Source organism: Aotus nancymaae, unplaced genomic scaffold, assembly GCF_030222135.1.
Source record: "Aotus nancymaae isolate 86718 unplaced genomic scaffold, 86718_ANA_hifiasm-v0.15.2.pri h1tg000077l, whole genome shotgun sequence".
In the NCBI taxonomy this organism is placed as follows: domain Eukaryota; kingdom Metazoa; phylum Chordata; class Mammalia; order Primates; family Aotidae; genus Aotus; species Aotus nancymaae.
Window position 1 is genome coordinate 6,410,847 of NW_026988492.1, and position 72,089 is coordinate 6,482,935.

General features: G+C 42.7%; 1 long non-coding RNA gene across 3 annotated transcripts; it reads right to left on the reverse strand.

Moving 5' to 3' along the window:
• Positions 1–6,234: 6,234 nt before the first annotated feature.
• LOC105732165 (uncharacterized) lies at positions 6,235–48,460 on the reverse strand. Of its 3 annotated transcripts, none has more exons than XR_010339517.1 (4): positions 48,328–48,460; positions 42,918–42,987; positions 42,441–42,550; positions 6,235–6,849 (listed from the first exon to the last, which is right to left on the reverse strand). It is a non-coding gene; the product is annotated as an uncharacterized LOC105732165 (long non-coding RNA). The 3 variants fall into 3 exon arrangements; XR_010339516.1 differs by lacking the exon at positions 48,328–48,460 and adding an exon at positions 45,020–45,102; XR_001110916.2 differs by lacking the exons at positions 6,235–6,849; positions 48,328–48,460 and adding exons at positions 41,668–41,790; positions 45,020–45,102.
• Positions 48,461–72,089: the final 23,629 nt, after the last annotated feature.

Here is a 72,089-nt window from a genome sequence, read left to right on the forward strand (position 1 = left end):
TTTTAAAGAGGTTTCAAAAAATCATAGAATCAGAGAAATACTGATTTATTGAGTATGATGAGCCTGATTCTACCCTTAGAATATCCCACTTTAGGGTGGGAGGAGGTCCTTCTTTTTGCTGCCTGGGAGTCCAGCACTGGGGACCTTTCCTTTGAACTGGGAAGAGAATTTAGTCAAATGGCCCCTAGTGGCCTGAAGGAGTTATTGCAGTTTCCCTAAAACACACATCTCCATTACTGATGCCTGGATTCAACAGATTTCCAGTGTGTGTTTACAGGATAATGAACTTGTCACACAACAAAGACAACAAATGCACCTGGAATTCACACACTGCATTGCGTTGCAGTATCAATAGGAGGAGCCCTTGCTTTTTAATATCAGTTATAATGCCAATCGTCACAAGGATAACTTTGTGTTTTAAAAAATAGATAAAAATTAATTTCTAACAATTATCAAAATAACAAATTTATAATCTCGCTTGTTTCAGAAAGATTTTAGGATTGTATAGGAATATGTAAATTACAAAAAAAAAATGTAAAGGCAAAGTAGAAAAATAAGAAGAATGTAAATGGAAGCTCTGAATGAAGTTAATTCTCTGAAAGATAGTATGCCCTTCTGTTTCAGAAATTTCTCTCTGAGGTTATGATTTTGCTACTCACCCAATGAACTTATTGTCAGATTTTTCCAGAAATATTAAAACTGTTAAAACGCACACGCTCTGAATGAAGAGACCCCAGCCAAATAGGCTTTGTGTGAGTAATATGGCTGTCTATTCACTAGGGTGCTGGCAGGCTGAGTCTGAAAAGAAAGTCAGCAAAGGGCAGTGGGATAGGAGTTGGTTTTATAGGTTTGGGGTGGGCAATGGGAAGTTACAGAAGTTCCAGTTTAAGGCAGTTTTTGCAAGCTGGGAGGGGGTTATATGGTGTGGAGTCACGAGGTTGGCCAAGGTCGGTTACAAAGTCCAATGGCCTTGTCATCGGAGGCCAGATTAAGAAAAAATAATAGAAGAATGCCTTAGGTTAGTTAGGTGCCACAGGGGTTGATAGTTCTTCTGCTTTTCATGATCTTCCAGCCACTTCAGGTTTCTAATTCCAGAAGTCCCTCCAGAGGTGTACGTGCAGGTCACCAGGGGTCACTATGCCGTACACGGCGTGGTCAGACCTTATACTCACAGCTATTAATACTACTCTCCACTGCCCCATTAGAACACTTACTCTGTTAAATACATAGTAATGGTCCTAGATTTCATAGTGTCCACACAACTCTACGGTATAGCTTAAATTAAAAACCAAACTATAACAACAAAATCCAATATATCCCTAATTTTTTCTTTACGTTACAAACATATTAAGAATTCCTGGCCAGGAATTGTGGCTATCTGTAACCATTTTGGGAGGCCAAAGTGGGAGGATCATTTGAGGCTGGGAGTTTGGGACCAGCTTGGTCAATGTAGCCAGACTCTGTCTCTGCAAAACACAAACAAAAAAAATTTAACCAGGTATGATGGTGCACACCTATAGTCCCAGCTACTCAGGAGGCTAGGGCATGAGGATCACTCAAGCCCAGGAGGTCGAGGTTGCAGTGAGCTCTACTACATTCCAGCCTTGGCAACAGAGCAAAGTGCGTCTCTTAAAAATGAATAAATATAAAATAAAGAATTCCTTAGCTCACACATGGTTCGGGTTGGGCTGAAGAAGAAATGAACTCACTTTTTCACCTCTTATTTCCAGAAATCATGTATTAGGCAAGAGTATAAGCCCATATTTTTCATTTTTCAAAAATCACAAGAATAACACTCTAATCCAGAATAACAAGAAAGGAAGAACAAAACTGAAATCACAGGGCTTAAGAAGACTTTGTGAACCAGATTCCTAGGTTTTTCAGTTTTCCTTTTATGTAAGCAAATACGTCCTGACCAACTATTTATTCTGACTCTATTTTTTGATTCAGGATTATAGGCAGACTTTCTGACTTTTGTGACTTTTTTCTCTTAAAAACTCTGGTCATTCACAATGACTAGAAGACCTTTTTGTGTCTGTTAAAACAATTGTCTCTTTTCACAAAGTGGCATTTCTGCCATTTTGCATAACATTACAGAGCTCTCTCTCTATGGATATGAAAAGGTCACTTCTCTTTTTTCCCTCTGTGAACTTTGAAAATTTGAGACAGGTCTCCAGTTAATTTAGAAAGTTTATTTTGTGGCAGGCGCAGTGGCTCACACCTGTAATCCCAGCACTTTGGGAAGCAGAGGTGGGTGGATCACCTGAGGTCAGGAGCTTGAGACCAGCCTGGCCAACATGGTGAAATCTTGTTTCGACTAAAAATACAAAAATTAGCCAGGTGTGGTGGCATGCACCTGTAATCCCTTACTGGGGAGGCTGAGGCAGGAGAATCGCTTGAACCCAGGAGGTGGAGGTTGCAGTGAGCCAAAATCACATCACTGCACTCCAACCTGGGTGACAGAGCAAGATTCTGTCAAAAAAAAAAAAAGAAAAAGAAAGAAAGAAAGAAAAAGTTTATTTTGCCAAGGTTGAGGAACTGCGCTGCTGACACAGCCTCAGGAAGTCCTCATGACGTGTGCCCAAGGTGGTCAGAGCGAAGTTTGGTTTTACACATTTTAGTGAGATGTGAAACATTAATCAATATATGTAGGAAGTGCATTGATTCTGTCCAGAAAGGCGGGACAAATCGAGCAAGGAGGGGGCTTTCTCACAGTTAGGTGAGAGACAAATGGCTGCATTCGTTTGAGTTTCTGATAAGCATTTCCAAAGGAGGCAATCAGAAAATACGCATCCGTCCCAGTGAGCAGAGGGATGACTTCGAGTAGAATGGGAGGCAGGTTTGCCTTGGGCAGTTTCCAGCTGGAATTTTCCTTTTAGCTCAGTGATTTGAGAGCCCAAGATGTTTTCCTTTCACACTTACCTGTCTCCTCTCGTCCCTGTTTTCATATGTTGACATACAGCATATCAGACTTGAGATCAATAGCACATTGTGCTGAGAGATACAAGCCCCAGAAACAGTAAAGGAGACACTAGGTGGCATCTATCTCTTGGCCAGAGATCACAAGACTACAATCTTCCCCCATCTCTTCAGTGAGTCGGGACCATCAATTCTCAAGGCATTTGGGAAGAGTTAGCTTTCCTTTATTCCTTTGCTATGAATAAATAATATGTTTATGAAACATAAGTTCTTTAGAACAGGGTTTACTTAATTGGATTTACTGCTGTTATTCGCTTAACAGGATAACAAGTTGATGAAACAAAAAATACCTGTATGCAACTCTAGGTCACATGAGAGACACAGCAAACTTTCCTCCAGTACAGTATCTAAAACTGTTACCTCTCTGTTAGAATTAAAACTCTTGTGTGTCTGTAAGTCCATCTGAAAAGCAGACAAAATCAATTAGCAACCCTTTCACCCTCTGGCAAAAGAGGAATTTCTGCAGGAATGCCTTCCAGAAGCTATCGGTTGTTTGGTTGTTGGCTGTTCGGCTGTGTGTCAGCTTAGCCACAACTTTTGGGCTTCCCTGGGGGACAGGAACTGGCTCCATCCTGTCTCTCCTCTACCTTTGTCGGCTCAGTTCTCCACCCCTGGGGCGAGGACCATTGCTCGTCCCTATTTAGGGTCAGCTGTCAGAAGACAGATCTGTTTAATATTTAGCTTTGAAGGAAATTGGCTGAATCGAAGATGAAAGGGGTCAGCTCCAAGTGATGGGGAAAAACAAAAACAAGTCTCAATTGTTTCAACATTTCCATAGAAAAATAAAACGATAAAGTCAATGTAGGTGAAAGAGACAGAGAGAAAAAGGTGGAAAGAGAGAAAGAGAGCAGGAAAAAGAGAGAGAGGGAGGAAGACAGAGGGAGAGACAGATTGAGAGAGAGAGACAGAGACAGGGAGACACAGAGAAAGAAGGATCTCCAAATTCTTAAATACTCACCATGTCAAGCTGCAAGACTGGCCATGATTTCCAATGAATAAATAATTCATTGTAATTAAACATCTCATTTTGTTATTCTCATATGCTGGATGCATGTATAACTTTCAGAAAAACAAGTGATTCTCAGCTCTTCAATGAGAGTCCTAGAAGGGAGCTTGTCAACTTTACCATGCATACTAACCACCAGAGAACCTTGTCAAAATGCAGATTCTGAGTCAGTGGGTCTGGAGTGGAACCTGCAATTTTGCATTTCCACCAGGACCCCAGGCACTCCTCCTGCTGCTAGTCCCCAGGGGACTGTTTAGATGCAGTTTTCCTAAACAGCGCGAATGTATTCACAGACGACTTGTATATGGCTACTTGTTTTAAAGTTATCCCCAGAAAAAGGTGAAGAAGTAGAGTATTAAACTGCATACATGACAATAATATGATGGGAAAAAACTTTATTTTATTTTATTTTATTTTATTATTTTCTTTTTGAGACAAAGTCTCGTTCTATCGCCGGGCTGGAGTGCAGTGGCACGATCTCAGCTCACTGCAACCTCTGCCTCCTGGGTTCAGAACGATTCTCCTGCCTCAGCCTCCCGAGTAGCTGGGATTACAAGTGCCACCACCGTGCCTGGCTAATTATTGTATTTTTAGTAGAGATGAGGTTTCACCATGTTGGCCAGGCTGGTCTTGAACTACTGACCTCAGGTGATCTGCCTGCCTCAGCCTCCCAAAGTGCTGGGATGCTGGGATTACAGGCTTGAGCCACCATGCCCTGCCCTGTTTTTTTTTTGTTTGTTTTTTTTTTGTTGTTGTTGTTGTTTTAAACTTAGGGGCCAGGCACAATGGCTCACACCTGTAATTCCAGCACTTTGAGAGGCTGAGGCAGGAGAATTGCTTGAGCCCTGAAGTTGAAGACCAGTCTGGGAAGCACAGAGAGACCTAATCTCTATTAAAAATTTAAAAAATTAACTGGGTGTGCTGGCACCTGCCTATAGCACCAGCTTCTTAGGGGATCATTTGAGCTTGGGAGATTGAGACTGCAGTGAGCTATGATTGTGCCACTGCACTCCAGCCTGAGCAACAGAGCAAGACCCTGTATCAAAAACAAAGAAAGAAAGGAAAGAGAGAGAGAGAGAGGGAGGGAGGGAAAGAATGAAAGAAAGAGAAAGAGAAAGAAAGGAAGAAAGAAAGAAGGAAAGAAAGAAAGAAAGAAAACTTTCCAAAAGAGTTTTGGGGCAAATTTTTTATGCAGCATAGATAGTGAATACAATGGCTTGAGATATTTGAAGATATGTGGAAAATACAAAGGACTCGTCTTACTAGACCATCGTCCTGTCCTAGCAAAGACTGCTGGATGATGGAGGTTCATGTGCCTGTGGCCCTGGGATGGTCGTCTGCCCTCTAGATGCCTTTTATGCTGCCCAATGCCTCCTTGAGCAAAGGTTCACCTCCTGTCTCCTTATCCTCGTGGCATGTTAGTGCCCAAGGAGGTTTTTATCAGATTTGAGCTTCAGTGTCATATTTTCTGACTCTCCATTCTGTTATTTCCAACAGATCATTTGCCTGGTAAACAACCATGTGCTGGAATAACAGGAAGAACCAACATTTGTATCATATCTGTCAGTTTTATTTATTTTCCAAATGTTTATTTGGAAACTTCTAGGTCTTTGGAGAGAACTGAGGTAATTGGCTAAGGTCACTCATTAAGGGAAAGGGAAATTTAAAACAGACCAGGTATTTAGCCTCTGAGTCCTAACTCAGCAACGACAGGAATAAATGATTCACAGACTAAGAATAAATGATGCATTATAATTAAACAGATATTATTGACATTAGTCTGGCTTAAATTATAGTTAGAATTAAAAGTAGTACAACTCATTTTATATTTTTAAAAAGTTATCATTTCAGTGGTTACCAATTTAAATCGTCCCACCCCACCTCAGATATGTGAAATTAACACAATTTTACTCCTACAAGTCTAAAGGAGTTCTGGATTGTCTGTTTACATTGTTCTGATCTTCTTTTCATCCACCCTTACCTCTTTTCTTGAAATGACACTTATTATAAGAGTCAGGCTTTTTTTTTTTTTTTTTTTAAAGAAAGAGTCACATTTGATCTCCCAGGCTGGAGTGCAGTGGTGCAAATAAGGCTTACTGGAGCCTCAAACTCCTGGACTCACCCAACCCTTTTACCTCAACCTCCTCTATATGAAAAAATGCCACACCTGGCTAATTTTCTTAATTTTATTTTTTGTGAAGATGAGGTCTTACTATGTTACCCAGGCTGGTCTTGAACTCGTGGCTTCAAGCAAGCCTCCCACCTCAGCCTCTCAAAGTATTGGGATTTCAGGCATTGGACCACTTTGCCTGGCCAGTCAGGCCATTTTTCTAAGTACTTACATATCAAAACATGTTTAATTCTCATTAAAACTCCATAAGGTGGATTTAATTGTTTTCCCAATATTACACACAGAGAAACTGAGGCACAAAGAAGTTAACTGATTCATCTCCTTAGCAGTCATCTATTGCTACATAACAAACCACCCAAACCACCCATATTTAGTGGCTTCAAACAATGGCAATTGTTTCTTTTTCTCACTAATCTACAATTTTGGCAAAGATCCACAGGAATGACTTGTCCCTGCTCTCCGTGGTATCAAGAGGAGCAGCTCATCTGGGGCCTGGAGGACCCACTTTCAAGATGACTGACATGGCCTGTAAATTGGCTTCTGATCTCCTGTGAGGTGGGGACCTCAGTTCTTTCTGTGTCAGCTTCTTCTCTGCGGCAAATTGGACTTCCTCACAGTGTGGAGGCTGAATTCCCAGAGGGAGTCTTCTCAGAGGACCAGGTAGTAGTGTGTAGCACTTTTATGAGCTAGACTCAGAAGTCACAAATTGGTAGAAGCTGTCACAAAAGCCAGCCTAGATGCAAAGAGAGAAAAAATTGTCTCAATTTCTTGTTGGGAGAGAGGCAAGGTTCTAGAAGATTCTAGAAGAGCCTGCAGAATTGGAAATACTGCTGTGGCCTTTTTTTGAAAAATACAATCTACAACACACTGCTAATTGAGGTAGCGTATATTCAAACTCAAGTCATCTCACTTCAGAGTCTAGGCTAATTACACCCTAATACTCACTTTTCCTTTGATGCTTCTCCTGTGAAGAGAAGAGCAGACAGTTACCATTTCTCTAGTCCAAAGCAGAGGGCTTTCTTACTGAGAGTTACAGAGATTTTTATCTCTGACTGAGAAAGGTATAGCTATCTTCCTTTCAATTCCAAAAGTAAATAAAATAAAAATTTAAAAAGTCCTTTTGAAAATAAAAACTGTGCAGGATGACAGGCACAGTGGCTCATACCTGTAGTCCCAGCACTTTGGGAGAGCAAGGCAGGAGGATTTCTTGAGCCCAGGAGCTAGAGCCCAGCTTGGGTGTCTCTAAATAAATAAGACACAAAACAAAACTGCGCAAGAGTGTTCTCACTTTTTGGTACACATGACAATCACCCAAGGAGGCTGCTTGGGAGCAGAATGTAGGTTGCTATTTTCAATGTAGAAATTTTAATTCATAAGATTTGAGGGTTGACCAGATGCAATGGCTCACACCTATAATCCCAGCGCTTTGTGAGGCTAAGGTAGAAGGATTGTTTGAGGCCAGGAGTTCAAGACTAGCGTAGGCAACATAGCAAGGCCCCATCTCTGCAAAAATTGTTTTTAAATTAGCTGGATGTGGTATTGTGTGCCTGTAGTCATAGCTACTCAGGAGGCTGAGGAGGGAGGATTTCTTGAGCCAGGGAGTTTGAGGCTATAGCGAGCCATGATTGCACTACTGCACTCCAGCCTGGGTGACAGAGTAAGACACTCTCTCAAAAAATAAGAAGAGGAAGATTTGAGGATAAAGCCCAGAAATCTGCATTTTTCTTCAGCATCCTAATATATTATGATGCAGATGATAAGCACCATGCTTTGAGAAATGACTTCGACATTTTCCATTCTTTTTGGCTAGCCAGCAACTTTAAACACTCTCTCTGTGTTTCGAATTCCCTATCTTTCAAGTCAGCGCCTTCCAGACTTGCCCTTTCTCCCTTGCAGAGAAACATTCTTTTCAGTCTCATTGGCAGCGAGGGTTCAGGGGATGTAGTCCATACCTAGTCAACCAGATGCAGCCCCACAAGACTGTATCTGAAGCAAATGTGTCCAGAACCCATGGTGCAAGCAGATACCCTTGCCATTCCAGAGACAGAATTAATGGTGTTTCCAAGAGCAGAGGCCAGAACTCAGCATCAGAAGGCATTTTTCAGTATCTGTGCCCTCTACTAGGCCACTGTGATCTGAGTATTCTTCCTAGATCCATTGATTCTAAGGCTGTTTTTCTGGCTCTTCCAGGGAATCTGTGAGTGGTTAAGTATTTTTTAATACATTTCTTTTACTTAAACTCACTGCAGATGGTTTCTGTTGTTTGCAACTGAAGAAGGCAACTGCTGGTATGAAGTATTTCTTGCCTTGAAGTTCTCCTTATAATCACTCTCCCTAACAGCAAAGTCTGCACTTCATTTATAAAATGCTTCTGCTTTTGTATTGGCTTATGATTGGTTGCTTCATATTGGCAAATAGGAAATTATGTTTTGGGTTTTGTTTTTTTGAAGGTTTCACTCTGTCACCCAGGCTGTAGTACAGTTGTGCCATCATGGCTCACTGCAGCCTCCACCTCCTCGGCCCAAGCAGTCTTCCCACGTCAGCCTCCCAAGTAGCTGGGGCCACAGGTGCACACCTCCATGCCCAGTTATTTTATATATATATATATTTTTTATTTCCTAGAGACAGGGTCTTCCTGTGTTGCCCAGGATGTTCTCAAACTCTTGGGCTCAAGCGATACTCCCACCCTGGCCACCCAAAGTACGGGGATTACAGGCTTGAGCCACTGTGCCTGGCTGAAAGTATGTTTATATCCATGGATGTTAGTACCTGTGCTGATTATTTTAAGTGTAAATTTCTGCAGTAGGGCCTCTGTCCCTTTGGCTGGTTTTGAATAATTGTGAGCACTCCACTATGCATGAACAACTCCTTTATTGTTATGAAACAAACAGTTACACTGGGTCTCAAGGTAACAGAAGGATTTCTAAAATAAATCAAATGCTTAATTAACAACAAATATTACTTGGTATAACATATTCCACAATAAAAAAAGTCATCTATCCAGGCATGGTGGCACACATCTGAAATCCCAGCTACTTAAGCGTCTGAAGCTGGAGGATGGCTTGAACTCAGGAGTTTAAGACCAACCTGGGCAACATAGTGAGATCCCAATATCTAAAAATAATACTAATTTAAGAAGAAGAGGAATTTAGACAACATTGTAGTTTGCCATAATGAAATCTGATCTTTGACACTATTTGAGCCAATCCTTCCACAGTGGCAAAGAAAGAAAGGGAGAGATAACTTCAGAGAACTGAAGCTGAAGAAATCTTATTTGTTTATGATTACCTAGATTAATCACAGGTCGCCTAGGAAAGGCTCCCTCAGAGTCTGCCTGTATTTAGATAGGGACTCATGTTAGAGCATGAGTCATGGAAAGCCCCAGGGCCTCAGGAGAGTGAGCTGATGTTTCAGAGGTTGCGGGTGTTGGAATGTGAGGCAAAAACTCTTGTCTGGTGGTACATTACAAGGCAATGGAATGAAAGTCATTGGACAACCTAAGTTAAGGTTATTTCTTCAAAGAATAAAATACAGATACGTTGAAAAGGAGAACAGAAAAAATAAGCCTTTGCTTCTTAAAGTGGCTGTCTTTTTCAGTGATCCCTCTGCAGATCCACTTTCTTTTGCTAGATAGTACCGTACTCACATTTCTTTTTCTTTTCTTTTCTTTTTTTTTTTTTTGAGACAGAGTTTCGCTCTGTTGCCAGGCGCCAGGCTAGAGTGCAGTGGCCCAATCTCGGCTCACTGCAACCTCTGCCTTCCGGGTTCAAGCAGTGCACCTGCCTCACCCTCCCAAGTAGCTGGGACTACAGGCATGCACCACCACGCCCAGCTAATTTTTGTATTTTTTAGTAGAGATGGGGTTTCACCATGTTGGCCAGGATGGTCCCAGTCTCTTGACCTCATGATGTGCCCGCCTCGGCTTCCCAAAGTGCTAGGATTACAGGTGTGAGCCACTGCGCCTGGCCTTCTTTTTCTTTCTTTTTTTTTAAGACAGAGTCTCGCTCTGTTGCCCAGGCTGGAGTGCAATGGCGCAATCTCTGCTCACTGCAATCTCCACCTCCTGGGTTCAGGCCATTCTCCTGCCTCAGCCTCCTGAGCAGCAGGGATTACAGGCATATGCCACCATGCGTGACTATTTTTTGTATTTTTAGTAGAGATGGGGTCTCACCATGTTGGCCAGGCTGGTCTCGAACTCCTGACCTCAGGTGATCCACCAACCTTGGCCTCCCAAAGTTGAGATTACAGGTGTGAGCCCCTGAGCCAGGCCTGACATTTCTTATATAGACAAAATAATATAAATTTCTGGGGCATAAACACAGCTCATTATCCTAAAACTCCAATAATCCATAGTGACAGCATGACAAAATAAACTAGACCCCAGTGAAGATGGTAAACATGGTGTACTGGTTATTAACACATAAGCAATCGGGTCTAAATCCATCCTATTGTCATCGGCTTTCTGAGGCTGGGTGGCGTTTATCCTTTGCCAGCTGACTCTGTGTGAGGCTCTGCCATTGGGGGGCGATAGAGAAGAGCTGTGAGGCTGGATGAGGGAGAAGAGAAGAGCTGCTTCCTGTTTGCGTCTTTCTCTGGGCAGTAACAGTTTGTTCCAGTAGCAGCCACTGATTCTAGTCGGCAGCTTTTCCAGCACTCCCAGAACAAGCTTTATGGTGCCTTCTAAGCAGCAGTTGACAGGGACTGTCCTCGGAGGCTCAGTGTGAGCCCCTGGAGCCCCTCCTCAAAGTTCCCGAGGCACCAGCATGGCCCCCTCCTCACAGGTCTAAATTTTCGCTCCATAGGATCTTCTTCCAAACTTCTATGTTTTGGCCATTTCATATTCTTTTCTTTGATCTTCCAGCTTTAGGGGCCCTAGCTGCCACGAAGTAGTTGATACCTTCCTATTCCCTTTTTGCCTTTAGAATTCCTCAATACCTGGCTAATGATTGCTTCCATTAAATTCTCTCTTCTAAAAAGCTAGTGTGGTTCCTACCTCTGGCATGGACCCTGATGACATGGGTGGGCTTCTCCGTCCTCAGGTACATGACTGTTGTGATCAGCACTGCCTTGAATCTCAGAACACATTTTCTTGACAAACATACTGGAATTAGAGGAAGGCATACTGCAGGCATGTTTGTCACTTGTAGTCAATTTAAACTTCCATGAGTTTAGACTGGATGCAATGGCTCACACCTGTCATACTAACACTTTGGGAGACTGAGGAAGGAGGATTGCTTGAGCTCAGGAGTTTGAGACCAGCTTAGGCAATGTAGTGAGGCCCCATCTCTATTTAAAAAATTAAATACAATTTTTAAAGTTATAAATAAACTCCCATGATTTAAATAACTCTGTTTTCAATGTATTATATTTTTCTCTTTGGAAAGTCCTGAGCCAAGAAATCATTGAATTTCCTGATGTAGAAGAAGAATGCCATTCCAGAAAGCTGAGGTTATTTACCCAAATTTATACTGTGTATTAGCACCAAGGACAATAATTCTATATAGATCTTTCACTTATACCATTTACAGAGCCTCATAAAAAACATCTCAGTGGAAAGTTTGATAATTATATTACTCTTGGGCTAATTTGGACAAGTTCTCTTGCTAAAGACAATCAGAAAATCAGGGGAAATTATTTTTTAAATCTCCTTGAAGGTATAAAAAAGCTAACCAAGATAAGATTTGATTAAGCCAAATCATGAATAAGACAGAAGCCTCATGGGTCTGGGAGGACAAAAATAGGTGTTCCAGTCTCACGAAGTGTGGAACACTCTGGTGAACCCTTGGATCTTTAATTAAGGCCCAGAAAGGATGAACAGTAGGAGAAAAAAAAAAAAGTCATTCCTCAAATAGATTTCTGCTCAGTTTCAAGTAGGGTGACACAAAAAATTCCAGTCCCTAAAACTGGATTCAGGTGATTCAAAAGGACTAAGTGCACTGAGGTGCCTGGAAGAAGAAAACAAACTTATCTGGAGACAAAGTTCTCATATAACTTCTACAAACAGTTTTACAAATACAGTTTACAGTACAAAATTAAAAGATATCCAGGCACAAAAAGAGACAAAACAACATAATAAGAACCACACCAAAAAAAGGAAAATGAACATAAACACATAGAGACTCCAGGTGACAGAATTATTATTATTATTATTATTATTATTATTATTATTATTTTGAGACGGAGTTTCGCTTTTGTTACCCAGGCTGGAGTGCAATGGCGCAATCTCGGCTCACCGCAACCTCCGCCTCCTGGGTTCAAGCAATTCTCCTGCCTCAGCCTCCTGAGTAGCTGGGATTACAGGCATGCACCACCATGCCCAGCTAATTTTTTGTATTTTTAGTAGAGACGGGGTTTCACAGTGTTGACCAGGATGGTCTCGATCTCTTGACCTCGTGATCCACCCGCCTCGGCCTCCCAAAGTGCTGGGATTACAGGCGTGAGCCACCGCGCCCGGCCCAGAATTATTATAAAATAAGAATTCTCTTCTAGAGCTTGAGAAAGAGAATGAATAGCCCTGTTGAAATCCTGATTTCAGACTTTAGTCTCCAGAACTGCACATGAATATGTGTTCATTGTTTTAAGACAAAAAAAAGAATTTCAGATACATTCTTCAAGATAACTATGCTTACTATGTTCAAGGGAGTTTTTAAAAAGATTAAAAATTTTGAAAGATAATTGGAATGTATAAAACATGAAATAGGAGATTTAAAAAGGAATCAAATAGAAATTCCAGAACTGAAAACTATGAAAGCAAAATTATGAGCTTTAATGGATAGGGATAAGAGCAGTGTAGATAGAGCTGAAGAAAGTATCAGTGAAATGAAAGTTAAACCAGAAGAAAATATACAGCATGAAACACAGAATAGAAAATGCAGAAGTGAGGATGAGAAAGAAAATTAGAAATCCAGGCAGAATTAAGTGGGTAAATCTAAAGTAAAGTTGACTATACCATGGCCAGAGTGGGGAATGAGAAGATGTAGGTCAAAGTATACAAAATAGCAGGTACATAGGATAGACAGATTGAAAGATCTAATGTTCAACATGAGGACTATAGTTAATGGTGTGCTGCATTCAGGATTCTTGCTAAATAGATTATAGCTGCTGTTGCCACAGTGAAAGGAAATGTGTAACCATGTGAGATACTGGATATGTTAATTTCTTTCACTACAGTAACCATTTACTCTCTCTCTCTCTGTTATGTATGTGTAAACCATCATATTATATACCTTAAAATATACAATAAAGTTTATCTAACAAGTAACTCAACAAGATAACATTGCTAAATTTTGGTAGTCTTTAAAATATGTATAGAATTACAATTTCCACCCCCTCCTCATTTTTATTGTTTTGTTTTTTTGAGACAGAGTCTCACTCTGTCACCCAGGCTGAGTGCAGTGGCATGATCTTGGCTCACTGCAACCTCTGCCTTCCAGGTTCAAGCAATTCTGCCTCAGCCTCCTGAGTATTGGGATTACAGGTGCCAACCATCACACCCAGCTAATTTTTGTATTTTTAGTAGAGATAGGGCTTCACCATGTTGACCAGGTTGGTCTTGAACTCCTGAACTCAGGTGGTCTGCCCACCTCTGCCTCCCAAAGTGCTAGGATTATAGGCATGAGTCACCATGCCTGGACTCATTTTCAAAATAAAAGAAATAAAAAGAAGAAGGGAAAGAAAAGTATACCTAAAATATGACCTGATCAGAAACTCCCTCAGGTTGTCTTCCATGGGGAGAGCAAAGGTTTTCCTTTTTTATCCGCCAGTGACTCTTTAGCAGAGTTTAAGATTTGGTTCCAGAAAATCTGGAAAATACACAGAAAACCAAAAAGTCGAGGTGAAAATCTTTCTTGCTCCCTAGGAATAGTAAAAAGAGTTGCTATTATTAAGTGCTTACTATATTTCAGGCACTGTTGTAAATGCTTTATGGATATTATCTCATTCGATTCTCATTGCAGTCTTATAAAGTAGGGTTTAATTTTCACAGCCTGTTTTATAGATGAGGAAATGGAGACAAAGTGTTAGTAAATGATTAAAGTGACAGCTAAAGTGAGTGGGGACTACAGCCTGAAGCACCATGTACCACAGCTATTCACAGACCCCCTTCCAACTTCATCCCCTTCCAACTTCACCCCTCACAGTTCTTCACATACAATATCCTTAGTAGTCTCTGCAACCTCAGACTATATAGCAACATTGCTTCCACTGGAAAAGGGGCTCTTGTCTGGGTTTTCAGAGGCCATGGATTCTGACTCACATTAGTTTTCACATTAGGGAAACTGTGTGTGGGTCACTAGCATTGAGTAGCTGGAGGTTGCCAGCATCCATCTGATTGATGGTCATCAGGGTGATTCCTAGAGGCATTTGAGATCAGTCATGGTGCCCAGAGTATAGAGTATCATTCCTCTTATGCTAAATACTGCCTTGGAAGCAGAAAGAAGTTATTCTTCCCTCTCTTTATGGTATTATAAAAGCCAGAGAGAGAGAGACTAAACTTCCATATATTTTTGTATCAGGAAATGAGGTCTTCTAAGTTCGAAGCTGAACTCCATTGGCCTCTATTTGGAGACAAGACCTGGGCTACTGATGTGTTCTCTTGTGTTTTGCATTTCAGTATCCTAGAGATGCGCCCTTTGTTGAGATACCAGTAGTTATTTGTGCACATATTTAATAATACCTTATATCTCAGTCTGTTTTGCATTGATAGAATGCCTGAGGCTGGGTAATTTATAAAGAAAAGAGGTTTATTTGGCTTACAATTCTGGTGGCTGGGAGGTTCAAGAGTGGGCAGCTGCATCTGGAGAGGGCCACAGGCTGCTTCAACTCATGGCAGAAGGGGAGTGGATATGTGCAAAGAAATCACACAGCAAGAGAGGATGCCAGAGAGTAACTGAGGAAGCCAGACTTATTTTGTTTTGTTTTTTTGTTTTGAGACAGAGTCTTGCTCTATCGCCAGGCTGGAGTGCAGTGGCGCGATCTCAGCTCACTGCAACCTTCCCTCCCAGGTTCAAGCGATCCTGCTGCCTCAGCTTCCTGAGTAGCTGGGACTACAGGTGCATGCCACCACACCCAGCTAATTTTTGTATTCCAGACTTAACAACCTGCTCTCTCAGGAGCTAGTCTGTTCCTGTGGGAGCCAGAACTCACTCCCTTCATGGTAGGTTGGGAGGGGTGGCATTACTCTATTCATGAGAGATCTCATCCCATCACCCAGACATCTCCCACTATGCCCCACCTCCCAACACTGCCACATTGGTGATTAAATTTCAACGTGAGTTTTAGCAAGGTCAAACCTCATCCAAACCATAGCACCTAATACCTAAACTGAATTGAACTTTATTACAAATCAAATGCAAGGAGGAAAGAATAGGATCTAAAAGTTTTGTGGGGGGTCCTTTCCCTCCCTCCATCCTTTAATTTGGTTGCTTTTTGTGTTTGCAGTTTTGCCTGAGGACACACAATTGCCCTGTCATGGCCCTCATCACTCAGAAACTTCCAGATTCCTTCTTTCAGGTGGATCTGCCCTGCCAGGCAGAGGCCGGCCCCTCTGTCTCAGTGCTCCCACAAAATCCTGTGACCTCAAAGAGATAAGGGAGGCCTTCATACTGGGGGTCACTGCCAAAAAAATCGTAATTTTGTTGTGCTTTTTTTTTTTAGATGGAGTCTTGCTATGTCACCAGGCTGGAATGCAGTAGCACAATTTTGGCTCACTGCAACCTCCAACTCCCTGGTTCAAACGATTCTCCTGCCTCGGCCTCCCAAGTAGCTGGGATTACAGGTACATGCCACCATACCCAGCTAATTTTTGTATTTTTTGTAGAGATGGGGTTTCACCATGTTGGCCAGGGTGATCTCGATCTCTTGACCTCATGATCTGCCCTCCTAGGCCTCCCAAAGTGCTGGGATTACAGGCATGAGCCACTGCATCCAGCCTGTTGTGCATTTTAAAAAGCATTTCATTAGGAGTGAATGTCTGGAAAGCTCTTTCCCCAGATAGCTGCATGGCAAGAGCCATTCCTTCTACTAGGTCTTTGGCAGATGCCTGTCTTAATTACTCTATCAAAAATTGTAAGCACCCTGCAACCTTCAGCGGTCTACACCTCACCCCGTTTTGGTTGTCGACACAGAACTGATCATGGGATGACGAATACAATATTATACTTGAGTATTCCCATCTTCTGCCTTCATAGAAGGATTTTTGTTTTGCTTACTGTCATATTTGCATAGCACAGAGTGGTGCCTGGAACTCTGTAGACACTCGGCAACTATTTGCTGAATGGATTGTTGTATACTGCTCAGAAATTAACCCAATGTTATGCTCATTGATGCACACATGCACACACCCGCACTTTGAAGTACAGGATGTCTGTGCCCTAGTATCATTTGGATGTTCTGGATGTAGATATGTTTTAATCTTGGAGCAGGCTGAAACACTAAGGGTTTATCTGTGTAAGCACAGAGCCTCATGTGTTGCCTGGGGTGAAATGTATTCACCATCTCTCTTTTTTCCTCCAACAATCTGTCTCCCCTCCCTGACACGCACAGTCCTTGACTTCTTACCCTTGGTGAAGGTGCTGATTCAGCCTTTATGGAAGAGCTGGGTGCTGTGGAAGAGAGGGACAGCCACCTCTCAGTCTGAGAGGTGCAACCAGGATTGAGTCTGAAGGCGCTTCAGAGTTGCAGAAAGGACTGTGGTCATGCCAGATGCTCAGCATGGCACTGGACTTGGGTCCAGATGCCTTCACAGTAGTCTGACCACAATTCAAGCAGAGGCTTTGAGGATCCAGTTCTGCGTTCATAGATCAGCCTTGTTCATGAGGCAGCTCACAGTTCAACCAAAGTCATTCTCCCCCTAGAGAGGCACGCTGGGCATAGTTTGGCAGCGTGAATCTCTCAGAGCAATAAACATCTGACACACACAGATGCAGCAGTGAAAATGGTTGCTCTCTTTGGGTAAAGAGCCAGACAGCAAAAGGACAGTTTCAGAACTGGCCCACGATCTGCTGTGTCCAACTTAGAGCCAACAAATACATTGGTTGTCGCTATGCCTTTTTCTCCAAAATTCTACCTATCAGGGACTAAAATGAGTTTTTCCTTAATAAGGAATCAAATTCCTTAAGAATTTAGAAAGATCTAGAGGAATCACATTTCTCCAGATTCAAATGTAGCTCTTGAGGAAATAACACTCTTCATCACATATTTTTCCATTAATCCTCGAAACCTCACACCAAGCCCTCAAAACTTGTGACAAATGTGTTTGCTCTTACTGCTGTCGGTGCCCTGGGTATCTGGGGTCCATCCCTAGAACATCCCTCTAGGCAGCAGGAACAGGGCTGCCCTGGCGACGTGGGGGCATGCACTCTGTCTGGGGTTTATGGTTCAATAAGCAGAAGTGACTCACTGACATAAGAAAGTGGCTTGAACCCGACAGGGGTGCAATCAATATGGATATTTTGGGCTCCCCTTCATGCTTCAGCAAGTATCCGGATGCCTGTTATCATCCTCTTTGTTCACCCTCATTGTCCAGACAACCTCACAATAGAAACTGCATACACTTCAGATCCAATCACCGTTTAATAAACCCACTCTTCCCCACGAGCTCCTAGGAAAATGTATACACTGGCACAGAAAGACCTGTCTGTTCAGTTCAGCGATAGGAGACGGGAGGGGAAAAAAATGCAAAGCCATTTTGCTTATTATCTCCTTTTGCTCCTGTTTCTCCAGGCACCCTCCGGCAATCTCAGCTGAAATCTGGCTTTAGAGCTACTTAAGCCAGGTTCCATTTCCTCCTGGTGACACATTCTTGATAGCCTTGATGGTAGTCAAACACTGGAGGGCTGTGGAGTCTCTGCTAGGCCAGATGGCTTCAGAGCTCCACCTTTGTGTTCTGTCTTTCCTGCTTTCATTTATGGCTCTCTCTTTCCCTCTGTGTGTGTGTGTGTGTGCATGCGCACATACACACACACACACACACAGAATTTTTTAGGAATATTTCAAACTATTTAACTCCATGCTCAAAATTTTTTTCTTCCTGACCTTTTTTTTTCTTGTTCTACTATTTCCATCCCCTTGCTGTGGTTTTGCTGCTGCGTGCGTCTGTGTTATGCCGAGGGCAGGGAACATTCCATGCTCTACACTCGGTCTCCAGCCTTGATGACAGAGCTGCTTCCCAGGTCCCCACTGTCCCTCGCTCCCCTCGGCAGAGCCCTTTGAACTTCTCTTTGGCATCTGTCACTTTCCTCCTTATCCTTTTGTGATTCTGCACACTTGGCTGTCTCCTCTTCTAAGTGGTAAGCTTCCTGAGGGAAGGAGTAGGATTTTACTCATTTTGGAATCTCCCAAGCACCTAGCTCCATGAGTGGTTTTGATGAATGGCTGAATGAACATCTGCAGTGAAACCTGTTCTCTTCTCCCTCCATTTAGCTCTTTCTGTTGTTCTTCAGCATTGTCACCAGAGGAACACAGAAAATGCAAGGAGGTGAGATTGTGCTTGTTTAGTATAAATGCATCAGCTGGTTAAATACATATACATGTATATATTTTATATATATATACATACACATATGTATGCATACATACATGCACACACACACACATATAGAGAGAGAGAGAAAGAGAAAGAGATCTCCCTCTGTTACCCAAGCTGGAGTGTAATGGCACCATCATAGCTGACTACACCCTCTAATTCCTGGGCTCAAGCCATCCTTCCACCTCAGCCTCCTTAAGTAGCTGGGACTGCAGGTGCATGCCACCACGCCAGCTAATTTTTTAAATTTTTTGTAGAAATAGGGTCTCACTGTGTTGCCCAGGTTGGTCTTGAACTTTTGACCTCCAGCAGTCGTCCCTCCTTGGGGTCCTAAAGCACTGAGATTACAGGTGTGAGCCATCGTATCCTGCTGGTTAAATATGATTGTGCCTGACTGCATTGCCCAGTGGCTCCATGAGCATGGTGGTCAGTGCCGACCTTGATGAGGGTAGCATTTGCAGGCTTGTGGGGCCAGACACTGATTGTGAGCCCAGCAGGGCTGCTCTTAGCTCCCCAACGACACCAGGAGCTACCTACATGACCCTGGATAAGGCTCCTGTCCATCTTCAGTTTTGTCACTTGTCAAATAGGAATAACAACAGCTATCTCACAAAATAGGTGTGAAGATTAGAACTGAAATATACAGAGTACTTAGTACAGTTCTTGGCACAATATTGGCCTCCAATAATCCAAATGCATTTTTACTTATTTGAGCTGTCTTTTCCCCCATGACTGTGGGCAATGTTAGTGCTACCAAAATGCCAGAGAAAAGGTACAGAGAGAGGTGGAACTGGACAGAACTACCCCGTCTCCTTCTTGCTGCTGATATCCAAGTTTTGTTAATAGAAAGAAAATGATGACTTTTCCAAAAAATGTAGGTGAATACCAATATTATGTGAATACCAATAAAGTTGCCACTGGATTCAGTGGTAAATCTTCAAGTTTAGACTTGAAGTTGCATTTTAGAATTGTCAGATAAAGTCACAGGTTGAAGGGTTTTGTGGAAATATTTTCAGTCATCAAACATCTTGCAGAAATAGTAAGTACTTTGAGGAACTTCAGAGAAGGGAAAAGATATGGCCCCCTACTTTTGAGTTTATATTAATAACACATGGCCAAAAGTAGCTTTTCACTTCCTGAAAGACTAGGACCCAGCTCAAGCACTTGCTCTCAATGGCTACCTTTCTTGCTAGAAGGTTCCGTGATTGCAGGTCAGCACTTGGGCCAGGGCTCTATTTCTCTTGGCTAAGCTTCCTATAGGTAATCAGACCACTGGGTTTACATCATGCAAAACAGAATAAGGATCAGTAATCCCTCCCACCAGAGGGTAGGTTTCTGTCGGGCTTTCTGCACAGCAGAGGATAGTAAAGAAAAGAGAAAAGGAAAGGAGATAGAAGTGAAAAAAGAAGGAATACAGTTTCTTTGTTCAGCGTCTATTAAGTGCCTGCTACATGGTAGACACTTCCTGGGGCAACACTTAGAGAGGTAAGAGAAAAATGAAGAGAGCTTGACATCAGAGAAAGCCAGGGAGTAAAAGACTTCCAAGAAGGAAGGGCTGTTATGCGAATACCAATAAAGTCGCCACTGGATTCAATGGTAAGATAGTCACTGCTATTCTGGGGTAGAAAAGTTTCAGTTAAATGGTGGCAGCAGAAACAAAACTGTGATAGGACAATGAGCAAATGAAAGATGAGGGGAAGCTGGGCACGGGGGCTCATGCCTGTAATCCTAGGACTTTGGGAGGCTAAGGCAGGAGGATTGCTCGAACCTAGGAGTTGGAGGCTGAATGAGCCATGATCAGACCGCTGTACTCCAGCCCTGGGTGATAGAGTGAGATTCTATCTCAAAAAATAAAAATAAAATTAAGATTAGGAAATGTGGACATCAGACAGCTCTTTACGAATCTTTACTGAGAAGAAACTCAGAATTGAAAGGCAGAGGCTGGAGCGAAACACAGGGTGGAAGGATGGGTGTGTTGGCTTCTTCTCAGCTGGGAGCCATCTGAACGTGCAAGTGAGAAGGCCGTTTAAATGGGAGAGGCTGAAGGTATAGGAGGAGAGTGAGGGTGAGAGGTAACGTTGAGATTCCTAAGGAGCAGGAGGGTTGGGGTTAGCCTTCGCCAGGAGGAAGGACACACATTCCATTGAGACTTGGGAAAGGGAACAAGGATGAATGGAGCGTGGGACACCTACCAATGGGAGGAAGGGGATTAGGATTTGGGGCAGTTCCTGTCCTTAGACTTTTGTCCTCAAAATGACGAGGAAACAAGTTAATTGATGAGCGTTTTGGAAGAGATGGTGAAAAGAGAGCTTGAAAAGAGAACTTAAAAAGAGAGGAAGGGTTTCAAAAGTTGAGACTGAGAGAGAGAGAACAAGAGGTGTAAAAGGATCACAAGGCCTAGCTGATGTCGAAGGCCATGAAAATGTAGTGAAGCGTCTTTCTCCAGAAGCATCCAGTAGTTGAGGGTGTGATTTATTCAGTGGTGGAGATACGGGGTCTGAGAAGATCGAGGTTAAGTGTCTTTCTCCAGAAGCATTCAACAGTTGGGTGTATGATTTATTCAATAGTGGAGGTATGGGGTCTGAGACAGGATCTCGCCATGTTGCCCAGAGCAGCCTCAAGCAATCCTCCTGCCTCAGCCTCCCAACGTACTAGGATTACAGGCATGAGCTCCCGTGCCCAGCTTCCCCTCATCTTTCATCTGCTCGTTGTCCTATCATAGTTTCTGTTGCCACCGTTTTATTGAAACTCTTCTACCCCAGAATAGTGTAACCACCAAGGGGGTCACCTTGCCCACTGGTGGGTTCCAGGTTGGCATTTCATTAAGTAAATGTGACCTAGGTACAAGAGCAATAACTTTTCACAAAAGGTAGCAGGCACAGGCAGAAAGGAAGGTTTCTCATAACAGCCTGCAGCATGACTCCGTGATAACCTGACCCCGAATTGTCTCCCCAGAGGTAGGAAGTTTTCTGGAAAACCTAGGCAGCAATCAAGGATGGCTGCTCAAATTTCCTGCCCTGCTTTTCCTACTATCCCAGGAAAATTCCCACCAGGACACAGCATTTGGGGTAGGAGACTGATTCTGTGCTAATTAGCAGTCCAAATTCACAAGCTTAGGTACTCCTGGGCTTGTTCAATGCCAAGTTCAGACCATAAGTAAACCAGTTTCACTCTATGGCTAACCCCACCATGGCACCAGAGAACCACAGAGTGACCTGTTGCTCAAACATTTTTCCATCAAAGCACATTTGCCGCTTAAACTATTCAACCCCAGGAAGGCTGAATTTTATTTCTTTCTTTTTTTTTTTCAAAAGTGTCAAAAATACACTATTCACTTAGAAGAGAACTGCCACTACAAGCTTTAAGACTTCCTTGATTTAGGAAAAGCAGAGGGAATTAGCACAAGCGGGAGAGACGCAAGAACAAGGGAGTGAAAGGCCACAGGAGGCAGGAAGGGCCATTTGTGGTTAAGCAGGTATCCCGTAAAGACTTTGATAATTGAGTGCTGCTGTGATGTGTGAATGAGGCCCTACAGCCGGGACTGCACTCCAGCTTTGGTTTTTGATCTCTGTCAGTAATGAGATGCCAGCAGCCCCTACTTCAAAGCCTTAACTGATACCGATAATCTCCTGAAAGACTCCCAGAATTTCAAGTGATCTCTCAAACTAAAGTTTGGAGGATTACTAGACAACAGCACAGATGACGGAAGAGGCACTGCTTGTTTGATATTTGCTCTTTGATTTCTTTTAAATATTTTCGTTTTCAGTTTCCCAAAGGGCTGGTCTGTAGTTTCTAAACCCTTAACACTAAAGATTAGCATTGTCAGATTATCGCTGTCTGGGTACTGGGGGGACCACGGGACGTCCATAAATTTTATCTTTCCTTTTTTTAAAAAAATCCCAATTGTCTGTGAAAACACAGCCACTTCAGATTCAGTGACAAATGTGGTGCAGGGTAACAGTATCCAGCCTGCAATGGAGACAGAGCTTTCCTGAAAAATCCGTAGCCACTCCGAGGTTACTCTCAGATTCTTTTGAGGTTTAATCTCTTTTCCGAAACAGTTGTGCCCTCCTGGAGGGGGAGGAGTCGGGACAAAAGGCCACAGCCTGTGAAAAACATGTTATAAATGTTATAAAGCAGCATTGGTATTTGTTTCTGGTACCCAATTATGCTCTGAGTTGAAAGCATATAATTTCCAAGACATATTGTACCGGGAAACATATTTGGGTATTTTATAGCAGACAGCCTCACACTCTGGAAGCAAAACAGCAGGCTGAGGTCATGCCTCATGACCTGGTCTTTTGTTATCCTCAGGCACAAAAAAAAAAAAGCAACATTTCAGTGCCCAAGAAAACACATGAGACCCAAAGGTTAGAGGCAACCATGAATTGATCTGCTTAAAGAAAGGTATAAATACTTTACACCCTCAATATACCTAAAGTTTACTCTGAAGGATGTCTCAGAGTTAGAATACCAAGAAAATCCTGCAGTGTGTCATATTCTGTTCTAAGGATGTGATGTGTGTCAGCTCTATCAGGCCAGGCACGCAGTGTCTCCGGTCCACAGCTGTACTCCCACACCAGCACCATTCCTGCCAATGTGTTTGTTGACTGGCTGATGGTTGTGATGGGGACAGCATATCAGTGAAGTGCTCCCAGGTCACCAAGAAGTGTGCAGAGGCCAAAACTATATGTCCTTGCTTTACCTAGTAGATGGAAACTGTGGTCTCAGCTGCAGCAACAGCATTCGGTGTTCACAGAAGTTTGGTAACCTCACTGATATGATATTGCTGGTGTGGTAGAGGTTGCTAACACTCACCAACATCCCCTTCCTGGGGACGTCCCCACAGCTAGACTGTACTTCTAGTCCCCTGGCCTCTAGGCAAGGCCACGTGGCTGGTTCTCACCAATGGAGAGAAGCAAGAGAGATGTAGGCCACTTTTTGCCTGAAGCAGCTTAAAAACAAGTAGGTCTTCTCTACCACCTCTCTCTTTCCCCTTCTGTAACTTAATGCCAAAGAAGATGAGGCCATAGAATGAGAAAAAGCATATAAGAAGCATGACTGCCCATATGAAGCAGAACCCACCTGCATTGCATAGAACTGTGTTATGAGCAAGAAATAAGCATGCCTTAGGTTACCTATTGCGGGCTGTTTGTTACAGCATCTGGCTTACCCTGACTGATGCAAACACTAAGTAGTGGTAGAGCTGTTGTCTGAACCTAGCTCTGTTTCACTTGAAATCTGGGTTCTTCTGCATCGTCAATGTTCTTACAGTTAAAAATACAACTGCAGAAACTCAGTCACCTTCAATGTCAGTGTCACCTCTCCAGGTAACTTTTCTGTTTCTCCTGTCTGGATTGGGAACCTAATGTCCCTGTCCTATTGCTCCTTGTATACTTATCTTCTCTAGTCCTTGCCACATAAACGTTTAATGACTCATATCTTAATCCACAGAGGCAACGTAAGTCTAGCAAGCAGTAGTTGCTCATTTAATGTTTATTTATCCAAATGAAACTAAAGGGAATCATCTTGTTCCTTGAATTTTCTGCCTAACAAGGTGAAACAGACAAAGCTAGACAAAATAAGACAAAGCAAAAAATAAGACTAGAAAAAGAAAAAACAAAACACTCTGTGTCTGATTCCATGCTGCTGAAGGTCCCACTAAAACGCATTGGTCTACAAGTGTAGTTCAGTGAAATGAAGTTCAGTGTTTCTCTGAGGACTCAATAAATTGCTTGGATCTTGGTTCCCAAGTCCAGCTCTGCTCTGGCTCTGGAGTCAGCTCACCTGGCTGTGTTGTGCCTGGGCCCCGCTGAGATCTCCTGAGTTAACACCTCTCAAGAATGAAGGACGTGAACATGCACCAAGGTAACCCTGATGCTCAGTCCAGACTCTTGCTTCAAATGTGGAAGGCAGGGGAAATGTGTTCCATTTGCCTTGTCTAAATGGCAGGACTTGAGGATCTGGTCCCCAACAGCTGGCCTTGGAGAAGACCCAGCATGTCAACTCAGGCCTCTGCTGGGTTCCAGCTTCCTCTCGAGGCACTGAGAATATTAAAAACAACATGCTTCTCTCTTTGTCTTCTGATATATCTAGCTCACTTGCAGCCCTCATCCACAGCACTTTAGAGCCACGGATAATGTGACATGGGTGTGGGTACCCCTGACAGAGGTGCGATTTGTAAGACAGGTCCACTGAGGTCTAGACACCTTTTCAAAACCCTCTCAGAACATCATCAGGTGGGATACGGGAAAGAAGTCATCCTTTCTGTTGGGCACAGCGACAAGACAGCACAGATCTTGGCTGGTGCCATGGTATAAGAACTTCAAGCTTTGATTTTATTTATTTTATTTTTATTTTTTTGAGACAGAGTCTCACTCTGTTGCCAGGCTGGAGTGCAGTGGTGAGATCTCAGCTCACTATAACCTCTGCCTCTCTGGTTCAAGTGATTCTCCTGCCTCAGCCTCTCGAGTGACTAGGACTTCAGGTGTGTGCCACCACACCCAGCTAATTTTTGTATTTTCACTAGACGGGGTTTCACCATGTTGGCCAGGATGGTCTTGATCTCTTGACTTCACCATCTGTCTGCTTTGGCCTCTCAAAGTGCTGGGATTACAGGCTTGAGCTACCACACCCAGCCCAAGCTTTGATTTTAAGTTGAGAAAAGAAGAAGAGCTTTATAAGCTTGGAATTGATGGCTCAATTGCCATTGTGCTGCTACAACAGTAATATCAGAAAGGAGAGATCAGCTTTTGTTCCATTGTCTCCCTTTCTCTCTTCCCTTGTCCCTTCCATACCCCACACCTCTCTGATGAGCAAAGCGAGCTGATGTTTACTGTGTTCTAAAGACCGATGAGAAATGTGCATACAGCACAGATCACAGGACTTCCTGTGCAGCTAGCAGCAGAAGGACAGCTTCTGCAACCCTCTGTGCATCTCTCGGTGGAGCTGTTAGACTTAGTTCCTCTCGGGGCCTTTGCATTCTTTGGGCTCTTGATTTTGTGAGAGATGAGACCTGTTTCCAATCAGGTTCTGTTTACCTGGGAGTTACTCTACCTTCCTTAAGTCCAGGAACTTCACACAAAGACCTCCGCCCAATCCAACCCAACACACACCGGAAGAGGAGCATCTAGAATGAGGGACATGTTGCCTCTACTCACAAGTGAAAGGGACATAGCTCATGATCATCCCTAGATAATTTAGTCACATAATGTCCTGAATTTCTTCTTCCTCTACTTGGGGTTTCTAAGGGTGAAATGCATTCAGGCATGTAGAACAATGTGAACAGTGTCTGGGTAAATACGACATACCCATTTGTTATAAATGCTATTATGGTTGCATTTTAGATGAAGTAAAACATTCTGGATAACTAGTCTTGGGAAAGCTTACAGTAGGTTGCATTTAATGTTGAAACACTTACTCATAGTCATGCATATAAAGAGGTTTTCCTGGGAGATCTGGGAAGTGGTAAGATATTCTAGTATCTTCCACCTTCCTCTCATCTTCCATTCAAGATTTTCTGCTTCTTTATCCCCATCTGCCGTGTGCCACTCACAACTCCACGGCCTCCTAGACAACTCTGCTGGAGTAGATCTCACTCTGGAGCCCCAAATGCCTCTTCCCCTTCCAATGAAACAACATCACCCCCTCACATAACTAACTTCAGCTAGTTCCTGTCACTAATTTAAATAAACTCACCCTCAAAGTTGGCATGACTTACGGATTTAAAACGTTCGCCCTTTCGGGGACAGCTGGGGTTGCAGTTTTTTCCTACTCTATTTGGCATCAAATCTCACCATTTATTCAGTCCAGAGACATTGACGGAGTGTCTAGTATGTGTCAGGAACTGTCTTACACACTGGAGATGTGATGATAGGCAAGATGGACCTTCCTGGAATGTCCACTGTATGGATGAGACAGACAGTAATAAGTCAACAAATGAATAAATAGAATTTAGCCAGTTATTTAGGATCTTACATGTTGCTCTCTTTTCAGCAGCCTCTAAGGCTAGAGGGCTTGCTTGGTCTTGAATTGCTGTGGATAATTTGTGTGAGAGAATATTTGAATGTTGAGAGTCAGGTGCTCAAAGCAGCAGCCAGGCAGACAGAGAAAAAGTTGTTTTCAGATGCGTCGTGAACAGGTCGCCCTTCTGATTGCTTTTGACCTTGTTTCTGCCACCCACTGGTGCTGTGCCCAGCTCCAAGCATACCGGATTCCTACTGCAGCCTATCAAATATTTACACTGACATTACAAATATGTACATTATTTACTTTAGCTTCTATAAAATATTTACATGTCATGCTAAATATACACAACATATTATGTTGCACTGTGTTTTTCCTGCTGCAAGTCACAGAGACTGTCTGGAACTTTCCAAAAATCATGAGGAAAGATCAGTGTGAAGGGAGCGTCCAGGGTGGGCACGTTAGGAGAAAGAAGCTGTGTCTACCTGCAACCCAGGGAAGGTGCTCTCCGGGGAGAAGCAGGACATTGAAGATCTGTCCAAGAGAAAATAATTGTGCACTTTGTCCTCCATACTTTTCCTCTACATTTAGTTCCTGGTTCGAAATAAGCACTGAGACTGAGATCACGCAGCGCTCAAACAAACAGAAGCTCTCACTCACCTCTGACACTGGAGACACCAGTTAGATAGGTCCATTGGAACAAATACCAGGGCCAGGAGCTCAGAGCCCCTTGTGGGATGCATTCATGGTCCACAGAATGCTTTAGAAAATCTTGGCAGCCCTGTTTGGGTGCCCACCACATCACTACACTTCCCACCTATAGGAGGGGCCACCCACACCCACTGTCCATCTCACACCACAGGTGAGGTTAAGCCATGCTGATGCCTCTGAAGCAGGCTCTTGTCCAGTTACATTGTAACACTGAATGTGTATTCCTGCACAAATTACATCTCAACCTGATCTTGCATCTCTTTTTCAGCTTCCTAATGATCTGAGTGCCTGGCAGACAACACTGTCTCCAAAGACTTTGCTCATTCCACTTGTCTCTTTAAAAATGTCCTGATGGGAACATTGATGATCATCTTTGAGCTTTTCATCAGCTGTATTTCCCTCTGTGTTGTGTCTTTGAGGTCAAGGCTTGTTTTTCCTTCAAGCCTATCGTCTTCTCCAGGGTCCAGAAATATGTTCTTGCCTTAATAACTTCATGATGGGTACAATGTTTATAACCAAAGGGGACCCTGCTTAGTGAGGGCGTAAATGTATCATTTCAGAATCAGTAATGCTCCACACTTCAGAACCTCCTGCTACAGGCGTGTAGATGAGCCCAAGGCAAAGAATAAAAGGTCTTGCCTTGTGGATGTCACTGTTTCCATGTTCATCTGCTGCCAGCAGTGTTATGTTATTAGGGGAGATGCTGATAGAAGCCTCATCTCAGTGCATACAAGTCAAGATCTCTGTGGTTTTAATAACTTGGTAATGGCGGTAATGGCCTTGGCCAACTTTTCTCGTAAAGATAATACCAATAATCTTGGCACATACAAAGAGAAACCAGTCAGCTTCCAAGCTCTCTGGATTTACTGTATGCCCTTATAAAAGGGGCTTCCCACAACATTCAGCCCTTTTTTATCCTTTCAGCCTTCTACCATATAGGACATGACGTTCCTCCTTGCCTCTCAGGAAGATGCCATGTTGAAGGCACCGTCTTGGAAGCAGTGTGTGGGCTCTCACCAGACACTGAACCTGCTAATGCCCAATATAGACTTCCCTAGTCTCCATTGCCCTGATTTCCTAGTTTCCATAGTTGTCAGCAATAAATTTATGTTGTTTGTAAATTACCCAGCCTAAGATGTTTTGTTACAGCAGCATGAATAGACTAAGACAATATACCTGCCTTTTCTGTTACCAGTCTGTAAATTCCTCTATAGAATATAAAGCCTCTGTATTAGCGGTCTTATTTTTGTGGACTCTCCTAGACGTCAAGGAATCCACCTGTTGTAACAGTGATTCAATGTCTTAGACTATTCAGACTACTATAACAAAATACCATAAAATGGGTAGCTTATAAACAAGTTAAATTTGTTTCTCACAGTTCTGGAGGCTGGGAAGTCCAAGATCAAGCAGTCAGCAGATTCTGATGAGGACCTGGTTTACAGATGATGCTTTCTGGCTGTGTCCTCACATGGGGGAAGGGGCAAGCTAGTTCTGTGAGGTCTCTTTTATAAAGGCACTAATCCCATTCATCAGGGTTCCACCCTCGTAATCAAGGCTTCCCCTTGGGGGTTAGAAATTCAACTCATGAATTTTTACACCATCACACTGCACCTTCGCATTTTCTCCACATTTTAAATGAAAGTACAGAACCTTGGGAAATTAGAAACTCCTCTCTCCCAGATGTCAGGCCATCCTTACGCATTCACGGTAGCGCCGCTAAGTTGTGTTTGTGTAACCTAGCTCAGCTGGCGTGGGAGCCAGGACAGGCCTGCGGTGCCCTCCTCCCACCGCTCCTCACCATCACCCTGAAACAGCTCTCCTTGTCCAGAACTCCACCCATACAGTAACCCAATCCCCTTAGCCCCTGCGACCTAGCCAGATACTGACTCACTCTGCTAGGTGTTAAGGTGTTACTACATCTCTCTCTGGGGATGGAGCTTTTTATAGAAAACTCTGAAAGACTAAAACAAGGCTCAAAAGAATAAATGGTTGAAAGTCAGAGGTGGTGACAATTCATTAGAGGACACATCTGGGGATAGAGGGCCCCCCCACTCTCCCCATATAGGCAGTCTCCTCTGGGGAGGGGGTGCCCAGTTGGATGAATGCCCCTGTCAGTGTGTCAACTGGAATGCAGAACTTGATTTCCCCTGGCCCTTGGGCCTCTGCCAAGGCCTTCAGATTTGCTGAAGAATGGCACCATTAACCAGTTACAGAGGCTGTCTGCTTCAGCATGGAGGAAGGAGGGGATGGTGTCTGAGGCTTTTAGATTGGAGCCTGGATTGGAGAGAAGGAAGAATAAAAGGAGCAGATGCTGTCAAAATAGTTTATTGGCTTGATTCATTGGGTTCAGCAGCTGCCACAAAGAAAACAGATTCCTAGAGGACTACCAGCCAGACAGTGTGCTCTTTCAAGGGAGCTCGATGGAAAGCGAAGATAAGGCTTTGCTTTTAAGGTATCATGCTTACCTTAACTGGGATTCCTTTTAAAAATGGCAGTGTGTGTGTGTGTGTGTGTGTGTGTGTGTGTCTCTGTGTCGGGAAGGAGACAGGGATGTAGCAGTACCAGGACGCCAGTGTGCAAAGCCATCGTTTTTATGCATTCCTCCTTCCCCAAACTCATGCCACCAAGAACTCAGCTAAGGATTGTGAATAAACAGAGCTTTTCTGTGTCAGCCTCATTCATACTCAGCAACTTAATTCCGGAGATAAGGGTCTGAAGCACACAGCACAAAGCTTCTGGAAACCACCCCGACTTCACCCCTCCCCAGGAACCCCACCCTAGCCGAGGTTATGGGGCTGCAGTGTTCCCACTGCTGGGTGAAACAGGGTTTAAATGTCCACTAAGTGAACTGCTGCTAGAACAATTTGTCTTTTTAACTCTCTAAATTATTTTTATTTTCTTTATTAAGCTAAATAAAGAAGAGAGCATAAAATATAATGGATTAGCTAAGGAATGATAATAAAGCAACTCCAGGGGAACCATGACTTGGGTCAAGAAAGAAAATGTGGTCAGCTCCTGGGAAGTTCTCTTGTGGCTGCTCCATCCTGACCTCGCAGCTTCTACATCCAAGGGCAACTTGGTCATCCTTACCTCACAGATTCTCCCAGCCAGAGGACACCTCCCCATCCTTACCTCACACCTCCCCCACCCAGAGGACACCTGCCCATCCTTACCTCACACCTCCCCCACCCAGAGGACACCTGCCCCATCCTGACCTCAGAGCTCCCACACCCTTGGGACACCTGGCCCCTCCTGATCTCACACCTCCCCACCCTTTTGCCTTGGATGGCAACACTATCTATGTAGCGTCTCCAACGTGCAGTGCATATTCTAGTGGGTGACATTTGACATGGTTTTTGTTGGAACTGGGGTGAATATTTAAATTCGAATTATATATTTATATTATTGTATATGAGGAGGAAATAACCCTCAAAATAGTGATTTTATAGCTAATAGGCTAAAGAAGGTGGTTTTTAAAAAATTCAGAATGATTTAAAGAAAAGCATGAAGGTAATAAGATTATGGCATGTATAAATATGGCAAAATCTTGAAGTTGGCACACAATGACCACTACCGTGGAAACCCTATTTTTAAGGCATTTCAGCAACACCCTGTCAGGGCAAGCAGCAACTTCAGAGTCATGCAAACCAGTGTTCCCCCAACTTCCCTGCTAAGATGTGCTTGTTATCTGTACTGATTCCAGGCTCCTCCTCTGGCCCACAGATCCCAGATTCTCAAAAGGGAGCCCAGGGATCTGAATGTTTTGCAGGAATCTCAGGTGACTTGTGACCTGTACAGATGAGAAGGTTTAGATGGGGTCCAATTCCTGTGGTTTGAGATAAACCCTGACACTCCTTCATATCTAGACCAGGAGCAAGTCCTCGAACCTGGATTCTGACTCCGGCAGAACCAGGGTCCTCTGGTTCCCACACCAGGGTCTTTTCCCCTGTGCTGGGTGAGTGGAGAGCTCCAGCTTCCAATGATCACCCTCCAGAAGGTTAGAGCAGGGAAAGGCAGAAACTGGGTGGATGGAATCTAGAAGCCACAGTTACCTGAGGCCGAGAAAAGCAGAGACAAAAAGAGGGGTGGACCAGGGATCTTATATATGTGAGAGAGCGAGGAACCTGGGAGTGAGAATGGGCACACCTGGCTCTTCTTGACTGTGGCAGTCGGGAGCTTCATGGTGGCTTTGGAGGGCCCAGCTTTTGGCCTCCCTCCTCACTGTCTAGCTTAGCTGGAGTCCCTTCTAAGCCAGGCACTGTGGTTCACACCTGCAATCTCAGTGCTTTGAGAGGCCGAGGTGGAAGGATCAAGAGGAGGAGTTTGAAATCAACCAGGGCAGCATAGTGAGACCCCATCTTAAAATATATTAAGAAATTAGCTGCACATGAAGGTATGCACCTGTAGTCCCAGCTTCTTGGGAGGCTGAGGCAGGAGGATCGCTTGAGCCCAGGAGTTTGAGGCTGCAGTGAGCTGTGCAGTGAGCTATGATCACACCACTGCACTCTAGCCTGGGTGACAGAATGAGACCCTGTCTCTAAATAAATACATACATAAATTAAGCAGGAGAGGAAAGTCTCAGGAGATTAGCTTCTGCTTTCACAACAGAACCAGGTAATAATGCAATTAATCTATCAACAAGTTTTCATTAAATTTCTACTATGCTCAGTGAGGGGTGGCAGGGAATGAGAGAGTGACAAGAAGGGGACACCGTCCTTTTCTCAAAGGGCCCACTGTCTACCTGGGCACACAGTAATGACCATGATGTGCCGCAGCCAGCTTCTGCCTGCATGCCTCCTTCCTCTGCAGGTGATTTCAAAGCAAGATAATTGCAGACCCAAGTTTGGGGTGTACAGGAAGGAATTCAAGGGGGACTGAGAAAGATTTTAATAAGATGTGCGTTGGGAAATTGCGGGTCACCCAGCGACAGCAAGTCATCCTCAAGGGTCCTGGGCGTCTTCAAAGAAGGACAGGAAGGGCATTCTGAAATCTCAGTCAACCAAAAGTCTCTTTGGGTAATGAAATTTCACACAACCGCTCTGAGTAATCCTTTTACTGAATTGACTGGTAGTTCGAGCCACTGTAGACCCTACTCACTCCACGTCTGCAAGTGCAGCAGGAGATGGTCTCTGACACCAGGGACAAGTAGATCCCCAAATGGAAAAATGTCATTTGAAGTGGAACCCAGGACAAGCCAGGTAGCAGCCTCCTTTTGGGACAGTATCACACTTATAATGACATTTTTTCAGGTTTCCATGGAATCTATGCTCCCTCATTCTGAAATCTGAATGAAAAGATGTTTTCTTCTCCTACCCAAAGTCAAACCCTTTAGTTGCTTTTCTGCTACTCGGCCTCCTCTTTTTATGAGTACAAAAAATTCACTGTTTTCAAGCGATGATTGACAGTTTGGATTGCTAGAGGGTGAGTGAGAAAAACAATGTACAAAAGGTCAGACCTGAATTATTGATTACCTTTAAAGATTATTTTCAAAATAATTTCATCAGTCCATTTAGATTGGCATAATAAAGTTACTGCCAATGAAAATGGCACCGGAAAATATGTTTGCTGCAGAGAACCTCAGCCAAGATCTCACACCCATCCCCCAAATAAACTCAGAAGGCAGAGAAACCCACTCCTAGATGGACATATTACATAAACAGACATAGGCAATTTGCATCAAATTTTCCTTGTGGAGTTTAAATACCCATAGACCAAGTTTATGAGCACCGAATAGGGTTTTTGAAGCCATAGAAAAATGATTCTAGAATTGCATGGAATAATTTGGAGCCAATTTCTTGTCTAGAATGTGATTTGGAAAAGGAAAGGAGCTCCAGGGATCATACTTTGGTTCCCAAAAGAAATTACAACGCAAGAGTCTCATACTTGTGAATCTGAAACCTGGGAGAATCTGGAAGCACAATAAAAGAAGTCTGAATCTCCTTCAGATAATACATTTGAAAGGAATTTAGTTACTTCCTAATTTTTTTTAAAGAAAAAAGCAGGGGGAAAGTCCATTGGCTGGCTTGATTTTTGTTAGGTTTCCCCAGTATGCCAGCAGCTGCAATAACAAATTTCTGTCTTTAGATTTTACAAAGATCTAGTTCATTTGATCCTCACAATAATTATGTAAGATCGATATTTTACATACTTGGAGATAGATGCTAAACAAGATAAACATGGTGCTATAAATATATAAAACAGATACCACCTTAGATGGAGCTGAGTATTAAGTGGAAAAATAAAGCATGCATACAGCTACCTTCTGACTGTGTCCTCACATGATGGGGAGAGAGAGCTAGAGCTAGAGACAGGGTAGCGCTAGAGATAGAGGGAGAGATAGAGATGGTGGTGGAGATTGAGAGCGAGAGAGAGAGAATAGGCTCTGGCCTATCTACCTCTTCACTTTGGGGGGCCCCATTCTCATGACCTTATCTAAATTAATTACCTCCCAAAGGCCCTGCCTCTAAATACCATCACATTGCGGACTGGAGCTCCAACATCTAAATTTTGGGGGGATACATTCAGTCATAACAGAGTTTAGAAGAACGGGAAAGGAAATGGACATGGAAAATGTCCTCTGATTTCCTGGCTATGCTGAAGGCCCATGTGAGGTTAGTGATCACAACTTTCAAGTAAGAGATGTCAATATGCTGGCTTTTTTTGCTGTTAGTGTTTAGCTGTACAGGGGCAGGCACAAGTGGGAGAGGAGCTACATTTAACCATGCTTGCAGCTTAGCCAAGAGAGTGGGGCAAAGTGAGAGCTGGGAAAGAAATGCGGTGGTCCCCAAAAGGGAATGATCATGGCGACTGACATGGAGTCGACACTGGGTATGGAGGGATGTGAAGATGAGAGGTGAGAAGAGACATGAAAGGGTGAAGGATCAAGAGAGTGCAGTTTCTACTGGAGCCCAAAATGGCTGGAGATGGGAGACTAGACGACGTGGTCTGGAAGATGGGAGATGGCAGCTGGAAAGTGGGATACCTGCAGCAGAAACAATGGAGGGGTTGTCATAACCAAGTGAGTGGTTATGACATGGTCTGGGGACAAGAGCAGGGGAGAAGAGGTGGAACAGAAGAGGTGGAATGGAGAATAAGACGATTGGAAGAGATGGAGACGGGGAATGAGAAGCCTCAGCGTGGAAAGAGTCACCCGTGGTGAATGTTCAGAAACATTATCTAAAACTTGGATTTTAGGTGAATGGAGGTGACAGACCTCTGACATCATGGAGCATGGTTTACAGGCCCACCTGTGGATCATTTAATTTTCTCAGAGAATACATCTGGTACGCGTGTTTGACTTTACTATTTATTATTGATTAGGGCCCAGACACTGCAAGGTTACTCATTAACTTGTAGAGTCTGTGCAGTACAAGAGAGAGCCCCAAAGATGATAGTTTTATGGCCTTTACATAGGACATTAACAGGTATCATATCTAACCCAGCAATTTTATTCTAATTTTTTTTCTAAAATGTATAAAAATCACCAGTTCCTCAAAGTACTCTTAAAATCAGCTTTACTGTCTTATGGATTTATTTGTTCATGAATTAATAACCTTTGATGTGTGTTCATTCAATATTTTTATGAGTCATGTTTTTAACTTTTCAAAAAATTGTGGTTGGTGGAGTATTAAAATTATCAATAATTTTAAAGAGTGTAGTGATGGAGAAAGTAACAGTGAGTCAGGATCTAAAATCTTTTTTAAAAAATGAAAGGAAGCTGGGTGCGGTGGCTCACATCTGTGATCCTAGCACTTTGGGAGACCAAGGCAGGTGGATCCCATAAGGTCAGGAGTTCAAGACCAGCCTGGCCAACATGGTGAAACCTCATCTCTACTAAAAATACAAAAATTACCTGGGCATGGTGGCAGATGCCTGTAATTCCAGCTACTCAGGAGGCTGAGGCAGGAGAATCGCTTGACGCGGGAAGCGGAACTTGCAGTGAGCCGAGGTCGAGCCACTGCACTCTAGCCCAGGTGACACAGTGAGACTCTGTCTCAAAAAATAAAAAGGTAGCAGTGAACTATGTGTTCATAGACAAATGCAGAATATAGAGTAAGGTATGGTACCATGGTAGTATGGTAGAATTTGGAGGTGGGGGATTCTGTGGAGGAGAGAATGAGAATAGACTAACAGTGGCAATGAGAGGCAAGCAGGATCTCTACCCTACCCCAAAGCCTAGTCGTCTGCAGAGCGGACATCTACTTGAATGGACTGCAGGAGAAGCGATGTTTTCAGGGAAGCCATCAAGTTTCAGTCACAGTAGAAGGCGAAGTGACTACTCAGAGGAGAGTCTCAGGATACAGGGAATTTTGCTGATTATGTGCAGTGAGTTCCAGAGAGAATGTGCACACACACACTGCCTACACTGTAGTGAAGCCTGCTCTTGGGGCGAGAACATATACACATCCTTCACCTTTTCAATTTAATTGGCGACGGTTGTGGGCTGAGGTGTGTTTATTCCTCACCCCAAAATTACGTGTTAAAGTCCTAACACCTAGTACCTCAGGCTGTGACTGTATTTGGAAACAGAGTCTTTTTGTTCATTTGTAGTGAGTGCTGTAACAAAATACCATAAACAGTATCATTTACAGATAAGAGAAAAGTTTTTTCCCATGGTATCAGAGGCCAAGAAGTCCAAGATCTAGGCACCGGCTGGCCTAGGGTCTGGTGACGGCCTGTTCCCTGCTTCCAAACTGGTGCTGTATTGCCATGCCCCACAGGGCAGAAGACAGGAGGGGAAAAGGAAGTAAGGCTGCATCCTCACGTGGTAGAAAAGATGGTAGAGGGAACCCACTTCCTAAATCCCTTTATAGGGACCTTAGCCCCATCTATGAGAGCTGTGCCCTCAGGCCTCAATAACTTCCTAAATGCTCTATCTCTTAAGGGGTAATTGAGATGAGACTATGAATGTGAGCCCTAATCCAGTATGATACGTGTCCTTTTTTTTTTTTGAGACAGAGTTTCACTCTTGTTGTCCAGGCTGGAATGCAGTAATGCCAGCTCAGCCCACTGCAACCTCTGCCTCCTGCCTCAGCCTCCCAGGTAGCTGGGATTACAGGCGCCCACCACCACACCCAACTAATTTTTGTAGTTTTAGTAGATACGGGGTTTCACCATGTTAGTCAGGCTGGTCTTGAACTCCTGACCTCAGGTGATCCACCTGCCTTGGCCTTCCAAAGTGCTGGGATTACAGGCATGAGCCACCACACTCAGCTGATACGTGTCCTTATAAGAAAAAAAATTTGGACACAGACACAGAAAGAGAAGTATGTGAACATACAGAGAGAAGAAGGCCATCTACAAGCCAAGGAGAGGTTCAGAAGAAGCAAATCTCAGATTCCAGAGCTACAAGAAAATCAAATCCTGTCCTTTAAGCCACCGTCTGCGATACTGTGGCAGAGCAGTCTTAGCAAAATAATATAGCCATTTCTTTTTGCTTTCCATGGTCAGGATAATCACTGTGGGAATTTGGTGAGGGGGATTTTTTTCATGGTATAGCCATTTTATTGAATAAGCTGAACTTAATAGGGGCAAAAAGAAAAAAAAGAATAACTACTCGCCTTTCTCCCTTCCTTCAAGTCACCCTGTCTCTAGATGAAATCATAAGCAGATCTTACGTTTTTTCCATGCCCTTTTAATCCTGTGATTAAAAGAATTTTAATCTCATATCAGCAATTAAAGTATTCAGACTTGTATATATATCGGTGCAAAATTCATTGTGGTTTCTGCCATTTCTTTCGATGGTGGACTCTGCCTTCACCTGTTCAGGTAGGGCCCTCTCCTGCTGAAGAGCCCCATCAAATACTTGAGGGGTTGTTGTCTCCAGGAGGCTGGTGTTTGTGAGAGAAGGCATATCTGGTCCTGCCAGACACAACACTGCCCTGAGGCTTCTTGGTGACATTTACTCAGTACAACACTGTCTCAGTCCCTCATCTGTGGCTTATAGCAGAATACCTGAAACTGAGTAATCTGAAAAAAAATAGGATTGATTGCTTACCATTCTGATGGGTGAGGGCTCCAAGGTTAAGGGGCCGCATCTGGTGAGAGCCTTCTTGTTGGCAGGGACTCTGCAGAGGCCTGAGGCGTCTCAGGGTATTACTGGGAGATGGGGCTGAGGATGCTACTCAGATCTCTTTCTTTTCTTATAAAGCCACCAGTCCCTACTCCCCTGATAACCCATCAATCCAGGAACGGATTAACCCATTTGCTTGAGAGCAAAGTTCTGAAGACCAATTACCTTTTTTTTTTTTTTTTTTGAGATGAAGTCTCACTCTGTCACCCAGGATGGAGTGCAATGGCATGATCTCTGCTCACTGCAACCTCTGCCTCCCAGGTTCAAACAATTCTCCTGCCTCAGCCTCCTGAGTAGCTGGGATTTCAGGTGCGAGCCACCATGCTCCACTAATTTTTGTATTTTTAGTAGAGATAGGGTTTCACCACGTTGGCCAGGCTGGTCTCAAAGTCCTGTCCTCAAGTGATCTCCCCGCCTTGGCCTCCAAAAGTGCCGGGATTACAGGCATGAGCCACCGTGCCCAGCCATCCACATCACCTCTTAAAGGCCCCACCTCTCAATACTGCCCCACTGAGGATTACATTTCAACACAAGTTTTGGAGGGGCAAACATTTAAACCATAGCAGACATTTTGCACCCACATATTTCAAGATAACAACACAGCACGGGGCTGTAAAGAGCACAAATGTCTCTCTTCTCTTCAGGGGGCTGCAATCTAACATTCAAATCCAGTGTAACTTGGGCCCCATTGTTCAGTGGGACTTTTTTTTTTTTTTTTTGAGACAGAGTTTTGCTCTGTCACCCAGGCTGAAGTGCAGTAGCGTGGTCTTGGCTCACTGCACCCTCCACCTCCCGGGTTCAAGTGATTCTCCTGCCTCAGCCTCCCGAGTAGCTGGGATTACAGGCACCCGCCACCACACCCAGCTTCTTTTTGTACTTTTAGTAGAGATGAGGTTTCACCATGTTGGCCAGGCTGGTCTTGAACTCCTGACCTCATGATCCACTCGTAGCCTCCCAAAGTGCTGGAATTACAGGCGTGAGCCAGCGTGCCTGGCCAGGGACTTTTTACACGTATATTCCACTACACACACTTGTCACAGACTCAGACATGAGTTTGACATCGCCCTCCACTCCCGCATTGTAAAATCTGGTGTAATCCTGAGTTTTTTCACCACTGTTTACTCAGGGCCCTGGCTACACTTGATCCACCTAGCCCTCGCCCCTAAAGAAAGTGGTCCTTGAGGAAGAAGCATTCAAAGCAGGAAGATTTTGAGGGACACTCAAGACCGCTGCAGCCGCAGAGCCAGCAGGGACCCGCACGTGCACCCTCAGTGCTCTGGCCCTCAGGCCAGAAACTCACCCCCTCTCATCTTAGCTCTGTCACTCAAACGTGCTGCAGGAATCATCTTTGAATGATGAGCTCAAAGCGGTGGGAGCTGCCAGCCTCGGCGGCTGATGCGGTGAGGCAGCTGCCAGGCAAGGCTTGGGGCCCCGAAATGGATTCTGAATACGGCTCTGTGCTGGGCGGTCAGCTTTACCCTTCTAAAACATCAAATCTCAGTGTTCTGCAGCTGGAGACATCCTGAACCTGTCACAGCATGTTGGAGCAAAGGAAACCACATGAAAAGAACCTCCCTTTAACTGAGGCTGGGCTGGGTTGTTTGTTTGTTTTGTGTGTTGTTTTGTTTAATGCTTTTCAGGATCAAAGCCCTTTGCTGGATTTTTTTAGGTGAGGTGGTGAGAAATTTTGTCTTCACGCAAAGGTCATTGGACCAGACTTTTGGATTTAGTGATGGTGGAGGCTATAATTTTTCCTGCTGGCAGCATAAGGACTGCTAGAGAAAATTATAAAGGAGACACTGTGGCTCACTGGTGCATAGGCTGAGACCAGGGAAATAGATTGAATGGAAAGTGACGCTTATCCTACTTCAGTGAGAGGTGTTTGCCCAGATGAGGGCAAAACAACTTTCAGAGCCAAGGAGAATCATCAGGGCAATGAAGCAACGGTGCTGGAATTTTTAGCCATAGAATGTTTTCATGCATCTTCCTGCTAAAAATCTCCCTTCTGTTAACGTTTTACATGAAATGTCCTTCAACGGGTTGAGTAGAATCACTTAGCAATCTCATGAGCCCTTGAATGATGACCCCTGGATCCTGAGCTGACCTGGACACAACTGGACTGGACCAGGCTGGGTTGGGTGGGCTCTGCCTGGGAGGGATGAGCAAAGGGACTTGTAGCTGCTCTCTGGAGAGCCAGGGTGCCCAGGAAGCATAGCCTGAAGAAATATTGTCATAATGACTGCAGCTGAACCTCAAAGGGCTGCAGGCAGCAGCACGGAGAGCCTGGCCTGGCCTGCTGCCTCTCGGCATGGGCGCTGGCACGGAGCCCGGGTATAGACAGGCAACAATGCAGCCCCAGACACAGGCCCTGCGTGAGGATGGCCCTCCTAAACAAACAGCAGTCCTGTGTGCCGTCAGCCCCCCAGCCCTGCTGCGATTTCAGTGGCAGCTCTCACCACGAGAGGACAAGGTCCAGGGTTTGCTTGCATCTAATTTATAAGCTGGAAAACAGATCTGGTGTCTACAGGACTTTTGAAGCGACTTTCACAATTGCTTCACAGCCCCCAGCCCCAGGATCAAATGACTTCCACACAGGCCAGATGAACTCTCATGCCAAGAGCTGCAAAGGATTTTTTTTCAAAGGCTGCCAGCCATCGTTGGAGGCCTCTCTGAGGTGCCAAGGAGTAGAAAATTGCCCTCTTTCCTGACAGAACACTGCTTTTCCTCCCATTACCAATTCAGTGTTAATCCTAGCTTTCCGATGATGAAATTGAAGCCGTGAGGACTTTGCGCCCTCACTGCTGTGGCTCCAATGATGCTATCTACCAAGCTAGAAAGGGCAGGGGGCCTGCAAGCCTGGAGACTCAGGCCCTGCTTCTGGCCATAAAATGAGCATTTCACTGTACAGGACCATGGGTGTGTCCCCTCACCTTGCCAGGCCTGGAAGGTGCCCTAAGCCCTGGCCCGGGTTGCTAGGTGATGGGCCGTGTGCTCCAGGTCACTTGCAGCTCCACGTCTGGTGGGTGGCAAGGAAGGATCTTGGGTCGACAGTCTAGTCAGCATCCTGGCCCACATCTCTTGCCCACAGGGGTGTTGGACACGTGAGACTGGGGGAAGTTGTTGGTTTGCATTGGCTGGAAGGCCTTGAAGTAGGGCTCAGGTGAGATACCACATCTGAAAGGACCCCAACAATGAAGGGATAGTCGTTACTGGTAGTAGTAACATTGACAGAGGCCTGCACCAGGGAAGGTGGGTGTACCTGCGAACTCTCCAGCTTCACAGCCCACTGCTGCACGAGGACTCTTGGAGTTGGGTAGCCACAGCCCCTACTGGGTGCAGGGGCTTATTAAGCAGGAAGGGTGACCAAAACCACAATGCAGCTCAAGCCTCTTGCCTCCTCAGCCACCTCAAACCTCTGCGTGAGGGCAGTGGTACAATCCTATCATCCTTATTGGACAGATAAAAACATAAATGGCAGGTCTCGGGCCACGTTGTTGGGAAGCATAGGCCAGAGACCCATAGCCTACCTTCTGGTTCCCAGCCCTCTCTCCTTCCCCATCTCCCCTCCCTCGCACCCATAAATCACCAGGAGCTTGGCCTAAGTAACATCAAATATGCGAGATTTTTCATTTTTTACTCCCATCTTACTCACTAGGAAGCCATAGCCAGACAAGAATAAGTATCCTAAGACTCTCTCTTCAGAAACTGAAATTTAAATATATATATACATGTGAAATTTATTTTATTTTATTTTATTTGTGACAGGGTCACTCTCTGTTGCCTAGCCGGAGTGCAGTGGTGCGATCACAGCTCATTGCAGCCTCGACCTCCTGGGCTCAAGCAATTCTCCCACCTTAGACTACCAAGTAGCTGGTACTACAGGCACACACCACCACCATGCCCGGCTAATTAAAAAAAATTTTTTTTTTTGCAGAGAAGAGGTCTTATTATGTTGCCCAGGCTGGTCTCAAACACCTGGCTTTAAGCCATTTTCCTGCCTCTATCTCCCAGGGTGCTGGAATTACAGGTGTGAGCCACTGCAACCGATGTGAAATTTATTTTTAGTTTAAGTTCAGAATTGAAACATCTTGTGGATTACAATACTATATTAATGATAGGTCTTAGATTCTGATGATCTGATTTTATTATCACAGTCCTTCTATCATTAGAGACTTTTTGAAGCCAATAAGTAAAAATAATAGGAGACTGTAAGTGATGGAGAATGAATACAGCTCAGGGGGAATACTAAGAAGGAACACATATTCTGGAGGTAGGTAAGGTGACTCCTGCTGCTGGAGGGTGGTGCAGATGGTGGCTGCAGGTTTGCTTCACATGATGGTGGCTCCGGTCTGGGCAGGGCAGATCTGGGAAGGGCTGCAGCTCTTCCCTGAACATCTTGGAAACTTCAGGAGCAGAGATATTCCCAGGTTCCCCTCTGCTTCACAGTTTAATTGTTATATGTAATATGGTTTGGCTGTGTCCCCACCCCAATCTCATCTTGAATTATAGCTCCCATAATTCCCACGTGTTGTGGGAGGGATGCCATGGGAGAGCAATGAATCATGGGGGCAGTTTCCCTCATACTCTTCTCATGGTAGTGAATAAATCTCACAAAGTCTGATGGTTTATAAGGAAAAACCTCTTTCACTTGGTTCCCATTCTCTCTCTTGCCTGTCGCCATGTAAGATGCTTCTTGCTCTTCCACCATGATTGTGAGGCCTCCCCAGCCATGTGGAACTGTGAGCCCATTAAACCTCTTTCCTTCATAAATTATCCAGTCTTGGGTATGACTTTATTAGCAGCATGAGAACAGACTATTTTTCTGCATCAAATGGACCACTCCCACATAGATAACAACTCCTCCAGCTCCTTATTTCCAGGCATTAGATAGAGAAGAAAATAAATTTTATGTAGACATTGCTCTTTATATACTCAAAGTCTTGCCTCATGACACAATTGGATGTGAATCATTTTCCTGTTTATCTATAGGTAAAATTCCTCACTATTTCCAAAGCAGGACTGACAAAAAAAGGGGTGAGAAGGGACATCTTACCATAAATGAAGAAACGAGCCCACGACCTTTCAGGGCTTCTGTTCAGCTTGTCATAACTCAATCCCATTTTCCTAAATGGCTTGTTTAACTTTCGGAGAGTATCAGATGTACTGTGGTGAAAATAATATTTGAACAAGAGGGAGATTATTAAGTTGCCAACTAAAAAGGCATTTTAAAGATACCCTCATTACCCTGTTTAAATACCCCTGACATTAGTGCGCCTGGAAACCTCTTCATATTAAGCAGTCATTTTAAAACAACACCACATTGTTCCGGCCAGAGGTACCCAATTCCAGCTTGACATTTAGCACTTAAAGGAGTTTAGAGACTCCAGGCGGTCTTATCAACTCACAGACAAGGGCACTAAAAGTCAGATGGGCTGCTTCTGCCTGGAAACCACAAGCTAGAGCTCAAAATGAACCTAGGCTCCAGTTAAGTGCTTAAAGTATTAAGAGAATCTGAAAACAAAGTACACACCATTAGCCAAATTGGTGCCGGCTTTTGATGATCTGCAGTATGTACTTGTGGCTTGGTCTTCGTCAAAAGTCTGTTAAAAGAGAGAGGGGAGGGAATGACATACTTGTAACTCTTCTACCGGATACAATAGAGTAAGGAGGGCCTATTAATGAGTCTGGGCCAATGAGCATCTCTAAACATCTAATTTCCCCCTTAACTACAATTAGCTGTAAGAGGCTACCAGCAGCGGGAAAAAGCCAGCTTTCATGTGAAGAAATTGCTGGCGTATATTCATGAGACAATCAGAAAGTGCGAATAAATAGGCATAGTAAGTGGCTTTTCTCAAATTTAAAACTGCAGAAGCCAACCTTTGATCTCGTGCAAGAATAAGGGATGGAAATGTAATTATTATTTTCTCCAATTAACTTAGAAAATTATTTAGAAGGAGGGAAAAAATCCTCTTTTGTTCCCACTGTCTTAATTTGAGCCTCATGGGAGTGCCATGAACTAGGAATAACTGTGTCCATTTTACACATTAGAAAGTAGAGGGTTCAGTGCCCTAACCCTCTGCACGCTCCCTAAATGTTCAATTTCAAACTTGCCTCTTGGGGTTGAGCTAGTTAGAGATATAATGGGCGTTAAAACACAGGCTACCTAGTAGAATTGCAAAAATTCAGAAAGAAAGAAAACCAAAACAAATACCCCGGGTATTCTGTGGACATGCTTTCATTTCTCTTGTAATCCCCCAACTAGTGCCATTTAATACCTCAAGTCAAGTCCAAGTTCTGGGGTCAAAGAACCTTCACTTAATCCCACATCAGCCTTGGGTAGATGGCAGTGACCCCCAGTTTCCTCCCTTGAGAAGTGGAGATAGCACCTGCTTATTGGCATTTTCATGGTGATTAATTATGATAAAAGTGTTAGATACTCGATACATACTATGGGCTTATTAACCAATGGTGTTTCCTTAGTTCTATAGCGCAGACCTCCTCAGAAGAGGCCCTAAAAGGTACAGCAAGGTTTCTTGTGCCTGTAACCCATTTCATTAGCAGAAACTCCCTCTCTTACTCAGGTGGGGCAGTTTGTAAAGCCATCATGTTATACTGCCTGCATGCTGAACTGTGTACTCCTCACACGCTGGGCCCTAGTTCACATGGCTTCAGCACCACAGGAAGTAGACATGTTCCCACAATCTCTCCATAACTCTATATATGCCACCCAAAGAGATAACATGAGGATTTCACTCCCACATCTATTCCTATATTCTAAATAATCGTATTGAAATAGATGTGTTATATTTAAGTCTTACCCCTCATTGGCGAGCTGAGAGCTGATCTAATCTTTAGAAATCAGTTTATCTGGTATCTTTCCCTTTTCGGTTCTTCTTTCAAGAGTTTAACACATTATTACTGAGGCACTCTTTTTATGTCTGTCTCATCATGACCATTAATTCAACAAATATTTATTGGTCACCTACTAATGTATACAACAGGTACATTCCGCTAGGCATTGGGGATAAAATCGTGAACAAGGCTGTCTGCAGTTCCTATTTTCATTGAACTTTCTTGTAAGGTAGAGCAGGAAACAATTAAAAGGACAAATGAGATAATTACAGGCTCTGATCTGTATGAAGAAAAAAATAGAGAGCTGAGAGAGATTAATGCAGGTGTCTAGTTAAAATTCTATGAGAGAAGATTAATCCAGGTGTCTAGTTAAAATTCTATGAGAAGAAATTGCATGTCTGGAGAAGAGACACTTTAGCCAAGACCTAAAGGACATTTAGCAAAATTCTCCTTTCAAGCCTGAGCCTAATGCATATCCTGAACAATTGGCTTCTGAAATCCAGAAAGGATTTCCTATTATTTTAACTTTTTACACACACACACACACACACACACACACACACACACACACACACCTCTTTTAAATACCCAAATACTGTTTCTTCTTTCAGTCATGAACTGCTGTTTCTCTGAGGTGGTATTTTATAATGTAAGACAAATGTGTTTTAGAGCCCGGGAATGCTGAACATCAAATCTTTCCAAAAAGCCATCTCTGGAAAACATAAATCTTTGCATTGGCTTTAATGATGGATGTTAAAATGGCGAAGGTTCATTCTTTACCTCATGCTCAAGAATTCTCAGCAGCCTCTTCATCGCACCATTGCTGTAACTCCAGACAGGTTTTAGAGACTCTAGAACACACCTTACATCACTGAGAAACACCGCCCCTGCTTAGAAATGATTTGTCTAGCTACTTGGGAGGCTGAGGTGGGAGGATTGCTTGAGCCCAGGAGTTCGAGGCTATGTTCGAGGAGTTGGTGAGCTATGATCGTATGACTGCACTACAACCTCGGTGACAGAGGGGGACTATGTCTCTAAAAATAGTAATGATAATAATAGAAATGATTTGTCAAGGGTTTCTCCAAATGGAAGGAGGAATATTCCATTTCCTCAGCAAGGCAATTTACTTCTATAGAAGGGTGCAGGTCATAGGTGGAACAATGGTAAGCGCACATCTGGACAAGGGAGGGGAAGGGATTTGACCTTTGAGTCAGCTCTTTGAAATGCCATGAGGTGGCCATTGGTGGAGCAGATGGTTCTGCTTGAAAACCACTCCAAGAGGCCACATTCCCTACACATTTGTAGACACTGGAGACACATTCAGAAGCTGGAAGATGAACCAAGTCGGGGGTTGGCATTTTGTCTCATGATGTAAAGCTCTGTTCCCATTGCAGGCAGAGGCTTGGGGACATTACACATTTAGGAAAATCTCTCTCTTCATTTGCAAACAGCCTACATTATCCCTTAGAAGAAATATATTATTAAGAGATGAGTGTGTATGCATGTGTGTTTGTGCTAATAATTTAACAATTAGAATTTCCTTTGTTTCCTTTGTCAACAAACCACTCTGTACTGTTGACACAGGATCAAGAAAGAAAACAGAAAGTTATATTTATTAATCCACTGATACGGTGAGTCCCCACCCAAACCTCATCTTGAATTGTAGCTCCCATAATTCCTTCATGTTGTGGGAGGGACTTAGTGATAGATAATTGAATCATGGTGGTGGTTTCCCCCTTACGGTTTTGTGGTATGAATAAGTCTCACGAGATCTGATGGTTTTATACAGGGAAATCTTTTTCGCTTGGCTCTCATTCTCTTCTCTTGCCTGCCACCATGTGAGATGTGCATTTTGCCTTCCACCATGATTATGAGGCCTTCCCAGCTACGTGAAACTGTGAGTCCATTAAACCTCTTTCTTTTGTAAATTGCCCAGTCTCAGGTGTGTCTTTATTAGCAGCGTGAAAATAGCGTAATGCATCCATGTTACTTTATAATTCAGAAGCATTCTGGGTTCCAATTTGGCTTGCTCCAGAGCTCAAATAAAGTCAGCAGCATGAAGTTCTCTTTTCATTTCTGGCCCTATCTCTCCTAGTGGAAGTGCCAAGTAGTTCTCTGTTTGTAATAGTCAATGCCCAGCTCTCAAATAATCTTTGAGGGCAGGATCACCTGAACTATGAGCTCCCCCAGACAGCCTAGCCTGAGAGGAAGCAGAGGTGAACTCCACAGTAAAAGTAAGAGCTATTATTGGAAGAAAAGTGAACCTGAAATGCAAATAAAGGATAGCTACTATAAATGGATAACCATGGATGGATGATCAGAAAGAATGAGATGGGAAGAACTCAAAGGGAACTAAATTTGAAGAGTCCTAAATACCCCCCTCAACTCTGAAGCTTTTTGGGCATCTATGATGCTTAAGCAACTGTGATGCTTTTTTTTTTTCGATGGAGTTTGCTCTTGTTGCCCAGGCTGGAATGCAATGCGTGATCTCAGCTCACCGCAACCTCTGCCTCCCAGGTTCAAGCTATTCTCCTGCCTCAGCCTCTTGAGTAGCTGGGATTACAGGCATGCACCACCACACCCAGCTAATTTTGTATTTTTAGTAGAGATGGGGTTTCTCTGTGTTGGTCAGGATGGTCTCAAACTCCCGACCTCAGGTGATCCACCCACCTGGGCCCCCCAAAGTGCTGGGATTATAGGTGTGAGCCACCATGCCCAGCCAACGGTGACACTTTTTAACTCTCCATTTTTCCAGCATTACTGGGGCACTGAAATTTTTAGCCTTTGGCAAATATGAGTCATTTTTGTCTTAAGATTTCGTTGTTAGTTGTAAGTAAAAGGAGAGAATACAAAGGTCACATTTCAGGGCATTACCTTTATAAAGTTAGGTTTGGCTAAGCATATTTCCTCCTGCCTTTCCTATCTTATGTGGTGAAATAATGTCCCTTGTTTCCTTAGTACCATTCTCTTAAGGAATATCAAAGTGTGTTATAATTCCTTGGTTGCAGTTCCAGTCATGAGATCCTGCTGCTTACTTAAAGTTGTGACCTTAGTTAAGACATTGAAACTTTCTGAACCCCAGATTGCTTTTCTGTAAAATGGAGGAGTGAGTTAATAATCTGAAAGTCTCCCTTTCAATAAATAAATGCAGCAGAAATCCCAGCCCCAGCCTAAATTGTGTCCATTCTGGGGATTCAAATATGACTCACTATATCTGGGAAACTTGGGATACAAGCCTTGCAAAATCCTAAGGGAAAAAGCAGCCTGATAGAATGAGCCAGAATCATGATCTCTATCACCTGGATTTTTTCTCAGTCCCCATCCCCGACAACTCCTCTGAAATCCCTTGTCAATGGTGAGAGCTCTAAGTAAAACTCAAAAGACATGTCCCACTAAATTGCTGTAAAAATGTCTAATTCAGAAGAGAGACTTCCTTTCCTCTCTCCCATCATAGCATACCAGGCAGCATCGGCATATTGAAGGCTCTGGAATATCCTCTCCAATTACATATGCGAAGGAACAAACAGAAACCCCCCTCACTGGAAACTTGCCAGCCACCTCTGCCAACCAACTTTTCAAAAATCTTAAAATATAAACTTCTGGTTAAAGATAGTGAATCAAAAATATACATTTAACTCTGCCCCTTCCTAAAACACCCCTAGCCTGACAGAAGAGAATTTTCTAAAGGGTCATGAGGTTGGGAAAGGAGATGATAGCAACTGAACTTTGCATGCAGAAAAGTTAAAGAATGACTGGGGATTGATTCCAAAGACCAAAGAATACTGAACCCTCAGCTCCTGTTGAGAAAGACAAAGACAACCACATCTGCACTGAAGAAGCCCCGTGATGGCTCTGATAATGATAGCACTGCGGTCTCTCTCGAAGTGGGGTGAAGGACAGACTGAAATAAGAATTGGTTAAAAGTGATTAAGATACAAAACCAGATTCTCTCTTTCATCACATGCAGCTGAGTAGCTGTCTTTTTCCTATCCTGGCAGAATACTGGAGGTTTATTCTCCACGTGGAGTAAAAGTTGAAGGGACATCAAATCAGTTGAGACCTGGGGGACAGCAGGCAATGGCTCACACCTGTAATCCTAGCACTGTGGGAGGCTGAGGCCAAAGGATGGCTTTGAAGCAGGAGCGGCCGCAAACAAACCTCTCAAACACCGAACAGGGAAGGAAGTGGTAATTTTATTCGGCTGGGAGCTGCGGTGGCATAGATGCCTCAATAACCGAGCTCCCCGACAAAGAAAACCCTGGCCCTTTTAAAGGCTTACAGTCTAAGAGGTGCACATGTGAGAGGGTCGAGGGTGTGGAGGACGTGACTAGGTGGGGGTCTGAGCAGTTGAGCAAGAACATGCCTTCTGGGGAAAATTCCTCCATGCCATGTGCGTGATCAGCTGAACTATAAGCTCCCCCAGACAGCCTGTTGTGGTTAGCCGTAGGGGGTTTAATCCTTAACCTGACTGGTGGTGCCAACCAGTTCTTCCACTGACCTTCTCTGGCTGACTTGTAACTTCTCCTTTTGAAATGCAATCTAGAAGGCTAAAGGAGAAGTGGCCTTAGAAGCCTAAGAGGAGGGGGTCTCCTTCCTCAGCTTGAGCCCAGGAGTTCAAGACCAGCCTGGGTGACATAGGTAAGACCCCGCCTCTACAAAAAAATGCAAAAATTAACCAGGCATGGTTGTGCATTTCTGTGGACCCAGCCACTAGGGAGGCTGAGGTGGGATGATTACCTGAGCCTGGGAGATCGAGGCTACAGCGAGCCATGATTGTGCCACTGCACTCCAGCCTAGGCAACAGAGTGAGACCATCTCAAAAAAAAAAAAAGAAAAAAAATCAGCTGAGACCTGGGGAACTCTTCTCAGTGTTGAAAACCCACAGCTCTCTTCACGGCTTCAGCTTCATGGCCCAGACTTGCCATCCAAATAGGAGAATAGAATCTGGCCAGGCCAAAAGAAAAGACTTAGAGATACAGCTGTTGTTCCGGCAGACCCTCCCATAGTGAAGCCCATGGTGCCAGGCTCCTCCAGCCTACTCCCAACAGCCACAGACTCTCCCATCCACTTTGTAATATCCCAGCTTAAATAGGAGCCGAAAACCGAGGCTTGCCAGACAACTGAGCCCAGCCCACTCAAGACAATTTATATATTCACGTGTAAATGTTTGCTTTCTCTTCCCCTCAGCGAAGTATAAACTCCATGAAAATGGGCCAGGAGGCATCAGTGTTTATTTGGGCAACACAGAGCTGCTTAGTCATAGGTATTTCACACAGAGAGATGCAGGAGTGATAATGCCTGAAATCTGCAAGAAACCATGTGTCAGAAGCTGACTGGTGAAAGTAAGAAACTAATTTAGCTGTATTGGGGGGGTCTCCCTGAAATATTCAGAGGAGAGAGTTCTTTACAGGTTGCATTAGAGGTCCTGTGTGAGCAGATCAGGGGCAAGGACATAAATTTAGTGAGATCTTAATGAGGTCATTTACGTATTATAGATAGCCTAATGAGTCTTGGTGACATTTGGGTGACTTAAATAGCATTGTTGATTTATTGAATGTTTTCTACCTGTCAGGTCCTTGGCAAAGCACTTTACATACAGTCTCTTAATTAAACCTTACAACAAGCCTGTGAACATATTATACCCATTTTACAGATGAGGAAACTGAGGTTCAGAAAAGTTAAGTAATTTCTCCAAGTTACTTCACCCATCAGTGCAAAGGCTGGAATCCAAACACCTGTCATCTGACTCCAAAACCCATTCTGCCTTTCTCACTCCACCCTTTCACAAAACGGGTCTCTTTTCACTTAATATAATGTGATTCTACTCCCATAAATCAAGAAGTCTCTGACAACGTGATTTTTGTTTAGCATTCTCTTATAAAAATAAATTATTGAACTAGATTTCCAATGTTCTACAGGTAATGATTCCGTTTTATCAAGTATTACAAATAACTTTGCACAGAATATCCTGGCACATAAAGGTTTTTGCATGCCTCCCTAATTATTTCCTTAGGATAAAATCCTGGAAGTGTTCTTACTTCAAAGACCAGAAACATGTTGAAGGCTTTGATAGGTCCCGTCATAATGCCCCAGGCTAAGTTCGTACACATGTAGGCTCCCAGCAGCCGCCCCTGACATGCTCATTTCATCACACTCTTGCCAGCATGAGGAATTAGAATCCTTTTCAGCCTTTGACAGTCTGATATGTAAAAAATGCTGTCACTCTTTCATTTGCATTCCACTGACTGAAAATGAGCTTGAAAGTATTAACTATACACTTACTGAATTTTTCTATTTTTTGGCACACATTTTCCCCACTTACTCCTTGAGTTGTCAATCTTATCCTTGCTAATTTGTGTTAACTCTTCGTATCATAAGAATACCTTTTGCTTGGAAATGTTATCCCCCCATTTGCCACTTGTCTTTAAAGTCCCTTTAACTCCCAAGAATCTCTGCTTTACATATCTCTATGCCTACAAATGGTGAAATTCAGTCTCATTTTGTCTGGACGGTAATGACAGTGTTGAGATTGAAAAAGAATATTTTGTGAGTGAAAGGGCAGCGTGAGCTTCTGGAATCTGGAGTGGGGACATGGATCAAGGAGAGACATCAAAGGGTCATGGGTTCATCTCTGTTGAAAGATAGAAAAGAGATCAGAAGGTGTGTAACTGAAGAAGGTGGACAGAGGAATAGAGACATAGATAAAGGATGTATTCAAATTGCCGTGAATAACCTTGTAAAAAGCTTTATATCTACCTGGCAAGAAAATGGTGGCAATGTATTCAAACATAGGGTCCTAAGGGGGAAAAAATAGGTATAATAGTTTTCTCCCTTCCTTTCTTCCTTCCTTCCTTCCCTCCCTCCTTCCTCTCTTCCTTTTTTTTTTTTTTTTTGAGACGGAGTCTTGCTCTGTCGCCAGGCTGGAGTGCAGTGGCACAATCTCGGCTCACTGCAACCTCCGCCTCCTGGGTTCAAGCGATTCTTCCACCTCAGCCTCCCGAGTAGCTGGGACTACAGGCATGCACCACCACACCCAGCTAATTTTTGTATTTTTAGTAGAGATGGGATTTCATCATGGTGAGGATGGTCTCGATCTCGACCTCGTGATCCGCCCGCCTCGGCCTCCCAAAGTGCTGGGATTACAGGCGTGAGCCACCGCGCCCGGCCCTCTTTCTTTTCTTTTCTTTCTTTTTTTGACAGAGTCTCACTCTGTTGCCAGGCTAGAATGCAGTGGCATGATCTCAACTCAGTGCTACCTCCACCTCCCAGGTTCAAGCGATTCTCCTGCCTCAGCCTCCTGAGTAGCTGGGATTACAGGTGTGCACCACCACACGCAGCTAATTTTTTTGTATTTTAGTAGAGACAGGATTTCCCCATGTTGGCCAGGATGGTCTTAATCTCTTGACCTCATGATCCACCTGCCTCAGCCTCCCAAAGTGCTGGGATTATAGGCGCGAGCCACCACACCTGGCCTCTTTCTTTATTTAGAGATAGGGACTTGCTCTGCCACATAGGCTGGAGTGCAATGGCACAATCATAGTTCACTATAACCTCAAACTCCTGGGCTCAAGCAATCCTCCTGCCTCAGCCTCCTGAATAGCTAGGACTGCAGAAGCATGTCACCACACCTGATTAATTTTTTTTCAAAAATATGAGTAGCGATGGGGTCTTGCCATGTTGCCCCGGCTGGTCTTGAACTCCTGGACTTAAGTGATCCTCCTGCCTCAGCCTCCCAAAGCATATGGATTACAGGCGTGAGCCATTGCACCCAGCCAAGGTATAATTGTTTTCTTGACTTAAAAAAAAATTTGACCAAGATAGAAGCAGTTTCTTTAAAAGGGGACCTCGTCCCTCTGCACTACTTAGTTTATGAGTGCATACGTAGCTGGGGCTATAAGTGCGCGCCACCATGCCAGGCTAATTTTTTGTATTTTTAGTAGAGGTGGGGTTTCACCATGCAGGCCAGGATGGTCTCGAACTCCTGATCTCATGATCCAACTGCCTCGGCCATTACTAAGTAACCACAAATAATAGAAAGGGATACTGTGCTTGTTTTAAACCTTTGCAGAATGCGTAGAGAAGGCCTGGACCATGCTCTTTTCCTTCATCAGCATCCCAGTATTTCCTTCATTTACGTATGTGTCTTTATGTCTGCTCCATACTGGTCTATTTTGCTTCATATTGGTCTATTTCCTTCTTTGATATGAGTTACCACCTTAATGCTCCTTCCTATAATCACAGAGGATACGTTAATAGCATAGATGTCTTCCCACAATAAAAGCTTCATCTTAAAATTTAAACATGTTACTTATCCCAGTTTTCATTGATTTGGCTAATAATCTTTATATATTTGCTGCTGAAATATGGAAATTCTGGAGATTCCTTTTTATTTTTTTTCTTTTGAGACAAGGTTCACTTTGTAGCCCAGGCTGAAGTGCAGTGGTGCAATCGTGGCTCACTGCAGCCTTAACCTCCCTGGGCTCAAGTGATCCTCCCACCTCAGCCTCCCAAGTAGTGAGACTACAGGCATGTGTGACCCCAAGCCTGGCTAATTTTTGTATTTTTTGTAAAGATGGGGTTACATCATGTTACCCAGGCTGGTCTCAAACTCCTGGGCTCAAGCAATCTACCTGCCTTGGCCTTCCAGAGTGCTAGGATTATGGGTGTGAGCCACTGTGCCAGCCTAGATTCCTTTTATTCTAAAGCAAATACACTCTTCCTTCTAAAAATTTTAGCCGGGTGTTGTGGCATGTGCCTATAATCCCAGCTACTCAGGAGGCTGAGGCAGGAGAATCACTTGAACCTGGGAGGCGGAGGTTGCAGTGAGCCAAGATCACGCCATTGGCACTCCAGCCTGGGCAACAAGAGCGAAATTCCTTCTTAAAAATAAATAAGTGAGTAAGTAAGTAAGTAAATAAACTGCTGCCTTCCTTGTACTAAATAAAGGAAAGCGTTTTTAAAATCTTCCTAATTTTTGGACGGAAGACATCACATTTTACTCTAACCTTCACCCCATTAATCATGTAAAAGTTATTTAGTTGGTTGTTTTGCAAGCCCCACCATGAAAAATTTTCTCCCCTAAGGCAAATGGGAGCAAAGGCAGTTTCCTTGCTGCTCGCCGGGTTTTCTTTTTTAACTGTTAGAGTTGCACTCTGTGGTGTCTACACGTACGCCTTTATAGAGCAAAAAACATTGTTTACCTTGGTTTACAGATTTCTAACTTGCCAAGTTGATAAATTAGAGCACAAATTAATTTTATAAAACACAAATCCTTCAGACAAAAGAACATTGAGATGTGAATAGACGTCTGATTGCTCTAGTTCCTATCCAGACAGAACCTTTCTTATCCCATTACGCGGTACAGCACCAAGGGTTAACGGGACTCCATGATGCAATCTCTCAGACGTTCTTCACTCGCAGACAAAAGAAGAGAAGGGAGTGCACGCACAGAAATGATAAGTGTGGAGTCAGACAGATCGAAGATCTGTGGAGTTGGGAGCCGAGGAGGACAGATGGTGGGTAAAGAAGTGTCTGCAGTTACAAAGCATCTCCAGAAGGACGGAGTGTTACATCGCCCAATATTTTGTGGACTTGATCCATTGCTTAATCACACTCTCACAAACTGTTTTAAATTCAGACTACAGGAAAATATGGGGAAAGCTTTTAATGAAATAAATCAAAGGGAAAATGAGATTCACTTCACCAAAACTCAGCTTCTAGTTATGAGTCAACGTGGGGGAGGGCACACCATGACCTGGACTCCAGTTGAAATCAGATCTTAATCCAGAGGTGCTGAGTTATGGAAAATCCAAGGCAGGATGCTTGCGTCTTTTTTTTTTTTTTTTCATGATCCACTTTAATTTATTACTGACTTTGCCATTGAGTCCTGTGCTCTAGGATCCCTCTCCAGTATGCATTCCCCCATTTCTTTCTTGCTACCAGTACTTTGTTTGGCTCATCCTTACCTAAATAGTCATTTCCTTTAGGGGAGGCTGAGCTCTTTCTCATTCTTCAAGCATGAAACTGACTGATGTCAATATTCAAGTGTTCTCAGTCCGTTGACACTGTAGTATTTTGTTTTTGTTTTTTGAGACAGGATCTTGCACTGTTGCCCAAGCTGGAGTGTAGTGGCACGATCTCAGCTCACTGCAAACTCTGCCTCCCGGGTTCAGGTAATTCTCCTGCCTCAGCCTCCTGAGTAACTGGGATTACTAATTTTTGTACTTTTAGTAGAGATGGGGTTTTACTAGGTTGGCCAGGCTACTCTGACCTCAGGTGATCTGCCCGCCTCAGCCTCCCAAAGTGCTGGAATTAGAGGTGTGAGCCACCATACCTGGCCATATTTCCAAACAGTGGGGCCAGGAGATGTCTGAAAGGCATGTGAGAACATACCCCAGCAAGGGACTCTTGATGGACACTAATGACCCTAGAACTAAGAAGCTACCTGGCAATCATGAGATGCCATGCCTAGAGACCTGGACAACACATTAAAGACAAAGAGAGAGTGACAGCACCCAAGTCCTTGACAACAGCGTCGAGACATCCAGACTTGATTATGTGAAAAGAGCAAAGTCTTTATAATTTAAGGTATTTTAACTTGGTTTCAGCTACAAGCATCCTTCTGCTACAGTTAGTGTTCAGTTTAGACACAATCAGCAGATACACTGCTCCACTATTTTATTGTCTATGCATTTTGTGGTAGAAAGAATTATTCACATATATCCCATAGCATGAGATTTTTCAGTGATCTAATTAACAACAGAAAACCTGGCATCTCTATGAGACATTGACTCAGTTTTTGTCATCATACATTCACTCAATTTCAGAAGAGCAGAATTTATTCTCTTTTTAAAAAAATTTTTTTGGGCCAGGCTAATCCCAGCATTTTGGGAGGCTGAGGCAGGCGGATCACTTGAGGTCAGGAGTTTGAGACCAGCCTGGCCAATGTGGTGAAACCCTGTTTCTACTGAAGGCACAAAAATTAGCTGGGTGTGGTGGCAAACACCTGTAATCCCAGCTGCTCAGGAGGCTGAGGCAGGAGAATTGCTTGAACCCAGGAGGCGGAGGTTACAGTGAGCCAAGACTGAGCCATTGAACTCCAGCTTGGGTGACAAGAGTGAAATTCCATCTCAGAGTGGGAAGGTCAGCACTTCATTTCATAAAATAGAACAAGTGGAACTTATTCTCTATTGCATAGCCAGTCAAAAATTTATTTATTTTTTTTTATTTCAATAGGTTTCTGGGGGAACAGGTGGTGTTTGGTTACGTGAGTAAGTTCTTCGGTGGCACCTATCACACAAGCAGTGTACATGGTACCATTGTCTAGTCTGTTATTCCTCACCACCCACCACCCTTCCCACCAGTCCCCAAAGCCCCCAAATTTTAAATTTTGATTTTATGTTTAACTCTGAAGTTGTTAGCATGCTGTGTCCTAACATCGCTAATTGAATTCATTCAGCGCATTTTAAAAATTAGCAAGATATTTGCAACATCTGATATAATCACAATATATTTAAGAGCTATTTCATAAATGAGACGTCCTTATTTGCCAAAGGGATTTTCATGTGGAATTTACTCCGTCACCTTTTTGTAAGCAACCAGTGACCTTCCATGTTCCTGGATTTACCCATGTGAAATGGTCAAGTTTATACGTTAAAAATAGTTGAAGACTTTCAGTGTTATATGATTCAACCTATAAAATCAGAAACAAATCTCCATAACATTATACACCACTTGGAAAAGTCTGAAATGTAAAGAGCCTTTTTTCTACTTAATTCCTCTCTTTATCTCACATACTATATTTACATTTGACCTTCAAAATTATTTAACCCTTTAGGTTTCAAATCATCCAGCCAGTCAACCTTTATTGAGTATTTCCAATATCCTTGGAAAGTTAGAGGGAAAGCTAGCTAGCTAAAGTGGTTTCAGAGACACAGTCCTCATGGCAGAGATTGAGACAGAATAAAAAGAGAGAAACAAGCTGTTCATTCTCCCAGCACTGCTTATTAATAATAAATACAATGATTATTAGAAACTATTATTTAATTATTATTATAAACTATTTGATTGTTTTATTATGTTGATAAAAAACATTACTAATAGTGCTTATTATTAATAATAATTAATGCTAAACATCATACATCAGGATATTCAAACATTCATTTAAAAAATCTACTCAAAGGCAAATAAACATGAATTTGGAATTATCTTCCCATTTGGAAACTTCATGCCTTTTTGTTCTTACCTTAGAAAAAGGAAAACTGATGATAAGTTAAAGCTAAAAAGCATTTGGAAGCTGGGCACAGTGGCTCACGCCTGTAATCCCAGCGCTTTGAGAAGCTAAGGTGGGTGGATCATCTGAGGTCAGGAGTTCGTGACCAGCCTGGCCAACATGGCGAAACCCCGTCTCCACTAAAAACACAAAAATTAGCCAAGTGTGGTGGCGCGCACCTGTAATCCCAGCTACTTGGGAGGCTGAGGCACAAGAGTTACTTGAACCCGGGAGGCAGAGGTTGCAGTGAGCCGAGATGGAGCCACTGCACTCCAGCCTGGGTGACAGATGGAGGCTCCGTCTCAAAAAAATAAAAATAAATAGCGTTTGGAGAGTTTTTAGAAAAAGCACCTTTATATTATGGATGAAGCATGATTTTCATATTTACTGTTAAGGTAAGACTTGAACTTGTAATCTTTGACTCAGTCTGGCACAGTGGCTCATGCCTGCAGTTCCCGGCACTTTAAGAGGCTGAGGAAGGAGGATTACTTGAGCCCAGGAGTTAGTGCCCAGCCTGGGCAACATGGCAAAACCCCAACTCTACACACAGAAAACTCCAAAAACAAACAAACAAAAAACAAAAATGAAGCAGGCTTGCCAGTAGTCCCAGCTACTCAGGAGGATGACATGAGAGGATCCCTTGAACCTGGGAGGCAGAGGTTGCAGTGAGCTGAGATTGCACCACTGCACTCCAGCTTTGGTGATGGAGGGAGACCATGTCTCAAAAATAAATAAATAAATAAATAAAATAAAAATAAAAAATGAAAAAGTAGGCTGGGCATGGTGGCTCTCGCCTGTAATCCCAGCACTTTGGGAGGCTGAGGCTGGTGGATCACTTGAGGTTCGCAGTTTGAGACCAGCCTGGCCAACATAGTGAAACCCCGTTTCTACTAAAAATACAGAAAAAAAAAAATTAGCTTCGCCTGGTGGCAGGCTCCTGTAATCCCAGCTACTCGGGAGGCTGAGGAAGGAGAATTGCTTAAACCCAGGAGGCGGAAGTTGCAGAGAGCTGAGAACAACATGCCACTGCACTCCAGCCTGGCGACAGAACAAGACTCAGTTTCAAAAAAAAGAAAAAAGTAAAATCTACTAGCAAGGTTGGTTTACATAGGATAGTTTTTATATAACTTACTCATAGTATCCTACTTGGTCCCTTGTCATTAGTGACAAAATGTCTTGTTCTCTATAGAACTAAAACAGCCCCCTAACCAGTGGCAAGAGGGTCTCTCATAGGGGAGGAATGGCAGTCAGCAGAGAGCATCACTATGAGACAATCTTTAGGACAGCTGGAAGGAAGGCCAGGGTTCCATGTCCACAGGCCTGATAGAGCTAGAACTCAAGAAAACACCAGGTTGAATGGCTGTCAATGGAGAACCAGGCCAACAGCTCAGGAAGTTCCAATGTGAGGAACACACAGAAGTGGATTCCTGATGCCTCTCAAAGCCAGACCTGCAGCGGGCTGAAGGAGCTAGAAGTTCTTTTGAGTTAAACTCCCTCTCCCGCTGCTGCTAGGGGCTCCCTAAACTTGAACATGTGCAGAGAGCACCATTGATAGCCGCAGTTCAGACCTGAGGTTTGGAGCCTGCATTCATTTTTCTCACATATTAAGGTTTTATAAGGCGTTCTTCTTTTTTTGTTTTTGTTTGTGAGACAAGTTCTCACTCTGTCACCCAAGCTAGAGTGCAGTGGCACAATCATAGCTCACTGCAGCCTCACAATCCTGGGCTCAAGTGATCCTCCCACCTCAGCCTCCTGAGTAGCTGGGACCACACCTGTATGCCGCCACACCTAGCTAATTTTTAATTTTTTTTTGGAAAGACAGGGTCTCACCATGTTGCCTAGGCTGGTATCAAACTCCTGGCCTCGAGTGATCCTCCCGCCTTGGCCTCCCAATATGCTGGGATTACAGGCATGAGCCACTGCACCCAGCCATGTTAGCGTGTTCTTGAAGTTGGTTTCTGGGACTCCTCAGGCAGGATTCATGAAACAGAAGTAATAATGTATTTTACTTTTATTGAGTTTTTATTTTATGATTTAATTATCCTGTACTAGGTGGCTTTACAAACACAACCTAGAGTCCTATGAGGTGGGCATTATGATTGCTCTCTATAGGTGAGGAAAAATAAAACACAGAAAGGTTGATTAACTTACCCAAAGCCACACAGCTAATAAAAGAAGGAGCCAGGACTTAGAATTCAGCTCTGACTTAGCTATTGCGCTGTTCAGTGCGACCTCGTCAATGCGGGCGACCCAGAGCACGGATGAGCATTCTCTCCTCATGCAAAAACAAGAATAGGAAGAACGGCCCCTCACTCTGCAATAATGAGAGGAAGCAATTTACATTTTATATGCTTGCCTTTAAAGCTCTGTCTTTTGAATTTTTTAAAAAACAATCCTGAAATTTCAATGAAATTAAGTTTAAAATAGATTGGCTCTCATCCTTGGGACCGTATTTATGGCAAAGTGGTTTCACGATTGCCAGTTGCTGAGCGAGTTACCTTTTATGTCCTGAAAGAAAAGACTGTTTCAAATGTAACTTCACTTCTCACATTCTGCCTAGCCAAAATGTATTGCTATTCTGTTAGTCACTAGTGAATTGAAAGGATTGTTGAAAAAAGAACCAAATGTGCATCAAGTGAAAGCTCTCAGAATCATTCACTGCGATGCCTGTGAGCTGAGATTTTGTTTTCTCCCATCGGCAACTCAATAAAAGAAACTTGACTACTGAGATAAAGCCCAGTCCTGTGTCCTGTGGCGACTCCTGAAATCAGTGGGACTGGCATTCTCTCTCTCTGGCATTGATGATGGGAAAGAGCAAATTCAACCTAGATTATCATGAAATTATTCCTGCTGCCTGCTCACGTGAACTCTGGAGCTGACTGATGCCATTAGCAAAAAGGGTTTCTGAAGCTAAGACTTGTGCCATCAGTCTGATTTTAGAATAATTTTTAACAGTAGATTGGGTGTGGTGGGGGAGGGAAGGCTTGGAGGGGAAGTTAGCAAGGGCAGAGAATGAAGGAGTTGTATGCGACAAGCAGCTAGTGTTCTAATATTCTCGATACACTTTGAGACTTAGTTGTATCGTAGCATATTTATTTATTTTGAGTTTTCCAACACATTTTACTAGGTCCTTTGACAATAGAATATTTCAAAGGCATGTGTACAAATATGGTTTTGCTCTTGCAAAAATGGTGCCACAACCTGAGCCAAGGGGATTATTCTTTCCCATTGTCCTTCTCCATAGTCCAAAAAAAAAAGTGGGGTGTTCTTACTAGCCAGTTCTAAATCCTCTTGGAAAAAATCTCATAGTCAGCATTAAAGTTATGAAATGGTTACATTTAGCTGCTTAATCAGTTGCATTTGGTTACACTTAAAAGCTGTTTAAGGTCTTCTCTGTTGTAAGATGATTTGGCCAAGCACGGTGGCTCACACCTGTAACGCCAGCACTTTGGGAGACCAAGGCAGTTGGATCATTTGAGGTCAGGAGTTCGAGACCAGTCTGGTCAGCATGGTGAAACTCCATCTCTACATCTGTACTGAAAATACAAAAATTAGCTGGGCATGGTGTCGAGCACTGGTAATTCCAGCTACTTGGGAAGCCGAGACAGGAGAATTGCTTGAACCCAGGAGGTGAAGGTTGTGGTGAACCAAGATCATGCCAGCCTAGGTGACAGAGTAAGACTCTGTCTCAAAAAAAAAAAAGATAATTCAAGCATCTGTCCAAGCCTGTGGACTTGTTAGTGCATTCTTGTCCCACTTCCTCATCCAAGCAGGCTCCTAGAAAAAAATCTGCTTTTGCTGTCTCAACTCCTTCATGTTCCGTATCACACCTCTGCCCACTGCAAACCAAGGTTACACTCCAGTCACTCTGTAGAAACAGTCTGGCAAAGCTCCCCAAAGACTAATGTGACCATATGTCCTTGTTTGCCCAAAGACACACTTTTTCTACTGTAATTATTAATACCACTCTCTATTCCCTCTCAAACGTGTCCTAGTTTTCAGATAAATTACTCGATCTCTCTACCAATTGCCAAGTCCCAAAGGCTCTTTCCTGTTTCCATATTGCTTGATCCCCCCGCAGCACTTGGCAGCGTTATTCAATCCCACGATCATAGAACTCTTCTCCTTTGGCTTCCACAACGTCTCTCCCGTACCTCTGTTCCAGCTAGGTTGTTTTTGTGAGCTTCTCTTCCTTTCCAAGCCTCTTAAATACTGGTGCCCCTAAGGTTTATATTATAGCCTCTTGTCACTTTATGTAATCATCTTAAAAGAGCATCTATTCCCATGTCCTTAGCTCCAATTTACAATCTTATGACCCTCTATCTTCTCTTTCTCTTTCTCTCCCTAAGACTGTTCTCCTAAGCTCCATGTCTTCACCTGATTGTTCTACTAGCATCATGAAATCAATGTCTTGGCTGAGTGCGGTGGCTCAGACCTGTAATCCCAGCACTTTAAGGGGATCACCTGAGGTCAGCAGTTCAAGACCAGCCTGGCCAACATGGTGAAACCCCATCTCTACTAAAGCTACAAAAATTAACCAGACGTGGTGGCAGGCACCTGTCATCCCAGCTACTTGGGAGGCTGCTGCAGGAGAATCGCTTGAACCCGGGAGGTGGATGTTGCAGTGAGCCAAGATCCTGCCATTGCACTCCAGCCTGGGCAATAAGAATGATGCCACTGGTCAGCTGGTCAACCACATTGCAACATGTTCAGTCCTCTCACATATACTATGAGTGTTATTTTTATTAATAAACAACCAGCCTGGTCAACATGACAAAACTCCATCTCTACTAAAAATCCAAAAATTAGCCATGTGTGGTGGTGCTTGCCTGTAGTCCCAGCTGCTGGGTAGGCTGAGGCAGGAGAATCGCTTGAACCCGGGCAGCGGAGGTTGCTGTGAGCCAAGATTGCATCATTGCGATACTGCCTGGGTCAGTTAAACACACACACACACACACACACACACACACACACACGCGCGCGCGCTTTATCTTCCAAGGAAGAGTAATCCAATTAAATTAAATTTAGTGTATGCAAACTAAAGTGTACTTTTACAAGCAAAGATGTCTTCAACCCTAACTTCCCCGGACGTGCCAGTGAATCTAGAAACCATTTTCACGGCAATGCTTAAGAAAGGTTGAAACATTAGTCAACATTGGCTGTTTATCCTGTGACATAATGGTCAGGATTTCTAAAGTGTAGATAGTTTCTATCAGGTTGCTGTGCAGGTCCATTTCCATCAAAGTGTTTAATAAATTCCTGTTCGTTGAAAGTCAAATACCACATGTTCTCACTTATAAGTGGGAGCTAAAATAATGTGTACACATGGAGGTAGAGAGTGAAGGAAGGGTGGGAGGATGGGAGAGGGGGTGTAGCATGAGCAATTACTTAATGGGTACAATGTACATAATTCAGGGATGATTACACTAAAAACCCTAATTTCGCTACTCCACAATATACCCATGTAACAAAACTGCCCTTGTACTTTTTTATACAAATAAAAAAATCCTGTTTGTTCAATATCTAATTAATTTCATTAAAAATTGCAGCTGGAAAGATTCTCAGAACCACTTTTCTGCTAAGTGTGTAGATGTAGTGTACCTCATTCCTCAGATGGAAAAGGGTGAAAGAGAGTTTAATGAATGACCTGTTTACAAAGATGAGGGCAGGATGGAGACAAAGAGACGGTGAAGCTCCACAAGCTTCACCCCTGGCCCTAAAGAGAAGAGCAGAAGTAATTCTCAGAACCGTCATTACAGCTGAGGATCCCTGGCAGGAATTGTGGAAAGGAATAGAGAAGTGCAGACCCTGCCCCCAGAAGGCTCCAGTGGAGACAAGGGAAGGTAGTAGAAACCTTGACCTCTCCCTCTTTCTCCCTCTCACCTTCTCATCTGCTGGTGTCTCCCAAGGGTTAAACCTAACCGAAAGCCAGAAGGTAAGGGAACTTAGTGATGTAATCCTTAAAGATCAGCCTCTGGGGACAAAGAATAAGGTGAAAGACCATGAAAATGGATCTGAGGTGCATGCAGAGAAATCCAGTACAGATACTTTAATCCAAAGAGATTGCTTCTATTAGACTGTCAGGCTAAACTGCTCTGTCCCTGCTCAAGAGAGGAAATGAACTAGGTTAAAGATTTATAGATTGCGAGAGCCGAAAGAGTATTTAAAGGTCATCTAAAGCAGTCCTCTCACTTTACAGATGGATGAAATAGAGGTCCTCAGGGATAAATGACATGCCTTAGATCACCCTCGAGTTAATAACTGCACTTCCACTAAAACCGAAGGTCTTGTTTCCCTGACTGATGCTAGTTGTCCTGTTTATGAAGCTCGAATTCTTTCTAGCCCTGTGAGTTTTCAGTAACAGTTATTTTTTCCAGAAGCATCCATAAGAGCACCCACCAAAACATGAAGTTTAAGGAATTTTAGAGAAATATTCTCAAAGGACCTCAAAAGACTTCAGCCACAAACGATGCTCTAAAGACTCACACTCTTCCTACCATTGACCAAACCAGTTGGTCAGAAAAATGTGTAGTCTTTTTCTTTTCATGATTAAAATGTGAAGCAAAGAAAATGAGATACATGATAAAAAAGGATTGGTCTATTCTAGAAGATTCTAGAAGATACCAGAAGACTGCAGTATCTGTACTGTAAAGGCCATTACTTTTTTTCTGACTTACTGAGAAGCTTCAATTTACCAGGCTTAGTGCTAAGTGCTAGGACACAAAAAATGAATAAAAACATTCTCTTTTCTCAAAGACCTTGTGCGGCAGAATAGGAGGGAAATAATATGGCTGACTGGGGCTCTGATACGGATGCTTTGATAGTGCAGCACAGAAGGAGATGTGGTTATTTCTACCAGATTACACAGCTTCCCCAAACACTGTTTCTTAACCCTTTATGTGTCACAGACTTTGAGCCACTGAGGAAAGTCAAGACTTTTTCCCAAGAGGTGCCCTCACTTCCACATATAACCAAATTTTGCATACCATGGTGAGGAGTTCATGAACTTCAACTTACAAATAAAACCTTGCTCTGAGCAGCTAGAAGGACAAGATTTTGGATTCTTTGTTGGTTTGGTTTGTTTTTCTCTATGCCCCCTAATTAGGTACAAGATCGTGGCTAGAGCCATGTGTTTATTGCCTAACTACAGAATTTTAGTTTGAGGATCATGGTATATAACCTCTTACTGTTTTCAGATTATACAGCTAAGACAATGAGTCAGGGTGTTGTATGTAGGGCATCTGACTTTCTGGAACACCATGTTTTTCTTGACCTGGCCAGATTCTCATTGGCAAATATTCAAATACAATCTAAAACCAACACTAAATCTAGATAAAGCAGTAACTTCTAACATTATTCTCCTTTATGCACAGCTAGGAAGGGAAATAAATGCATTAATTTATTCAACAACTACTAATTTAGAATGTACTATGTCCACACTTCATGCTAAGTGCTAGGGGTGTAGTGAAGCATGAAACACAATCCCTGTCCTAAATGATGTCTAGCCCAGAAGGGAATACAAACCAATAAGCCAATTGCTGAGGTCAAATGAATGGATGTAATGAGAACTTATACAGGGAGGAGAGAGGCATCAAACAAGATTTTAGTTTCAACTGAGGTAACTGTTTCTTTTTCCCCAAGAAAATGTAAGAAAGTTCATCATGAGTTAAACCTTGAAATGTGAACCTGGAGTTAACCTATTCTTAGGGCATATGGAATTACATCATGGCTAAAATAAATGGGCTCTGGGATCACTTTCTTAAACCCAGATCCCAGCCCCACCACTGTGTGTGTGGCCTTGCAGAAAACACTTACCCACTCTCTGCCTCAGTTTCCTTATCTGGAAAATAAGGATGATAATCAAAGTGCTTGGCATATCCAGGCAAAAGTAGAAAGTTCATTCCATTATCAAATAGTGGCTGGTTTGGTTTGTGAAGAATATTTCAGTTTGTCAACTATTGTGTAAAATACCCAGATCATCAGCTGAAAGGTTTCGATCCCATCCAAAGGCTGGCATTGTGTACTTGACCTTAATCCGACTGCATAGTCAAGAACCACTTGGAAAATTTGACAAAGACTTTCTCTTCAAAAATGCACATATTTCTGGGGATTCCTGACCCCTAAAGCCAGAGGAAGAACCTTCTTTTGAAATGGCTTTTTCAGTCAGGTGCATGGCTCACACCTGTAATCCCAGCATTTTGGGAGGACAGGATGGAGGATCCCTTGAGGCCAGGAGTTTGAGACCAGCCTAGGCAACATAGTGAGACCCTGCCTCTTCAAAAATTCTAATTAAAAAAAATTAAATGGCTTTTTTTTCTCATCATGACACTCCAAATATTGTGTTTTGGAACATATTGCTTGATTTACTTGTCTCAGTACTGTATTGTTCTAATTGTTTATTACTTATTCTAATTGATATTGTCATTCTCTTTACCAAACATCACCAATAACTAATGCGAATGTCACGACTTACAAATAAAAAGGAATGGTATGGCTGGGTGTGATGGCTCATGCCTATAATCTCAGCACTTTGGGAGGCCAAGGCAGGTGGATCACTTGAGGCCAGGAGTTCAAGACCAGCCTGGGTAACATGGTGGAAACCCTGTCTCTACTTTAAAAAAAAAAAAAAAAATTAGCTGGATGTGGTTGTCCCAGCTACCAGGGAGGCTGAGGCATAAGAATTGCTTGAACTCGGAAGCTGGAGGTTGCAGTGAGCTGAGATCACGATACTACACTCCAGTCTGGAAAACAGAGCAAGACCCTGTCTCAGAAAAAAAAAAGAAAAGAAAAAGAAATAGTGCTAGGACATGTTGGTAATGGTAGAAAAGTTCTTGACATATTTTCCCTATAAAAACTTTCAAAAATTAGATCACAGAAAAAAGTATTGAGTACTCTATCCACAAATTTGCCTCAATTTTCAAAAATATTCATGCACAACTTCCCAAATATTATTTTTTAAATGTATTCATTCACAAAGAGTTTTTCAGTGGTGTGCTCCAATTAGAGTTAAGTATTTAATTTTTGATCATTTCAAGATAGTGGTAAGTTTTTATATCAATTTGACAGACTAAAAACAACTTAGAATCATCAAAGAAATCTATGAGGTCACTTTTTAATATGTAAAGAATATCAGCAAAATCTGTGTTGTATGACATTCCTGAATATTAACTCTCTAATTTACCATACTGAAACTTTTCACAGTTTGATAAGATACAGATGACATTGACTCCTGAACAAATACACTAGTGATAACTTTGATAAAAGGAGGGTTAAAAAGGAACAGTCTTATAATTTATATCTTGAGCAAATTAATGCAAGTATCGTTCATATCATTTGTTTTTATATATGTTATCTTCTCCTTTTGAGGTTTCAAATAAAAAGTATGGGGATCCATAGCTTATGTATCAGAGAATAATCCCTTCGGAGTTTCAACATTCATAGATGCACTTCTATAACCTATAGATTGCAAGCAGGAATAGTCACACATCAAAGTGTGTTATTTGGGACATGCTTTTTTTATTCATTCAATGTAAATACACAAGCAAAATATACATTTTAAGAGTGGTCTGAGCCTTTTTCTGTGACAGAAACATTAAAATTTAAAAGCATATGTAAGGTACATAAAAGGAGATGCTTCTGGACCGGGCATAGTGGCTCACACCTGTAATCCCAGCACTTTGGGAGGCCAAGGCGGGAGGATCACTTGAGGCCAGGAGTTCAAGACCAGACTGGCCAAGATGGTGAAACCCCATCTCCACTAAAAATATCAAAAAAAAAAAAAAATTTTCTGGGCATGGTGGCACATGCCTGTGGTCCCATATACTTGGGAGGCTGAGGCACAAGAATCGCTTGAACCTGGGAGGCAGAGGTTGCAGTGAGCCAAGATTGCGCCACTGCACTCCAACCTGGGAGACAAAGTGAGACTCTGTCTCAGAAAAAAAAAAGTAGGTGCTTCTTTGAAACGTTTATTAGTTATCAGTTTGTTTCAGGATGGAAGATGAACTACAGAGTCCAAAAGTCATACCTAAGAAGTGTGTTATCCAACACTATTTGCTCTATCCTTCTTCTTTGTAATCCTTCTTTAGTAGTGCAAAATTTTATTTATTGTGTTGATTTTTCCTGCTTGGGGAAGGGGAAGATGGGAGTTTGTATTCAATGGCTGGACCTCATCTAGAATTTGCTTTCAAAAGGCCAGTGCAACTTAAGCTTATTAAAAATGCAGGTTCAAGGCCCCCAAATTTGGTCTTGTTGCCTTTATCAGACTTTTGAAATTTGTTTTGATGTATTTATTCTCTTGTCAAAAGAAGAGACCACCACTCATTATCCAGAACAAAGACCTGATTATATTTCTTGCTGCCAGGGAGAGCTGTACTTATAAGCTACAGTGCCTTTGAACAAAGCAAACTAAGGTTCTAACCTAGGGTTTTGGGAAGGATGGAGTTCAGAGTTTGGGAAACTAAATTGAAGTGTTGGGGGATTGGTTGATCTTTAGCTGTGAAAGCCTTTTTGATGGACTGAGGCTGCTCTGACTACTGGACTTTCAGAAATATGAGTACTGGAGTGAAGTTGTTAGTGATGATTGGGAAGAGTTTAAAAGCAGTTTTGGAGATGGCTTGTTCATAGATTGGGACTATGGCCAAAGAACCATGTCTTTTCCTTCCTTGAATTTAGACAATATAAATTCTTTATTCTCACTTTCTAGGTTTCACTTAAAATGTTACATGGTGTTTTCATATTGTCCCTTTTTAACAGCAAGATTACTATTTTTCTTAAATTTCTTGTTTTTTTTTTTTTTTTTTTTTTTAAGAGACAGGGTCTTAATTTATTGCCCAGGCTGGAGTGCAGTTGTGCAATCATAGCTCACTGCAGTTGCAAGCTCCTGGGCTCAAGCAATCCTCCCACCTCAACCTCCCAAGGAGCTGAGACCTCAGGCATGCACTACCACACACAGCTAATTTTTGTGTATGTGTGAGATGGATCTTGCCATGTTGACCAGGCTGGTCTTGAACCACTGGCCTTGAGTGATTCTCCTGCCTTGGCCTCCCAAAGTGCTAGGATTGCAGCCTTGAGCCACTACACCTGGCAAAAAAAGAATTATATGTCAATATCCAAACATAACAAAAGTGGAGAGAAAAATAGATGGAATGGTATAATGAATTCTTGTGGCCCAGTTATTCAAAGCATGTATGCTCCATTCTACTCGCTTTATCTGAATCTCTTTTCCCAACCCAACTTTGTTGCTGTATTTTAAATTAATCCCAGTTACTATATAATGCCCATAAATATTTTCATATGTACCTTTCACAGATAAACACTTAAAACATATCCCTATAACACCATTGTCACACTCCACAAAATTAACGGTAGTTACTCAATAATGTCATACTCAAATTTTCCCGGTTATCTAAAAAGATCTTTTACAATTAATTTATTCAAATCAGAATCCAAATAAAAATGCACATTGATCAGCCCATACAACATGGCGAAATTCTGTCTCTACTAAAAATACAAAAAGGGAAGAGTTTTGCACACCTGTAGTCCCAGCTACTCGGAGGCTGAAGTGGCAGGATCACTTGAACCCAGGAAGTCAAGGTTGCAGTGAGCCAAGAACACATGAGTGCACCCCAGCCTTGGGAATGGGAAGGAAGCCCTGTTCTTAAAATATATATATACATATTTCACTTGATTATTATGTCTGGTAAGTCTTTTCAAATCTCTAATAGTCTCTCTTCCTTTTATTCCCATGCCATTTCTTTGTAGAAGAAACTGGATTATTTGTCCAACGGAAGTTTCCCTCTTCCTCATGGTATTGTTGATCATGTTCTTCTATCCTCCATATTTTTGCAAACCTGTAGTTAGATTTAAAGGCTTGGCTATATTCAGGGTCAAAGTTTAGAACAAAGGTTCTTTAGATGGTGCTGGGCACTTACTAATGCTTCTTCACATCAGAATCCACATAATGCCTGGCTTTCCTAACTGTAGTGATGTTAAGATACATCACTGGGTTTAGGTGCCAGCAAACCCATTTATTATAAAATTTGTCCATTGATATTTCACTTAATGGTTTAGCTGCTATTGCTGATTGTTGGTTAGATCTATTATTTCATTAGAGTTGCACAATTGTGATTTTTAAAAATTCTATCAGTCCTTCTGCATTTGTTCACAGTAATTCTTCTCTAAGAAAGAGATGTCTTCTATCAACTGTTTATTTGCTTTGAAATATAGCCCTTACAGGAAAGGCAAGATAAATATTCAATTTTTGTTCTGATACAAATTTTCAGAATAATGAATTATTGGAAGTCTTAATAACCTGCAAAGGTAGTCAGTGAATTTTCTTTTTAGAGTATTGTTATGATGCATAGGTTCTTACATATTTGATACCTTTCCTTTTTTACAGTTATTCTTTTTGATTCTCTAATTATGCAGTCTTTGGCCAGTGAGAACCCCTTCAGGTTGGTTCCTATGCACATTTTCTCCCATCTTCTCTTGACACAATTCCAGTAGGCTTTGATAAATAATATAAAATGCACTGAGCACAAGTTGTATATTGCTGGCCCCAGACAGGAAATCAAGTGTTTCTCCTCCTAGGAAGAAATGGTTATTAGAGTTCTGAGCTCAAAAGGTGCTCATTGTTACCGGGCTGTTCTTTTATTTGCAATAATAATACTAACAAAATGACTAATCTGTTTTCTCCTACAATTGATATGCAATAGTTTTAAAACAGTACTAATGGTAATGCTACCAATACGACTACTAAATGCAGTTTAAGATTTCTTTGTGGTTGGTTTTATTCTTCACATATACCTAACTTGAAATATATGATCAAATACTGTGTTTTTAAAATCTCTTGAAATATGGCTATCCCACCAATTTTCTAGAGCTGTTTATTTTAGTTTGGCTTTTAACTGATTTTGTGTGTTTAAATTTTGTTTTAATGTTTTTAATTATGCAAAATATTTGCACAGCTCCAAATTTAAAACATGGAATTCTAGCTGTCACCTCTCTTCTCTCATTCTTATCTTCTTCTTCCCTAGGAAACAATTTTTCAATGTTTTCGCTTTATCCTTCAATATTTGAAAATATAGGCAAGTAGATATTTATATTCATATTTACTCCCTTTCTTACACAAAAAAGTAAACTATGCACATTCTTTTGCATTTTTTTTTTTTTTTCACTTAGCAACATATCCTAGAGATCATTATTTGGTGGTATATGATCTTCCTTGTTCCTTTGAACAACTACATAGCACTCCATTTTAAGGATGTGTTGTAGTTTGTTCAAGTTCTCTCTTGATGGATATTAGGTATTTCCAGTCACTAAATAGTAAAAATTGTGCTTCGGTGAATATAAATGTCATTTCACATTTTTGACAGTATATTTGGGACATATTTCTAGAAACAAGTTGTTAGGTCAAAGTGTAAATTTATAATGTACATAAATTTTGCCAATTGTGCTCCATAAGGGCTGTATTATTTGCTTTCCCATCAGCAATTATGAAGTAACTATTTCACCAATCTTGCCAATAGAATATATCATCAGACTTTTGAAGCTTTCCCAACCTGATAGGTAAAAAGGGTTATCTCTGTATAGTTTTAATTTGCATTTCTTTTATTATAAGCAAAAATAAATATCTTTTATATTTTTAAGAAAAATTTGCATTTCTTTTTCAGTTAACTGTTTGTATCTTGTGTCATTTTTCCTTTGGTTTATTGGTTTCTTGCTTATTAATTTTTAGAAAATCTTTATTTATTAAAGATATTAGCCTATTTTGGTAATACAAAGTGCAACTATTTTTTCTGACTGGTATTTTTTGTTTTTACTTTATTGTATAGTTTGTTCTTTCTGCTCCTATTTTATTTACTTGCTTCTTTGCTGAAGAAAGGTTTTTTTTTTTTTTCAATTTAACATGGTGAATTTATCCATCTTTTTTTATTGCTATCTGATCTTGAATATAGGTAGCAAAATTTTCATCATTCAAGGATTTTATATAAAGAAATTCACACAGTTTTATTCTTTTATTCTAGTTCTCAAATGTTTTTACTTTCTACATTTAGATCTCTGATCTAAATTTTTAATTTATCCTGGTGTATAATATGAGAAAAAGATCTAAATTTTATATTTTCCTGTATGGCTATCCAGTTACGTGTATTCTAAAAAGTTTTTCTCTTCCCTCCACTGATTTTAGATTATAATTTTTATTATATACTAAATTTCCATACATATGTGACTATTTCTGGGTTTTCTATCTGGTTCATTAGTCTGTCTACTCATACATTAATACCACCTGAAAATATTTAATATCTGTGGGACTAGCTTCCGTAACTTTCCCTCTTCCTTTTCTTATTTGTTTATCTTTCTAAGACGGCTTTAAAATAAATTTGTCTAGCTCCAGAAAAAAAAAAAAAAAAGCTGATGGTGGTTTTGTTTGAATCACATTAAACTACATAGCACTCCTTTTTATGCACTGGAGTGCATAAAAATTAATATAGGGAGAACTGACATCTGCTGGACCTTGCTATGCAAGAATATGACGTGCCTCACTATTTTATTTAAATTTACCTTTGTGACTTTCAACAGAGTTCTGTAGTTTTCCTTATATAACCTGCACATTCCTTATTCAGTTTAAGTCGAGGTATATTGTATTTCTGCTACTTTAAATGTGGTTTATTCTCTATTACTTTTTCTAACTAGTTATGCATGTGTGTGTATATACATGTAACTGATTTCTGTAGGTGAATTTTATACCTTACCTATATACTAAAGTTTTTAAGAGTGGATTTTCCATTGGTTTTTTTGGGTTTTCCAGATACATAATCATATTATCTACAAATAGGAATAGTTTTACCTCTTCCTTTTCAATTTGTATCTCTAATTGCTTTCTCTGATCCAACTGCATTAGCTAATTGAAAGGCCGGCAGCCTCGCCAGGAGCACGGACGCAGACACCCCCGCCCCTTTTTCCAAAGCCCGGACAGGCTCGGGCAAGCTCAGACATGCTCAGGCATGTTCCCTTCTCCCATGCTCAGCACAGCCTGACCTTCCCTTAAAAAGCCCAGTATGCAAACAAGATGCTGCAACCCTAGCCTCTTTCTAGCCAATAGCAGCCAAGACTTTCTAACCAATAGCAGCCAAGTCTTTCTGGCCAATAGCAGCCGAGCCTTTCTAGCCAATGGCAGCTGAGTAATTCTAACCAACGGCAAGCCAAGTCCTAGCTGAAGGCTTGTAATTCTACCCAGTGATAGTCTTGCTCTCCCACAACCAATCGAGCTCCTTCACTCCCTATAAAACCCCATGTCTGAGGAGTCCGTGCGACTTTTCTGGCCCCTCCTGTCTGACCGCGGAACCTCATCCGGGAGCCTGAATAAATTCCTTCGCATTGGATCTTCTTGTGCTGGCCTCAGTTTCTTTCCTTTTAAACTTGGCAAGAACAAACCTTACACTAGTAACTTCAGCACAGAGTTAAACAGTAATGGAGAGAGTGGCCGCACTGACTTTGTGGAAAAGCATCTTGTGTTTCCCCATTAAGTAAGATGCAGGCTTGGGGCTGACTTTTTTTTTTTTTTTTTTGAGATGAAGTCTT